This window comes from Thalassophryne amazonica, chromosome 15, assembly GCF_902500255.1.
Source record: "Thalassophryne amazonica chromosome 15, fThaAma1.1, whole genome shotgun sequence".
Taxonomy (NCBI): Eukaryota; Metazoa; Chordata; class Actinopteri; order Batrachoidiformes; family Batrachoididae; genus Thalassophryne; species Thalassophryne amazonica.
This window is the reverse complement of record NC_047117.1, coordinates 86,049,384-86,121,472: the sequence shown is the minus strand read 5'-3', so window position 1 is coordinate 86,121,472 and position 72,089 is coordinate 86,049,384. Positions and strand designations below refer to the sequence as shown.

The 72,089-nt window shown below is 42.2% G+C and overlaps 1 protein-coding gene across 1 annotated transcript; it reads left to right on the top strand.

The window, feature by feature from the left end:
• The first annotated feature begins 22,771 nt into the window (after nucleotides 1–22,771).
• On the top strand, nucleotides 22,772–58,807 carry LOC117526668 (solute carrier family 43 member 3-like). Its single transcript, XM_034188721.1, has 4 exons — nucleotides 22,772–22,981; nucleotides 57,249–57,356; nucleotides 57,492–57,707; nucleotides 58,788–58,807. The coding sequence occupies exons 1-4, from the start codon at nucleotides 22,921–22,923 to the stop codon at nucleotides 58,805–58,807; spliced, it is 405 nt and encodes a 134-aa protein (XP_034044612.1). The 5' UTR covers nucleotides 22,772–22,920.
• Nucleotides 58,808–72,089: the final 13,282 nt, after the last annotated feature.

Below are 72,089 nucleotides of genomic sequence, written 5' to 3'. Positions count from 1 at the left end.
ACCAAAGGGTTTTTTTTCATTTTTAGCACTCTGGCTCCCTCTTGTGGTGACTGAGTCACATTACCGTTAAGCTCTTAAGTTGGAACAGGTGTGTTCGATTTGTTTGAGCTTGACGGTATAAATCACTTATTTGTTTTGTTAGTTCATTTTGTGTGGGTGTTTTTTGAGTTGGTTTTTGTGTGGGATTTTATTTTTTTTTCCACTATTAGTGTCTGGGGTCGTGACCCTGCAGTTCTGTTTGGAGCATGACAAGGACCCAAGCAACTTTGTGTTAGTCTGTTGGTCTTTCTTTTTATTTCTTTTGGTTTCGCCTCCCAGGGTTTGATGGGACGGTCCCCTGGGGGGTGATGGGGGGGTAATTGGGTTCTTTTTTCTTTTTTTTTGTTGTTTTTTGTTATGCCCCCTCTTCTCCTCTGCCTCCGGCCGGGTGAGCCATAGAGTCGGCGTTGCTGGAGTGGTGCAGTTTGGTTATGCTGGGCGTTTCCCAGGTAACCTCTGCACCCAGGAGGGGAGGGGGGGGGGTTTGGGGTATTTTCTTTTTATTCCCTCTCTTCTCCTCTGGCTCCAGCCGTGTGCGCCGTAGGTTGTCGGCGTTGCTGGAGTGGTGCAGTTTAGTTATGCTGGGCGTTTCCCAGGTAACCTCTGCACCTGGGGGGGGGGGGGTGTTTTTGTTTGTTGATTCCCTGTTCCACCTCCGGCTTCAGCGCGCCTTTGAGCTGTCTGCCATCGGCGTGGCTGAGGTTTGGGGCAGTGGGATATACCCGCAGCTGGTGGCTGGTTTAGAAGTCAGAGGAGTGGCGCCGTTTTGTGCCGTCTGCCATAACCGCTGTTCCACTCCTCCCGGTTGGCTTCTGGGGTATAGTCACGGTTGGTGACACTGGACGTGCTTCCAGTTTCCACTGCGCCAAGGGGGTGGGGTTGGTTGTTTTGTTTGTATGTTTTTTTTTCTCCTTTTGTTTTTCCCCCCAGTTTCCGCCCTCAAGGTGTGACTGTGGTGTCCTCTGGGGGGGAAAGGGCTGTGGGTCCATCTAGCCATAGACGGCCGGGGCTGGGTCCGTTGGTCATGAGGGGAGGCGTCTCCTGGGGTTGATGGAATGGTCCTCTGGGAGGCACTGGGAGTCCCCGTGGGTGACGTTGGATCCCAGATGGACCTCGGCTGTGGTTATTACTCCTGGAGCTGGCGGGATGTCCTCTGGGGGGTGTTGGTCCCTACATGTCGTTAGCGGGGGGGGGGGGGGGTGTTAGCATTTTTATTTGTAAGCTTAAGTTTGGGTTGTGTTTTTCTTTGCTCCTCTTCCCGGGGTTTGATGGGACGGTCCCCTGGGGGGGGGGGGTGTTTTGGTTGTTTGTGTTTGTCTTTTTTGTTTTATGACTAATCAGACTGTGAACATGGTTGGACAAAGGCTGACCGCACAGGTTCAAGAACTCCTGGCCACACCTGTGCTAATTGACTGATAGAAACAAGGGCAAAGATGCAGCCAGAGGAGAAGACATCAACCGTTCTGTTAGATGAAGATTCTGTTGGAAGATGAATGCGGATACGGTTTCCAGCCATGGTCCCTGGAGGGGGGTGTTTCTCCTGGGCCAGGTTTGTGTGGTCGCCGGGAGGCTTACCGTGAGGGTGGGGTACTGTTGTATGGCTGGGGGGGCCTGGCTGCCTTTTTGTTTCTGTCTTTTGTTTTTCCTTCCAGGTGGCTTGCATTTGGGACTGAGTGGCTGTGTAGCTGAGTTTATCAGGACCTCACCCTGATCACCTGAGTCTGATCACCTGCGGTTCGTCAGGACTCACAGCTGTGGTGCATCTACATGGATTGGAACATGGTGGCATTTAAGACTGGAGTACACAGTGTGTATTTGCCAGAGACTCGACCTTGTGACCAGACGGGTGAGATCGTCATCTCAAGAGCCATCTCATCATCAGTGGATGCAGAGAACGTCCAGGTTTGATGCATGGTCTGTGAAAAAGGAGGGGGTGAGGTCTCACGCTCGTCAGCACACTTCCTGAGGTACGTTAGATTTTGTGACTAACATTTATACAGTCAGTAAATGTGGTGTCCCTCACACCTTGTTATGTTAGTCCTTTTAATTAGCTTCCACTGCAGTGAGTTTGTGAACAGGATGTTCCATGCCTGCAGGGTGGGAAGCTGATTAGTAATTAAGCCAGGAAGTGTTTGCTGTTTGTACACCTTTGAGCGTTCTCTCTGTGTGTTGAGTGTGGACTCACAAGATGATTTCTTCATTCACAGACTCGGTTTGTCGCGGCCACCTGGGGGGTGTCGGCGGGGTCCTTGGGTCCGAACTGGTTCTGGCTCCGGACCGTTAGCGCTGCTGGGAGCGCACCGTTTACCACCTCGCCAGACCGTGCACTTATTTGTTTGTATATTTATCACATCACTGTTATGTTTATTAAACTCAGTTATCCTTTGTACCGTGCTCTGCTTATTTTATACTGGGTCCTTCAAACGCTGGTCGGTTCTCCGGGCTGCGTCCGACACATAACATGAACATCCTATTTTGGGCCATATTGGCATCTGTTAAAATCCAAAATAACATAAAAACAGTTGGTTATGACGCCTTGTTGTTAATCACAGTATGTGTGTTAATCACTGTTGCTTGTAATTTACTGGGAGGGAAAATGTTAATAGCTGAAGGGTTTCCTTTAACATGACAGCTGGATAGATGAACAGATAACGCCAATCACTTTAGTCTATGGGGAATTTAAATGAAGATTTTTAGTTTTCTTTCTTTAATTATTTATTGACATTTCTTCAAAAGAAAATTAAAAAGTCAAACAGCTCTAATTTCAAAAGAGTTTCCAATCTACAACTACATTTTTGGGTCGTTGATACGTTGGTAGCAGAAAAAGTTCCATACTTGAAAACAGCAATGGAGAAAGACAAAATAAATAACTAGTTTCATTGCAACTTTGACAGCTTAAAATGTAATTGTATTTTTGTCATTATCTTTCTGCAGATCTCTTTACACCTGCGGCACACTGATTGTCACTCTGTCGAACAAAGGTTTTTTTTTTATTATTTTCAGAAATTCTACTTTTCTGCCACAGATAAGAGGATTATTGGTTTGTCTCTCAGGCCTCTTATTCTCTGTTGTTGTTGGGGTTTTTTTGTTTGTTTGTTTTTCATACACAGAAACATCTGTGTTACTGTATCCTGCAGAAGTGTTTCTTGGTTTGGCCGGATCAATGTTCTTCATGACCAATATTCAGGTTTGTGATCAGTCTACTTTAAACCACACAGTGAGCCATGACTGACAACTGTTTTTATTTTCAAACAGAAGCTTGTTGATGCAGATTTGTCTGGATAAGCTTTTCTAACTGCTTCACTGATATATTTCAGTGTATATAAGAATCTCCCATGTATGTTACCATTTGGTACTTGGGGGAGACAAGATGAACCTCACAATGCAGGTGATTCAGAGCTAAGTTCCAAAAACAACAGGTGTTTATTGTCCAAACAGTGATCAAATAACACAAAAACAAGAATAGGGAAAGTTCCAACAAAAATACATTCTTAACCCACTTAGAGTGAGGGATTCTGAAGCCCGAACCAGAGTGGTGAGGGATCAAACCAAAAGTCAGTCTTAAATGGGTGTGGCATAAAGCTGAATCCAGGAACAAAGATGATGACAAGAAGTTAAAACTGATATACTCACAACCCGTGGGGAAGGTGGTAGGAACAGTACGTATGGAAAGAACAGGAGAGGATATAAGCTTTCTAGAGACACATTAGAGGATCAATACATAAACATTTAGAAGTGACTTCATACACGCAGACCGGAGCTGCACATGAAGGAAGGGGGTCGGAGGGACACACCCACCCAAGACACATGTGAGGCACCAATGGGACTCGCAGGACAGAGACATGCAAGGAACTCCAAACACGACATGCAGAACAGCAGACATACAAACCAAAAGGAACCCACAAATTCTCAAAACAGAACCAGCAGGGACTAACAGGACACGCCCACAACAATGTCTTTTCCATCACCAATGGTGTCCCACACAGTTCAGTCCTTGGGACTTTATTGTTTAGCATTTGTGCAATTTATGAATATCTGGTGCAAAATGTTACCTTTATGGGCATTTCACACCGCGGGTGCAGATGCGTCATGCATCGATCTAAAACCCTTTGTTTTTAATAAGATGCTTCACAAAAAGAATGCATCACCGACCAATGCATGAAAATCCATGGCTGCATGACACTCAGTTGTGAGTGTGCACTGCTGCTTGATGTTGGATCACAATCGAGTTTAAAATGTATTTTTTTACCTCAACCCCAATGATTGACCTTTGGTCATTTTGACCTCACATTGTCAACTGAGGAACCAAATTACCTATGCGTACATAGGATTTGTGGAAGTTGTACTGGAAATCAAAACTTTACTGGGACAGAAGAACAGACAAAAAATTCCTAAAAGCAGATATATCAATAATGTGCCAAGAAAAGGACTCCAGATTGCACAGAGTCAACAGAGCAGTTGAAGTCCTTCAAAGATGATTGCAAAGTGAAGTCCAGTGGAGTGTGTGTCATCTGGCAGGAGATGCCTGAGAAAACCATCAACTTGCATTCCAGCCCAGTCTCACGTTTTTTTGTTGTTGTTGTTGTTGTTTTTTTTTTTTTTGTGGTCCCGTGACAAAATTAGTCAAATTTTCGTGACAGGGTTTTTTAAACTCACTATTCCTAACCCTACTCCTACCCCCGACCCTAACCTTAACCATAACCTAACCAAACCTAACCTTAACCATCCCCAACCCCCCTGCTTCACTTTTAATTTTGTGCAGCCATCATGGAATGAATAAGAATGAATTTGTGCTGCCATGATGAAAATGAGGCCCTTTTCGTGACAATGCCACAAACCAATAGATTAATGTATATTTCGTGCTGCTGAATCACAACGTGCCGTGAGACCAGGCTGTGCATTCATGTACACGTGTTTTGAGAAAACTGACGGGAACATAAATGGTCTCTTATTGTCCATTCAGGTGGGGAACCTTTTTTACACTCATCGCTCAACCATCATCGGCATGTACGAAGGACTCCAAACTGCCTCTGCTGGGATTTTTCTCATCATAAAAGTAATGATCTCAGCAGCAAATGTACTTTTACTGGTAATTAACCACAATTTATTTGTATACAAATTTCAATGGGTCCTTTTAATTTTCTCTTATAGTTGCTGCAGGAAGCAGGAGTGTCAGTCCATTCATCTTTTATTTTCCTGTCAGTGTGTTCCATTATCCCCCTCATCCGGACCCTCTTCCTTTTGTCCTCCGGACACATCCCGTACCCGCTACCAGAAACATACACTTATGGGTCAGAAATATTTCAACCTTGACCTCAGGTTCTACTCCTCAGAATTCCTCATGATTGGTCACGTTTTAAATCTGTCTTCCTTTGACAGGATAAGATGTCCCATCCAAAGGGGAGGAAGAGAAGAGAGGAGCGAGCAGAAAAACCCTGAAAATGGCCATGTACATAATAAAAATATGGAAAATGGAATAAAACTTGTGGCTTTGCCATGTGAACAGGATGGTGCACAGATGCAGCATGAGCCCAAGGAAAAGGAAGGTAATAACTTTAAAATAAAACCTACATATGGCTGAAGCTCAGGGAGATGACACTCAATCATTTGGATTTCAAAAGAAACAATCAATATTATAAATTATTTCTCTTGACAGCTGCTCTTTGTTGAGGATCTTCACAACTGGGGCTTGTTTCAGAAAGCAGGTTTAGTTAAAACTCTGAGTTTGTTCAGCCTGAAATGGAGGGAAACTGAGTTTTCTCTTTCAGAAAGGGAGATAAATTAAGCTCAATCCGTTAAAATCCGGCAAATCCGAGGTGGATCTGCATGTTGAATTGGCACAAGTTTTACGCCGGATGCCTTTCCTGATGCAACTCCACATTTCATGGAGAAATGTGGTAGAGGTGGGATTTGAATCTGGAACCTTCCGCACTGAGACCAAGTGCATTAACCACTTGGCCACCACCCCTAACTTAAGCAAATGTATTATATCAAATTTGATGTTGGATTTCCAAGTGGAAATAAATTCACAAGATTCAGCAGGCTTTTGCTGATGATGGCATGATTTATATTATTTATTTATGTCCTTCCTGATAATGCCATTAGCATAACTCAAATAAAAAAGTGGTATAATCGCTTTAAAAATGGCTCCTTGTCATTGTGGAGCAGGTCATCCACAAGCTGTAAAGACCAAGTGTGGAGGCTAAGTCTACCCTTAAAGCCTTGACAGGGTTGCTTAACTGGCACTTAACTGACGCGCTTAGTTAAGATAATCAAATAAGGCTCATAAGATTTAGGCCTACTTGTACATTTACGATTATGACATGTATTTTAAGAACAAATAAAAAGTAATCCAAAGTTTTTAAGAATGTCCTTACATCCACAAACAAGCATACAAAAAAAATGTAATTTACAATGGCAACACAATAAAGAAAAAAACTGTCAAAAAATTGTGTGCCCCGACTCCGTCAAGCAACATCTGAGTGTTCCCACCTATGCTGAGTAAACCCAGTGGATAGACCATGACCTAGTAGACCAATTAAAACATGACACCAAATGGCTCCCACATCCCGGACCCTAATTGCAATGGCTATCAGAATAATGAAGGAGCCATGAAAGAAAAACCCCACAATGGACAGCAATTTCCACACCTACTATATATAAATTTGTCATGTAATCAATACATTAAGAAAAGGTGCTTTAAATCATGACCTCAGGCTGATTCTGTCTTGGCTCATGCAGCAAGAAAAGTTTGGACATGGGCCAGTCAGTGATGCTAGTTCTTGTCTGCAGGTGTACTGATTGCACAAGGCCTTTACGATCATGAAAAGCCTCAAAGACTCTTCTGGGTGGCCAGGAACCATGTGGAGCAGTCAGATCCATAATCACTACAATATCCACAGATTTAAGATTGTTCTGCCTTTGGTTTCATTTCTGTTGTTCCTGCAGTAAATAGGAATTCTCATATCCATCTTATCCAAAAACAGGTTGAAGATTTGCTGGACTTATCTCCACCTTCGTCTGATGGCTCAAATGGTGTGGGTGATAAAGCTGACTTTCCTTTCATAAGCAGGATATGGTTGGGGGATACAGTCTCATCACATCCAAAGCTTCTTCTGCAAAGCTTAAGCAATGGGACCTTAGCAGGCAGAAGATTTGGAATGAGAAAGCCAAGCGGATCATACACTGGACTGGACAATGACAGTATTCCACGCCTGGTGCAAGGTTTGGTGGACTTCCATCCTGAAGTTAAATAAATCAGTCAGCAGGAAGTTTATCCCTGTCTAGGTTAAGTTCTTTCAGATCCTTTCCCTTTTGTTCCTCAGGCAAAGTTTGCAGTACAGTGCGACTGTTGTTGATCCATTTTGTCAGCGTAAATTCTCCTTACTGACAGAGAGCAGTCAGATGCTTGACCATCGGCATTGCTTTCTCCTCTGATGTCATGCTCTTTAAGCAGTTATCCACAAACATTTACTTGGCCAATTGGATTACCTCGACCTGAAAGTCATCTTGATTATCATCAGCTGTATTTCTCAGATTGTAGATGGCACAACTTGGAGATGACACTGTGCCAAATTAAAGAACAGGCATACAGAACTCAGCCAGATCCTGCATCAGATCTCCCTCTGGCCACCACAAAAACCACAGGAGGTCATATGCGGCGACACAAGCCATTTGAGGCTGGACGGGGCTCAAATGACAGGTCGGTCGTAGAGTGGATGAGCTGGACCAGTAAAAGAGCAAAAACTTGCCACTTTCATCCAGAATGGGAGGAGGACTTTTTTTTCACCATGTCCAATTCAAAGTGCATTTGTCTCATCTACCATTCTGCCATCGCTATTCCGAAGAAAGGATATGTTAAGCGGCACTTCTGGACTGTTCATAAAAGTTATGACACTGGCTTCCCTCCGAAAAGTGAGCTAAGAAACAGAAAGGTGAAGGAACTGCAATTACAGTTGCCTGGACAGCAGACATTTTTCTCACTCCTGACTTCAAAAGTAAAGGTAGCCACCGAAGCATCATTCTGGTTGAGTCACTCCATTATTAAGTGCAAGAAGTCATTCCAAGACGGGGAGATGGTAAAAGAGGCATTTGTTGAAGGAGCCAACTCGTTGTTGCAGAACTTTAAAATCAAACCTGAAATACTATCTTCAATCAAAGCTCTCCAGCTATCAAGAAGCACCTTTACACGCCACTGTGAAGTCATGGCTGAGGATTTGGCACAGCAGCTTTGGAAGTACATTGCGGACTGTTACTGTTTTTCATTGCAACTACACAAATTTATTTCAATTTCAATTTATTTTCCTTTATATAGCGCCAAATCACAACAGAGTTGCCTCAAGGCACTTCACACAGGTAAGGCCTAACATTACCAACCCCCAGAGCAACAGTGGTAAGGAAAAACTCCCTCTGAGGAAGAAACCTCAAGCAGACCAGACTCAAAGGGGTGACCCTCTGCTTGGGCTATGCTGCAAACATAAATTACAGAAATAATTCACAGAACAATTCACGGACGAATATACAAGAATTGCTGTTGGTGCACAGGACAGGAGGGTCACCAACACAAACACAACTCCCATCTCTGGATGGAGCTGCACCTTAAACAGAGAAAAAACAGAATCAGGCATCAGAAAGACAAAAAATACTGTATAATTTGCCAGCATTAATCAACAAGAAAAACAGAAGAAATACTAAGGCGATCGCCGGCCTCTAGCCCTAAGCTTCACTAAAAGACCCAGAATTTAGGTGAAGTTGAGGCTGCGGCCCGCTCCAATTACTAATAACATGAATTAAGAGTAAAAAGCATAAAACAAAACTGTACCAGTATGCTAGCCATATGAAAGGGAAAATAAGTGCGTCTTAAGTCTGGACTTGAAAGTCTCCACAGAATCTGATTGTTTTATTGTCGCAGGGAGACCATTCCACAGAACAGCGGCACAATAAGAGAAAGCTCTGTGACCCGCAGACTTCTTATTCACCTTAGGGACACAAAGTAGTCCTGCACCCTGAGAACGTAAAGCCCGGGCCGGTACGTAAGGTTTAATTACCCCAAGGTTCCTCACTTTGTCAGTGTGATGTATGACACACGAGCCTAGGCTGAGTGTTAACTGGTCAAATTGATGCCGATGTCTCACTGGACCAAGAACCATCATTTCAGTCTTTTCAGAGCTAAAAAGTAGGAAGATTCTAGACATCCAACTTCTCTCTGCTGCAAGGCAATCTTCTAAGGATTTTATGTGAACGAGATTACCAGCAGTTGTCAGCATATATAACTGAGTCTCATCTGCATAGCAGTGAAAGGTAATCCCAAAATGCCACAATATGTGCCCAAGGGGTGCTATATAAAGGGAGAAAAGCAAGACAGACCCCTGAGGAACCCCAAATTTCATGTCACTAAGGTTAAAGGTAGTGTTACTGTACAAAACACAGTGAGAATGACTGGTCAAGTATGATGTCAGCCATGCAAGGGCACTCCCAGTAATCCCAAAATGATTCTCCAGCCTATCAAGTAGAATATCATGATCCACTGTATCAAATGCAGCACTGAGATCTAACAGCAGCAGAACCGTAGTGGTGTCCGAGTCCATTGTAAGCAGAAGATCATTCACCACTTTAGTGAGAGCCGTCTCAGTGGAATGATATTTTCTAAAAGCAGACTGCAGTGGCTCAAAGAGATTATTCTCAGTAAGATAGTCTATGAGCTGTCGTGACACCACTTTTTCCAGAATTTTAGAGCAAAATGATAGATTTGATATCGGACGATAGTTTTTCAATACACTAGGGTCAAGATTACATTTTTTAAGTAATGGTTTAATCACTGCAGATTTGAAATGTTTAGGAACAGATCCAGAAGTTAAAGAAAGATTAATCATTTCCAGCACAAACGGCCCAAGAGTGGGCCACAGGTCCTTAAACAGTTTTGTTGGTATAGGATCAAATAAACAGGTTGTGCTTTTTGTTGACGTTACGGGTTTCGTCAGCATGTCTAGAGAGATACTATCAAATTCTGCAAATCTAGGTAATACCTCAGTAGTGGCGCCCACCTCAATAGCAGGGTGTAGTGGCTGGGTTAAGGCATGCTGGGATATGTTCAACCTAATATAATCTATTTTCTTCTCAAAGTAATCTAGGAAATCTTGTGCTGTAAAAGGAGAGTGAGCTACAGGTGGTTGTCCATGAATAAGTGTTGCCACCGTGTCGAACAAGAACTTTGAGTTATGCTTGTTTTTGTTGATCAAATCAGAGTAGTAGGTCCGCTTTGTAGCCAATAATGCATGCTTATAGTCTAAGATAGCATCACGTCACGCAAGGTGGTATACTTCTAATTTTGAACGACGCCATTTCCGTTCTAGAATCTACAGACGTGAGTGATACAGCCCAGCTGTGCATTTTTATTGGAATGGTATTTACAGAAATGACTTCCAAAGAGGAGCTGTTAGCAATACTGCCCATGAAAGAGCACACACGGGGAGAGGAAATTTTTCAGTCTTTCAAAAACGTTTTTGAGAAAACCCAGTTCCCAGTGTGCAAAGTGGAGTCAATCACCATGGATGGTGCACCTGCAGGATTGACCATGTGAACAGATTTATTGCCAAGTGAGGGAGGATGTCACTTTCCCAGACATCCTTACTTAACGCTGCAAAATACACCAGCATGCATTACGCACAAAAATGCTAAACACGAAAGCGGTAACTGACGTAGCAATGAAGATCGCCTGTTCTATTCCAGCTAGATCTCTTCAAAGATGGCTGTTTCGTGCACATCTGGAGATGGCTGACTTCAGCCACTCTGAGCTGTTGCTACTCACTGATGTGAGATGGGTTAGTACAGGGGAAATTCCTGCAGAGATTCTGAGAGCTATGTCCGAAGATAAAGGAATTTCTCACTCACTCATCACTCATCTTCAACCACTTATCCAGGATCGGGTCACAGGGGCAACAGCTCCAGCAGGGGACCCCAGACTTCTCATCGCAGGCTACATTGACCACCTCCAACTGGGGGTTCCCGAGGTGTTCCCAGGCCAGAGTGGAGATATAATCTCTCCACCTAGTCCTGGGTCTTCCCTGGGGTCTCCTCCCAGACAAAAGTACCTGGATGACCTCCCTAAGGAGGAGCCCGGGGGACATACTTACCAGATGCTGCCATACAGGCAAACAGAGTAGTCTTGTCTGCTTTGCTATAATTCTTGCAGAAGAAGTAGTGCTTAAGCTCCCACTGCAAGCATTTTTTCTGCTTGAATGTTTCCTGGCTACGTTCGAAATGGGAACTTCCCACTAGTCCTAGGGTCCACAAGTACTAGGCTCCACTAATCTTAGGGTACGCTAGTCCTGATTATGGCTAGGGTGAATTTTAAAATCAATCAATCAATCAATTTTATTTATATAGCGCCAAATCACAACAAACAGTTGCCCCAAGGCACTTTATATTGTAAGGCAAGGCCATACAATAATTACGTAAAAACCCCAATGGTCAAAACGACCCCCTGTGAGCAAGCACTTGGCGACAGTGGGAAGGAAAAACTCCCTTTTAACAGGAAGAAACCTCCAGCAGAACCAGGCTCAGGGAGGGGCAGTCTTCTGCTGGGACTGGTTGGGGCTGAGGGAGAGAACCAGGAAAAAGACATGCTGTGGAGGGGAGCAGAGATCAATCACTAATGATTAAATGCAGAGTGGTGCATACAGAGCAAAAAGAGAAAGAAACACTCAGTGCATCATGGGAACCCCCCAGCAGTCTAAGTCTATAGCAGCATAACTAAGGGATGGTTCAGGGTCACCTGATCCAGCCCTAACTATAAGCTTTAGCAAAAAGGAAAGTTTTAAGCCTAATCTTAAAAGTAGAGAGGGTGTCTGTCTCCCTGATCTGAATTGGGAGCTGGTTCCAGAGGAGAGGAGCCTGAAAGCTGAAGGCTCTGCCTCCCATTCTACTCTTACAAACCCTAGGAACTACAAGTAAGCCTGCAGTCTGAGAGCGAAGCGCTCTATTGGGGTGATATGGTACTATGAGGTCCCTAAGATAAGATGGGACCTGATTATTCAAAACCTTATAAGTAAGAAGAAGAATTTTAAATTCTATTCTAGAATTAACAGGAAGCCAATGAAGAGAGGCCAATATGGGTGAGATATGCTCTCTCCTTCTAGTCCCCGTTAGTACTCTAGCTGCAGCATTTTGAATTAACTGAAGGCTTTTCAGGGAACTTTTAGGACAACCTGATAATAATGAATTACAATAGTCCAGCCTAGAGGAAATAAATGCATGAATTAGTTTTTCAGCATCACTCTGAGACAAGACCTTTCTAATTTTAGAGATATTGCGTAAATGCAAAAAAGCAGTCCTACATATTTGTTTAATATGCGCTTTGAATGACATATCCTGATCAAAAATGACTCCAAGATTTCTCACAGTATTACTAGAGGTCAGGGTAATGCCATCCAGAGTAAGGATCTGGTTAGACACCATGTTTCTAAGATTTGTGGGGCCAAGTACAATAACTTCAGTTTTATCTGAGTTTAAAAGCAGGAAATTAGAGGTCATCCATGTCTTTATGTCTGTAAGACAAGCCTGCAGTTTAGCTAATTGGTGTGTGTCCTCTGGCTTCATGGATAGATAAAGCTGGGTATCATCTGCGTAACAATGAAAATTTAAGCAATGCTGTCTAATAATACTGCCTAAGGGAAGCATGTATAAAGTGAATAAAATTGGTCCTAGCACAGAACCTTGTGGAACTCCATAATTAACCTTAGTCTGTGAAGAAGATTCCCCATTTACATGAACAAATTGTAATCTGTTGTGTGGGCCGCTGAAGAGGAGGTATTGCTGGCCCACCACCACCAGAGGGCGCCCTGCCTGGAGTGCGGGCTCCAGGCACTAGGGGGCGCTGCCGCCTTGCAGGAGCAGCCAGAGTGACAGCTGTCACCCATCACCTGCGACAGCTGTCATCAATCATCGGATCTGCAGGGGTATATCAGCAGGACGGCATCTCCACCTCATTGCCGAGATATCGCTCTACCAAAGAGGTAACGTTCTCAGCCGATTCTATTGTCTTCCTGACAGTGATACTTTGTTGCTTGTGTGCAGACAGTGAGTAGTACAGCTGGAGACTGTATTGGACGTTTTTGGATAAGTAATCACATTCTTACACTACAGTATTTTTCTGACGAGAGGTGGAGGTGGTGTTTCCACCCCTGACTGTTTCTGTTCCTCGCCAGCAGTACCGGATCCGATGAGCAGAGGCAGTGGCCACCTGGGAGTTTGGGACTTGGCGGCTCCAGTATTCCCGGGGTTCGGTGGCGGAGGAAATCGGGTGGTTCCGGTTCGACTTGGACAGACGTCTCCTATCTTCAAGCCTGCCCACACGACACCGTTGACATTTGGCTTATTTCGACATTGTAATCAGTTGTGTTTGTTGTGCGTGTTTCACAACAGTAAAGCTTTGTTATTTGACTTCCTCCATTGTCCGTTCATTTGCGCCCCCTGTTGTGGGTCCGTGTTCCTACACTTTCCCAACAGTAATCTATTAGATAAATATGATTCAAACCACTGCAGCGCAGTGCCTTTAATACCTATGGCATGCTCTAATCTCTGTAATAAAATTTTATGGTCAACAGTATCAAAACTAGCACTGAGGTCTAACAGAACAAGCACAGAGATGAGTCCACTGTCTGAGGCCATAAGAAGATCATTTGTAACCTTCACTAATGCTGTTTCTGTACTATGATGAATTCTAAAACCTGACTGAAACTCTTCAAATAGACCATTCCTCTGCAGATGATCAGTTAGCTGTTTTACAACTACCCTTTCAAGAATGTTTGAGAGAAAAGGAAGGTTGGAGATTGGCCTATAATTAGCTAAGATAGCTGGGTCAAGTGATGGCTTTTTAAGTAATGGTTTAATTACTGCCACCTTAAAAGCCTGTGGTACATAGGCAACTAATAAAGATAGATTGATCATATTTAAGATCGAAGCATTAAATAATGGTAGGGCTTCCTTGAGCAGCCTGGTAGGAATGGGGTCTAATAGACATGTTGATGGTTTGGATGAAGTAACTAATGAAAATAACTCAGACAGAACAATCTGAGAGAAAGAGTCTAACCAATACCGGCATCACTGAAAGCAGCCAAAGATAACGATACGTCTTTGGGATGGTTATGAGTAATTTTTTCTCTAATAGTTAAAATTTTATTAGCAAAGAAAGTCATGAAGTCATTACTAGTTAAAGTTAAAGGAATACTTGGCTCAATAGAGCTCTGACTCTTTGTCAGCCTGGCTACAGTGCTGAAAAGAAACCTGGGGTTGTTCTTATTTTCTTCAATTAGTGATGAGTAGTAAGATGTCCTAGCTTTACGGAGGGCTTTTTTATAGAGCAACAGACTCTTTTTCCAGGCTAAGTGAAGATCTTCTAAATTAGTGAGACGCCATTTCCTCTCCAACTTACGGGTTATCTGCTTTAAGCTGCGAGTTTGTGAGTTATACCACGGAGTCAGGCACTTCTGATTTAAAGCTCTCTTTTTCAGAGGAGCTACAGCATCCAAAGTTGCCTTCAATGAGGATGTAAAACTATTGACGAGATACTCTATCTCACTTACAGAGTTTAGGTAGCTACTCTGCACTGTGTTGGTATATGGCATTAGAGAACATAAAGAAGGAATCATATCCTTAAACCTAGTTACAGCGCTTTCTGAAAGACCTCTAGTGTAATGAAACTTATTCCCCACTGCTGGGTAGTCCATCAGAGTAAATGTAAATGTTATTAAGAAATGATCAGACAGAAGGGAGTTTTCAGGGAATACTGTTAAGTCTTCAATTTCCATACCATAAGTCAGAACAAGATCTAAGATATGATTAAAGTGGTGGGTGGACTCATTTACATTTTGAGCAAAGCCAATTGAGTCTAATAATAGATTAAATGCAGTGTTGAGGCTGTCATTCTCAGCATCTGTGTGGATGTTAAAATCGCCCACTATAATTATCTTATCTGAGCTAAGCACTAAGTCAGACAAAAGTTCTGAAAATTCACAGAGAAACTCACAGTAACGACCAGGAGGACGATAGATAACAACAAATAAAACTGGTTTTTGGGACTTCCAGTTTGGATGGACAAGACTAAGAGTCAAGCTTTCAAATGAATTAAAGCTCTGTCTGGGTTTTGGATTAATTAATAAGCTGGAATGGAAGATTGCTGCTAATCCTCTGCCTCGGCCCGTGCTACGAGCGTTCTGGCAGTTAGTGTGACTCGGGGGTGTTGACTCATTTAAACTAACATATTCATCCTGCTGTAACCAGGTTTCTGTAAGGCAGAATAAATCAATATGTTGATCAATTATTATATCATTTACTAACAGGGACTTAGAAGAGAGAGACCTAATGTTTAATAGACCACATTTAACTGTTTTAGTCTGTGGTGCAGTTGAAGGTGCTATATTATTTTTTCTTTTTGAATTTTTATGCTTAAATAGATTTTTGCTGGTTATTGGTGGTCTGGGAGCAGGCACCGTCTCTACAGGGATGGGGTAATGAGGGGATGGCAGGGGGAGAGAAGCTGCAGAGAGGTGTGTAAGACTACAACTCTGCTTCCTGGTCCCAACCCTGGATAGTCACGGTTTGGAGGATTTAAGAAAATTGGCCAGATTTCTAGAAATGAGAGCTGCTCCATCCAAAGTGGGATGGATGCTGTCTCTCCTAACAAGACCAGGTTTTCCCCAGAAGCTTTGCCAATTATCTATGAAGCCCACCTCATTTTTTGGACACCACCCAGACAGCCAGCAATTCAAGGAGAACATGCGGCTAAACATGTCACTCCCGGTCCGATTGGGGAGGGGCCCAGAGAAAACTACAGAGTCCGACATTGTTTTTGCAAAGTTACACAAAGATTCAATGTTAATTTTAGTGACCTCCGATTGGCGTAACCGGGTGTCATTACTGCCGACGTGAATTACAGTCTTACGCTTAGCCTTAGCCAGCAGTTTCAAATTTCCTTCAATGTCGCCTGCTCTGGCCCCCGGAAGACAATTGACTATGGTTGCTGGTGTCGCTAACTTCACATTTCTCAAAACAGAGTCGCCAATAACCAGAGTTTGATCCTCGGCGGGTGTGTCGCCGAGTGGGGAAAAATGGTTAGAAATGTGAACGGGTTGGCGGTGTACACGGGGCTTCTGTTTAGGGCTACACTTCCTCTTCACAGTCACCCAGTCGGCCTGCTTTCCCGGCTGCTCAGGGTCTGCCAGAGGGAAACTAACGGCGGCTAAGCTACCTTGGTCCGCACCGACTACAGGGGCCTGGCTAGCTGTAGAATTTTCCACGGTGCGGAGCCGAGTCTCCAATTCGCCCAGCCTGGCCTCCAAAGCTACAAATAAGCTATACTTATTACAAGTACCATTACTGCTAAAGGAGGCCGAGGAATAACTAAACATTTCACACCCAGAGCAGAAAAGTGCGGGAGAGACACGAGAAGCCGCCATGCTAAACCAGCTAAGAGACCCAAATCAGTTTTGGGTTGTAATATACACTATAAAATAATATAAGGAAGTTAGGACCAGTGGACCCTAGGACCTGTGGACCATCCCCATCCAAAATGCTGTCCTCTGGGATCATACCATCATCAATATTATGGTTATTAGCACAGTTATTTGCATTTTGTTCTGCAACATTGATGATATTTTTTCAACACATGATACCTATTGTGGTACCTTAGTAATACAATCATTATTATTCAACATTCTGGCTTTGAACCACACCTCATGTTTCTCTTGTTCAGCCTCAGGTAACATACCCATCACAGAATCATGGACACACTTTGCTTTATGATGTCATTTGAGAAGATCATCAAAAGCACTTTTAACTTGTAGTTTATCTCCCCTTTGTATGAACACACTTTCAAACTGGGCCTGAGTAGAGTTTCATTGTGCTGCATATCTAGTATCTGGAATGGCTGCGTAAGTAGGACGCAGGGAAAAAAAACCTTGCTCGCAGGGGGGAGAGGTTTGGCTCCATGGCCCTGTGCCTGGACATGCAGATGGATTTGATACATTGGAAAAGTTAGAATACATTATTTCCAGGAGTTAAAGGACTTTATTTAATGAGCCCCAATCATGAGAAGCACCACCAAGCTGCAGCCGATGATTGTACGCGTCCATGAGGAGTGGATGGTGGACATGTCCTCTCACTGGCAACTGGTCCATTAGCAGGACTTAATGGACTTTATTTAATGTGCCATAATCTTGAGAGAATTTGGAGGTGAAAGAAAGGTGATCCATCCATGAGGAGTGGACGGTGGACATGTCCTCTCACTGGTGATCCATCAATGAGGAGAGGATGTGGACATGTGGAAAATTTCATGTTTTCAGCAACTTTAGAAATATATTTACTGAGAAAAATGGTGATGTGTTCAATACTTATTTTACCTGCTATATGTGGCCCTGCCATAAACTGGCATACTATAAAGTGTGTACCTCGCTTCAGGCCGTGAGTGCTGAGACAGGCTCCAGCCCCGCTGGATCATCGACTACCTCAGTGACCGCCCGCAGTACATGCGGCTACGCTGTCAGTCTGAGGTGGTAAGGTGCAGCACCGGGGCCCCCCAGGGCACCGTCCTCTCACCTTTCCTCTTCACCCTTTACACCTCGGACTTCACCTACAAGCGAACTACAGGTGGTTGTCCATGCAAAAGTGTTGCCACCGTGTCGAACAAGAACTTTGAGTTATGCTTGTTTTTGGTGATCAAATCAGAGTAGTAAGTCCGCTTTGTAGCCAATAATGCATACTTATAGTCTAAGATAGCATCACGCCACGCAAGGTGAAATACTTCTAATTTTGAACGACGCCATTTCCGTTCTAGACCTCTTGCTTCATGCTTGAGGTCACGCAGATAATCACTGAACCAAGGTGACTGTGATTTGGGGGAGCGCGGTTTTAACACAGGTGGTGCAATCATGTCGAGTGTAGTTTTGAGCACTGAATTTAAACTATCCACAAGTCTGCCTACTGACTGGGTATTTGTCAAATGTGAAGCAAAGACATCAGGCAGTCTAGCTTCGAGTTCAGTCTTAGTTGAGGAGTTGATGCATCGCTGTAATGATATATAAGGTTGTTGTTCCACTAAACACGGCAGCGAAACTGTAAACTTAATAAGTGAGTGATCAGACACCACTGATGTAAGAGGCATGATGTCAATATTTGTGACAGCAATACCATGTGCGAGAACCAGATCCAGGGTATTTCCACTAATGTGTGTCGAATCCCAAATGCATTGCCGAAATCGTAATGCATCCACAATTTCCATAAATGATTTGCAGAGGGGATCAGAAGGCTTATTTATATGAATGTTAAAGTCACCAATGATCAGAATGTTATCTTCACTAGTTGACAAGTTAGAGATGAAAGCACCAAATTCATCTAAGAATTCAGAATATGGGCCAGGAGGCCTATATACAGTGACAAAGAAATACGACTGATTTTTATTCTTCTGACCTTGGCAATGTGTAATATCCTGAGCAGAGCGGAGAATCAGATGCTCAAACGAGTGATATTTGTAACTCCCAACAGCTAATAAGCTAAACCTACATTTATAAATAAGAGCAACACCCCCGCCTTGCATCGCATCACGAGGGATGTGACTAAATGTATATGCTGGTGGGCAGGCCTCATTTAAGGGGAGGACAGCTGTAGGTTTAAGCCAGGTTTCACATAGCCCAATCATATCTAAGTGATGATCAATAATTAGATGATTGATCAACAATAATTTTGAGGACAGTGATCTTATGTTAATGAGACCCAGTCTAAGGACCTCAGTGGGGTTGACAGTTGAACTGTTTGGGTGTAGGGGTGGTTCCAGAGTAGCATATATAAGATGCCTAGAAGTAGGTTTAGGTTTAAGACATTCCACGCGCGTTGTAGGTAGCAGACACAAAATCTTTGCTATTGCTGGAACAACCACTGGGCCATCCTCAATTTCAACATCATCCAAAACAATAATGGGTATTAAGTTTGGAAAGCATATCCCTCTATGATTTTTATGGACACGACTACGGAAGCAGGCCACAGTCTCAACTTGTTGAAATTCCCTCCCTGGCAAATAAACTGCACTATCACCATAGTGGATTTTCTGCACTAAATTCCCTGCTAAGCTAATGGATTCCACACCCACATTTGTCATAAGCCTTGCAGGGTCTCTAATCACCTGCTTTGTGGCCTGCTGTAGATTCCTAATGTTACCCTCCCTGTAGAGCTCTATCTATGTTCGCAGACAAGATGGCGGCGCCTTCCCCAGTAGGGTGGAGGCTGTCCAGCATCAGCAAGCTATGGCAGCCCCAGAACGAAGGCCAGTTATCAATAAAGCTAAAGCCTTGCTGTCTACAAAACTGAGCCAGCCCCCTATTTAAAGATGTCAGCCTGCTAAATGCCTCATCAGTACCCCGGGAGGGGAAGGGACCAGAGACTATTAATCAATGCTGACACATCTTTCTGGCAAGGTCACAAGTCCTCTCTATGTCCATTTTTGTGACCTCTGAGTGCTTCATCCTGATATCATGAATAACTATGTGACTATATCTCATGTCATGTTCCTTCGTCTGTCTTCCCTTCTGCAGCATCAGCACCCTAAGATGAGATGCAATGTCAGGAGCTCTGGCCCCAGGAATACATTTAACGTCAGCCGGCGTCTGTAACCTGACTTTGCGGGTGATAGAATCCCCTATCACTAAAGTCCGGTGTTTAGGCCTGTAGACAGGAGTGGAAGTCCCTTGTGGGCTCAGAGAATTCACATCTGGTAAATCCACGGGGGAGAACCAATTCACAGTTCGCACTGGCGAGTGTGATCGGGGTGCCACAACTGGGAACCAAGCCCTATGGGGCTTCCTCCACCTAACCACAGTCCGAAAGCCATCCTCCACAGCCGGCGTTTCTAAGCTGATGCTAATGGGCTCGCTAGCCGGCCCAACACTAACCTCATCTGGAGTGCCCGTAACATCTAACTCCACTGCGCGAAGAAGCTGCTCTAACTTACGGACACGGCTCTCTAAGAGAGCCACCCTATCTTCCAACATCACGCAGGATTTACGGAGGGTGTAAAGTACAATTAGTAGTGTACTTTGTGCACTAAGAAATTCAAGAATGTAGCCAAGCAAACACGAGCTAACCAATAATGGATAAGCTAACCACTCCTAAGGCTCACACAGATGCAAATGTATTAAAATTTACAGTAGTTACACTGAAAAACTAACATAAGTATTAAAGAGGTAAAAAAAAAAACAAAAAAAAAACAGCAGCTATAAAATACACTAAACAGTTAATTAACTAACAGGAGTGTAAAAAAATGAAATGAAAAAATGATGATGGGGGGTCCGAAATAGCTAATGCAAGCTAACCGCTAGCGAAAATGCTAGCCGCTCCTAAGATTTTACACAGGAGTAAAATAATTACTTCAAATTCACAGCAGTTCAACTGAAAAATGAACAGAAGTATTAAACCTGTAGAAAAGAAACACCTATAAAAAGTAACAACGGAGAAGGGAGGGGTCGACCCCGCTAGCGAATGCTAACTGCTAGCGATTCACAACAGGACTGTTGTTAAATAATGTTCAAAGTAGATACAAGTAATAACCAGAAGAGTGCTAAACAGAAATAAAATAAGCGTATACAACCGTGTGAAGTTCAGAGTGGCGTCACAGCAACAAACAATCTGATCAATAAAGTTTTATCTTATCTTACCAATTGTTTCAAAATGTTGCAGCCAGACTTTTGACACGAAGCAGAAAGTATGACCACATTACACCCATTTTGGCATCTCTTCACTGGCTTCCTGTCCCAGTGAGATTAGATTTTAAGGTTCTGCTACTAGTCTAAAAAAGTGTTCATGGACTGGCACCTCCCTACCTAGCTGACCTAATTAAACCTTACCTACCAGCCCGGGCTTTGCGTTCTCAGGGTGAAGGACGACTTTGTGTCCCTAGGGTGAATAAGAGGTCTGCTGGTCATAGAGGTTTTTCTTATCGTGCCCCTGTTCTGTGGAATGATCTCCCTGTGTCAATACAACAGTCACATTCTGTGGAGACTTTCAAGTCCAGACTTAAGATGCACTTATTTTCCCTTTCGTATGGCTAGAATACTGGCATAGTATAGTTCTACACTTTTTACTCTTTTAATTCATTTTTTTAGGAAACGGAGTGGGCTGCGATCTCAACTTTACCTAAATTCTGGGTCTTTTAGTGAAACTTAGGGCTAGTGGCCGGCAATCACCGTAGTATTTCCTGCTTTTCTTGTTGTTTAATGCTGGCAAATTATACTGTATTTCCTGTCTTTCTGATGCCTGATTCTGTTTTTTTCTCTCTAAGGTGCAGCTCCATCCAGAGATGGGTGTGGTACTTGTCCTGGAGACCCTCCTGTAATGTGCACCAACAGCATTTCCTGTACAACCCCAATTCCAATGAAGTTGGGACATTGTGTAAAATGTAAATAAAAACAGAATACAATGATTTGCAAATCCTCTTCAACCTATATTCAATTGAATACAACATAAATACAAGACATTTAATGTTCAAACGGATAAACTTTGTTGTTTTTGTGAAAATATTTGCTCATTTTGAAATGGATGCTTGCAACACGTTTCAAAAAAGTTGAGACAGTGGTATGTTTACCGCTGTGTTACATCACCTTTCCTTCTAACAACACTGAATAAGTGTTTGGGAACTGAGGACACTAATTGTTGAAGCTTTTGTAGGTGGAATTCTTTCCTATTCTTGCTTGATGTACGACTTCAGTTGTTCAATAGTCTGGGATCTCCGTTTTCGTATTTTGCACTTCATAACGCGCCACATATTTGAAGTGTTCCTCAGCCCATGTGGTAAGATCCTTTACATAATGATGTCGGTTTCTAATGCAGTGCCACCTGAGGGATCAAAGGTCATGGGCATTCAATGTTAGTTTTTGGCCTTGCCACTTACATGTAGAAAGTTCTCCAAATTCTCTAAATCTTCTGATTATATTATGGACTGTAGATGATGGAATTCCTAAATTCCTTGCAACTGAACATTGAGAAACATTGTTCTTAAACTGTTGGACTATTTTTTCAAGCAGTTGTTCACAAAGTGGTGATCCTTGCCCCATCTTTGCTTGTGAGCCTTTTGCTTGTGGCTGAGCCTTTTGGAGATGCTCCTTTTAAACCCAATCATAACACTAACCTGTTTCCAAACAGGTGTTTTTTTTTTTTTGTTTTTTTTTTAAGCATTCATCAACTTTCCCAGTCTTTTGTTGCCCTGTCCCAACTTTTTTGGGACATGTTTTGCAGGCATCCATTTCAAAATTACCAAATATTTGCACAAAAACAATAAAGTTTATCAATTTGAACATTAAATATCTTGTCTTTGTGGTGTATTCAATTGAATATAGGTTGAAGAGGATTTATAAATCAATGTATTCTGTTTTTATTTACATCCCAACTTCATTGGAATTGGGTTGTATATTCCTTTTGTGAATGTCTATAGCATGGCCCAAGCAGAGGGTCACCTCGTTGAGTCTGGTCTGCTTGATGTTCTTCCTCAGAGGGAGTTTTTCCTTACCACTGCTGCTCTGGGGGTCAGTAAGGTTTGACCTTACTTGTGTGAAGTGCCTTGAGGCAACTCTGTTGTAATTTGGCACTATATAAATGAAAATAAATTGAAATTGAAAAATGCATATAAAATCTTTATCGTACATGATTTTAGATTAATTTGGTTGAACTGCATCACTGCCTGTTCCAGTACTAAATATTGAAATAGAAGTTTCCTAATTCATCTTTATTTTTTTCACTTTTCCACTCCACTTCTGTCCAACAGTTACTTTCCGGAGTTATGTGTTTTCTTGGCTCTTCGTGTTCAACCTGCTGTGGTTCAGCATCGTGTACTTCAGCCAGTGGATGTACTTAAGCACCCTCAACCCCATGCTGACCCGACTGGCCAAGGGTGACCAAAACCTGGGTCAGTTTGAAAATGATTTTCTGAGTTTTGCATGTTAAACAACTTGCTGTTCCACACTGACAGCAGGCTGATGATGATAATGATGATGCATCACTCTGAACTGAATGAGACTAACATGTGTTGGTCCCAGACGTGTATCACATACTTTTCTGCAAAATGAAAGAGGTATATCTGCCCTGTACTCCCACTTTGGGAACTACTGCATTCACCATTTACAAATTAACACCATTTGCACACAAATCCTCTATTTTCAGAGCTCTCAGGTAACTGGAGAAACTAAAAATCAGGATTATTGCGTACGTTCTCACAGACACCACACGTCAGCGTAAAAAATATCATGTGTTCAGGTATAAGAACAAGAAGGTATTGTCCTGTCCCATGTGTTATTTTTTATGGGTTGCAGGACTTAAACGGACATATTTTAACAAAAGGAATGAACTTTACCACACAAAACATATTTTAGCACATCTTTTTTTGAACCAAGATACACCTTTAAAGTTAGTGTATTAAGATCTGCCATACCAAAACCCATGGCATAGCCATAATTTACTGTGTACAATATAATAACACAATTTTCTGACACAAAGATAAAGTTTTAACAAAAATAATACATTATTGAAGTAAATGTGCATAGTGCAAAGAATAAGCACAAGTTGGCCGAGGACTGGCCCGTAACAACACAACAACTTAAATTATACAATGCCTAATTCAAGTTGGAAAAGTTGTTCCCTACCCTTAGTAGGAAACAAGACTTCTGGCACAGGAGGAAGCTCGTCTCTCATAGTCTGGACAGTAGGAGTACCAGCCGTAAGCAGGCTGCAAGGTGGTCATCAGTTTGTGGATCTCTATTTTGACTTGATGATATTCAAATATGAAAAGGCAGACTCACACCAATACAGTAGTGTTCAGAATAATAATAGTGCTATGTGTCTAAAAAGATTAATCCAGGTTTTGAGTATATTTAGTATTGTTACATGGGAAACAAGGTACCAGTAGACAGTTAGAAGACACCTGTGTGAAGCTAATTTATTTGCAATAATCCCCCACAAAGTCCCTCTGTTAAATAAAAGACGTGCAGAAGAGGTTAAAATTTGCTAAAGAACACATCAACTGGCCTAAAGAGAAATGGAGGAATATTTTGTGGACTGATGAGAGTAAAATTGTTCTTTTTGGGTCCAAGGGCCGCAGACAGTTTGTGAGATGACCCCCAAACTCTGAATTCAAGCCACAGTTCACAGTGAAGACAGTGAAGCATGGTGGTGCAAGCATCATGATATGGGCATGTTTCTGCTACTATGGTGTTGGGCCTATATATCGCATACCAGGTATCATGGATCAGTTTGGATATGTCAAAATACTTGAAGAGGTCATGTTGCCTTATGCTGAACAGGACATGCCCTTGAAATGGGTGTTTCAACAAGACAATGACCCCAAGCACACTAGTAAACGAGCAAAATCTTGGTTCCAAACCAATCAATTTTATTTATATAGCGCCAAATCACAACAAACAGTTGCCCCAAGGCGCTTTATATTGTAAGGCAAGGCCATACAATAATTACGTAAAAATCCCAACGGTCAAAACGACCCCCTGTGAGCAAGCACTTGGCGACAGTGGGAAGGAAAAACTCCCTTTTAACAGGAAGAAACCTCCAGCAGAACCAGGCTCAGGGAGGGGCAGTCTTCTGCTGGGACTGGTTGGGGCTGAGGGAGAGAACCAGGAAAAAGACATGCTGTGGAGGGAAGCAGAGATCAATCACTAATGATTAAATGCAGAGTGGTGCATACAGAGCAAAAAGAGAAAGAAACACTCAGTGCATCATGGGAACCCTCCAGCAGTCTAAGTCTATAGCAGCATAACTAAGGGATGGTTCAGGGTCACCTGATCCAGCCCTAACTATAAGCTTTAGCAAAAAGGAAAGTTTTAAGCCTAATCTTAAAAGTAGAGAGGGTGTCTGTCTCCCTGATCTGAATTGGGAGCTGGTTCCACAGGAGAGGAGCCTGAAAGCTGAAGGCTCTGCCTCCCATTCTACTCTTACAAACCCTAGGAACTACAAGTAAGCCTGCAGTCTGAGAGCGAAGCGCTCTATTGGGGTGATATGGTACTATGAGGTCCCTAAGATAAGATGGGACCTGATTATTCAAAACCTTATAAGTAAGAAGAAGAATTTTAAATTCTATTCTAGAATTAACAGGAAGCCAATGAAGAGAGGCCAATATGGGTGAGATATGCTCTCTCCTTCTAGTCCTGGTTAGTACTCTAGCTGCAGCATTTTGAATTAACTGAAGGCTTTTCAGGGAACTTTTAGGACAACCTGATAATAATGAATTACAATAGTCCAGCCTAGAGGAAATAAATGCATGAATTAGTTTTTCAGCATCACTCTGAGACAAGACCTTTCTAATTTTAGAGATATTGCGCAAATGCAAAAAAGCAGTCCTACATATTTGTTTAATATGCGCATTGAATGACATATCCTGATCAAAAATGACTCCAAGATTTCTCACAGTATTACTAGATGTCAGGGTAATGCCATCCAGAGTAAGGATCTGGTTAGACACCATGTTTCTAAGATTTGTGGGGCCAAGTACAATAACTTCAGTTTTATCTGAGTTTAAAAGCAGGAAATTAGAGGTCATCCATGTCATTATGTCTGTAAGACAATCCTGCAGTTTAGCTAATTGGTGTGTGTCCTCTGGTTTCATGGATAGATAAAGCTGGGTATCATCTGCGTAACAATGAAAATTTAAGCAATGCCGTCTAATAATACTGCCTAAGGGAAGCATGTATAAAGTGAATAAAACTGGCCCTAGCACAGAACCTTGTGGAACTCCATAATTAACCTTAGTCTGTGAAGAAGATTCCCCATTTACATGAACAAATTGTAATCTATTAGATAAATATGATTCAAACCACCGCAGCGCAGTGCCTTTAATACCTATGGCATGCTCTAATCTCTGTAATAAAATTTTATGGTCAACAGTATCAAAAGCAGCACTGAGGTCTAACAGAACAAGCACAGAGATGAGTCCATTGTCTGAGGCCATAAGAAGATCATTTGTAACTTTCACTAATGCTGTTTCTGTACTATGATGAATTCTAAAACCTGACTGAAACTCTTCAAATAGACCATTCCTCTGCAGATGATCAGTTAGCTGTTTTACAACTACCCTTTCAAGAATTTTTGAGAGAAAAGGAAGGTTGGAGATTGGCCTATAATTAGCTAAGATAGCTGGGTCAAGTGATGGCTTTTTAAGTAATGGTTTAATTACTGCCACCTTAAAAGCCTGTGGTACATAGCCAACTAATAAAGATAGATTGATCATATTTAAGATCGAAGCATTAAATAATGGTAGGGCTTCCTTGAGCAGCCTGGTAGGAATGGGGTCTAATAGACATGTTGATGGTTTGGATGAAGTAACTAATGAAAATAACTCAGACAGAACAATCTGAGAGAAAGAGTCTAACCAAATACCGGCATCACTGAAAGCAGCCAAAGATAACGATACGTCTTTGGGATGGTTATGAGTAATTTTTTTCTCTAATAGTTAAAATTTTATTAGCAAAGAAAGTCATGAAGTCATTACTAGTTAAAGTTAAAGGAATACTTGGCTCAATAGAGCTCTGACTCTTTGTCAGCCTGGCTACAGTGCTGAAAAGAAACCTGGGGTTGTTCTTATTTTCGTCAATTAGTGATGAGTAGTAAGATGTCCTAGCTTTACGGAGGGCTTTTTTATAGAGCAACAGACTCTTTTTCCAGGCTAAGTGAAGATCTTCTAAATTAGTGAGACGCCATTTCCTCTCCAACTTACGGGTTATCTGCTTTAAGCTGCGAGTTTGTGAGTTATACCACGGAGTCAGGCACTTCTGATTTAAAGCTCTCTTTTTCAGAGGAGCTACAGCATCCAAAGTTGTCTTCAATGAGGATGTAAAACTATTGACGAGATACTCTATCTCACTTACAGAGTTTAGGTTGCTACTCTGTACTGTGTTGGTATATGGCATTAGAGAACATAAAGAAGGAATCATATCCTTAAACCTAGTTACAGCGCTTTCTGAAAGACTTCTAGTGTAATGAAACGTATTCCCCACTGCTGGGTAGTCCATCAGAGTAAATGTAAATGTTATTAAGAAATGATCAGACAGAAGGGAGTTTTCAGGGAATACTGTTAAGTCTTCAATTTCCATACCATAAGTCAGAACAAGATCTAAGATATGATTAAAGTGGTGGGTGGACTCATTTACATTTTGAGCAAAGCCAATTGAGTCTAATAATAGATTAAATGCAGTGTTGAGGCTGTCATTCTCAGCATCTGTGTGGATGTTAAAATTGCCCACTATAATTATCTTATCTGAGCTAAGCACTAAGTCAGACAAAAGGTCTGAAAATTCACAGAGAAACTCACAGTAACGACCAGGTGGACGATAGATAATAACAAATAAAACTGTTTTTTGGGACTTCCAATTTGGATGGACAAGACTAAGAGTCAAGCTTTCAAATGAATTAAAGCTCTGTCTGGGTTTTGGATTAATTAATAAGCTGGAATGGAAGATTGCTGCTAATCCTCCCCCTCGGCCCGTGCTACGAGCATTCTGGCAGTTAGTGTGACTCGGGGGTGTTGACTCATTTAAACTAACATATTCATCCTGCTGTAACCAGGTTTCTGTAAGGCAGAATAAATCAATATGTTGATCAATTATTATATCATTTACTAACAGGGACTTAGAAGAGAGAGACCTAATGTTTAATAGACCACATTTAACTGTTAGTCTGTGGTGCAGTTGAAGGTGCTGTATTATTTTTTCTTTTTGAATTTTTATGCTTAAATAGATTTTTGCTGGTTATTGGTGGTCTGGGAGCAGGCACCGTCTCTACGGGGATGGGGTAATGAGGGGATGGCAGGGGGAGAGAAGCTGCAGAGAGGTGTGTAAGACTACAACTCTGCTTCCTGGTCCCAACCCTGGATAGTCACGGTTTGGAGGATTTAAGAAAATTGGCCAGATTTCTAGAAATGAGAGCTGCTCCATCCAAAGTGGGATGGATGCCGTCTCTCCTAACAAGACCAGGTTTTCCCCAGAAGCTTTGCCAATTATCTATGAAGCCCACCTCATTTTTTGGACACCACTCAGACAGCCAGCAATTCAGGGAGAACATGCGGCTAAACATGTCACTCCCGGTCCGATTGGGGAGGGGCCCAGAGAAAACTACAGAGTCCGACATTGTTTTTGCAAAGTTACACACCAATTCAATGTTAATTTTAGTGACCTCCGATTGGCGTAACCGGGTGTCATTACTGCCGACGTGAATTACAATCTTACCAAATTTACGCTTAGCCTTAGCCAGCAGTTTCAAATTTCCTTCAGTGTCGCCTGCTCTGGCCCCTGGAAGACAATTGACTATGGTTGCTGGTGTCGCTAACTTCACATTTCTCAAAACAGAGTCGCCAATAACCAGAGTTTGATCCTCGGCGGGTGTGTCGCCGAGTGGGGAAAAACGGTTAGAAATGTGAACGGGTTGGCGGTGTACACGGGGTTTCTGTTTAGGGCTACGCTTCCTCCTCACAGTCACCCAGTTGGCCTGCTTTCCCGGCTGCTCAGGGTCTGCCAGAGGGAAACTAACGGCGGCTAAGCTACCTTGGTCCGCACCGACTACAGGGGCCTGGCTAGCTGTAGAATTTTCCACGGTGCGGAGCCGAGTCTCCAATTCGCCCAGCCTGGCCTCCAAAGCTACAAAAATGCTACACTTATTACAAGTACCATTACTGCTAAAGGAGGCCGAGGAATAACTAAACATTTCACACCCAGAGCAGAAAAGTGCGGGAGAGACAGGAGAAGCCGCCATGCTAAACCAGCTAAGAGCTAGTAGCTGCGCTAAGCTAGCGGATTCCTAAAAACACACAAAGTGAATAATGTGTAAATAATTTAGAGGTGATTCAGCAGAGGGAGTGCTTTAGTTAAGGCACGTGAAGATTACACTGTGAAACAAATCGTTATCTAGTTAACTAGATCAATCTAACTGCGCAGATTAAACAGCTAACGGAACAGGAAGTGATACAATACCGCAGTGAGAGCCAACCTTTTAACCTTTAACCTTTTTTGCTTTTAATGAAGCAAAAACTGAAATAATCATTTTTGATCCTAAGGGAAACTGTGATGCCTTTCGCAAGGACCTGGACCCCCTTTGACCTTATTTTAAACCCACAGTTTCTAATCTTGGTGTAAAGCTTGACAGTGATTTTAAATTGGACCAACAGATTAACTCTGTTGTAAAGGCTTTTATCCAAGATTAAATCTATTCTATCTTTTAGTGATTTTGAATGAGTGATTCATGCTTTTATTTCCACATGTTTGGACTACTGCAATGCACTTTATTTCAGTGTTAACCAGGCTTCCCTGGCACGCTTGCAGTTGGTCCAAAACACTGCTGCTCACCTTTTAAATGGCATTAGAAAACATAAACACATCACCCCGATCCTCGCTTCTCTTCACTGGCTTCCAGTCCATTTTAGAATATATTTTAAAATTTTAGTGTTTGTTTTTAAAGCGCTAATCGGCTCAGCTCCACAATATATTTCAGATCTCTTAAATGTTTACGCTCCCTCACGATCTCTTAGGTCAGCTGATCAGCTCCTCCTCATTGTCTCGAAGAGCAATCTACAGTAGTGTTCCTAATAATAGTAGTGCTATGTGACTAAAAAGGTTTTGAGTATATTTCTTATTGCTACATGGGAAACAAGGTACCAGTAGACTCAGTAGATTCTCACAAATCCAACAAGATCAAGCATTCATGATATGCACACTCTTAAGGCTATGAAATTAGACTATTAGTAAAAAAAAAAAAAAAGTAGAAAAGGGGGTGTTCACAATAATAGTAGCATCTGCTGTTGACGCTACAAACTCAAAACTATTATGTTGAAACTGCTTTTTTAGCAATCCTGTGAATCACTAAACTAGTATTTAGTTGTATAACCACAGTTTTTCATGATTTCTTCACATCTGCAAGGCATTAATTTTGTTGGTTTGGAACCAAGATTTTGCTCATTTACTAGTGTGCTTGGGGTCATTGTCTTGTTGAAACACCCATTTCAAGGGCATGTCCTGTTCAGCATAAGGCAACATGACCTCTTCAAGTATTTTGACATATCCAAACTGATCCACGATACCTGGTATGCGATATATAGGCCCAACACCATAGTAGGAGAAACATGCCCATATCATGATGCCTGCACCACCATGCTTCACTGTCTTCACTGTGAACTGTGGCTTGAATTCAAAGTTTGGGGGTCGTCTCACAAACTGTCTGCAGCCCTTGGACCCAAAAAGAACAATTTTACTCTCATCAGTCCACAAAATATTCCTCCATTTCTCTTTAGGCCACAAATCTTAGAAACATGGTGTCTAACCAGATCCTTGCTGTGGATGGCATTACCCTGACCTCTAGTAATACTGTGAGAAATCTTGGAGTCATTTTTGATCAGGATATGTCATTCAAAGCGCATATTAAACAAATATGTAGGACTGCTTTTTTGCATTTACGCAATATCTCTAAAATCAGAAAGGTCTTGTCTCAGAGTGATGCTGAAAAACTAATTCATGCATTTATTTCCTCTAGGCTGGACTATTGTAATTCATTATTATCAGGTTGTCCTAAAAGTTCCCTAAAAAGCCTTCAGTTAATTCAAAATGCTGCAGCTAGAGTGCTGACGGGGACTAGAAGGAGAGAGCATATCTCACCCATATTGGCCTCTCTTCATTGGCTTCCTGTTAATTCTAGAATAGAATTTAAAATTCTTCTTCTTACTTATAAGGTTTTGAATAATCAGGTCCCATCTTATCTTAGGGACCTCGTAGTACCATATCACCCCAATAGAGCGCTTCGCTCTCAGACTGCAGGCTTACTTGTAGTTCCTAGGGTTTGTAAGAGTAGAATGGGAGGCAGAGCCTTCAGCTTTCAGGCTCCTCTCCTGTGGAACCAGCTCCCAATTCAGATCAGGGAGACAGACACCCTCTCTACTTTTAAGATTAGGCTTAAAACTTTCCTTTTTGCTAAAGCTTATAGTTAGGGCTGGATCAGGTGACCCTGAACCATCCCTTAGTTATGCTGCTATAGACGTAGACTGCTGGGGGGTTCCCATGATGCACTGTTTCTTTCTCTTTTTGCTCTGTATGCACCACTCTGCATTTAATCATTAGTGATCGATCTCTGCTCCCCTCCACAGCATGTCTTTTTCCTGGTTCTCTCCCTCAGCCCCAACCAGTCCCAGCAGAAGACTGCCCCTCCCTGAGCCTGGTTCTGCTGGAGGTTTCTTCCTGTTAAAAGGGAGTTTTTCCTTCCCACTGTAGCCAAGTGCTTGCTCACAGGGGGTCGTTTTGACCGTTGGGGTTTTACATCATTATTGTATGGCCTTGCCTTACAATATAAAGCGCCTTGGGGCAACTGTTTGTTGTGATTTGGCGCTATATAAAAAAAAAATTGAATTGAATTGAATTGATGTGTTCTTTGGCAAATGGTAACCTCTTCTGCACGTTTTTTATTTAACAGAGGGACTTTGCGGGGGATTCTTGCAAATAAATTAGCTTCACACAGGCGTCTTCTAACTGTCACAGCACTTACAGGTAACTCCAGACTGTCTTTGATCATCCTGGAGCTGATCAGTGGGTGAGCCTTTGCCATTCTGATTATTCTTCTATCCATTTTGATGGTTGTTTTCCATTTTCTTCCACACGTCTCTGATTTTTTTTTTTTTTTTTTTTTTTTTTTTTTTGTCCATTTTAAAGCATTGGAGATCATTGTAGATGAACAGCCTATAATTTTTTGCACCTGCGTATAAGTTTTCCCCTCTCCAATCAACTTTTTAATCAAACTACGCTGTTCTTCTGAACCATGTCTTGAACGTCCCATTTTCCTCAGGCTTTCAAAGAGAAAAGCATGTTCAACAGGTGCTGGCTTCATCCTTAAATAGGGGACACCTGATTCACACCTGTTTGTTCCAAAAAATTGACGAACTCACTGACTGAATGCCACACTAGTATTATTGTGAACACCCCCTTTTCTACCAATTTCATAGCCTTAAAAGTGTGCATATCATGAATGCTTGGTCTTGTTGGATTTGTGAGAATCTATTGGTACCTTGTTTCCCATGTAACAATAAGAAATATACTCAAAACCTGGATAAATCTTTTTAGTCACATAGCACTACTATTATTCTGAACACTACTATAAAAACACGAGGAGATCGAGCCTTTTCTGTGGCGGCCCCTAAATTGTGGAATGAGCTACCACTAAAAATAAGGTTGTCCCCCACCCTACCTACTTTTAAATCTCATCCTAAAACTTTTATTCATTGGCTTTTAACTCAGCGTGAGAGTTGTGTGACCTTTGTTTTTGTGTGATCTCTGTTTTTTGTTTGTCTTTTTGTGTCACGTCTGTTATTGTGTGTATATCACTGTGCAGCACTTTGATAAACTTTTATGTTTTTTGAAATGTGCTATATAAATAAAGTGGATTGGATTGGATTGACACTTTATCTCTACATCTGTTCCCATCTGTAGCTTTCCAATGACTCACTATGGGAAGTTAGCCGGCCTCACTTCGCTAGTATCAACTGTATTCCAAGTTCTCCAGTTTCCAGTACTGCACATCATTCATTTCCAGCTCCATGGTGATCCTCTCTATGTGAGTGTCTTAACTCTTGTGTGGTCTTGTGCGACCTGTAAGCAATTTAGTCAGTTTGTTATTGACAAAGTCTCGTCCTTTTGGCTGAACTGTACAATCACAGAGGAGGTGGCCCCAGGCATGACAATAAATGCACTTCCCAGCATTTATTCTATGCTGTTTTACCTCCAGTGTTAATCAAGCCCTGCTGCATTGCATAGGCTCGTTGGCAGGGGGTTGCATTAGCTGTGGGAAATGCATTGATGGTGTTGGCCGGTGAGGGTCTGGATCTTTTGCTGCTGGTGTCCAAGTAAGGTCCACTACAAGCTGAGGGCTTTAGGTACCAGATCTGTGCCTGGTGGATCCATGATGTGGCCAGAAACTGCTGGTTCAGTTGAGCTGATAAATTATTAGAACCCAAAAGCAGGGAACTGTGATGAAAACAAAGTAACAATTTATCTGACAAAGGAAGATATGCATACTGTAGATGATCTTTGAGGAGGCACCAGAGCAGGGAGACACCCACTGGACTAGAATGGGATGTATGGCAGAGGACTACAACAAGGCAGCTGCAATGGAGCTGAGGGGAGACAGGAACACTGAAACAGAGCACAAGAGATGAGTCAAAAAAAGTGAACACAGACTTATAAACAAACACTGATAACTGCTATCTAAGAAAATAAACAGAGGCCAGGTACCACACAGCTGAACTGAGTTTCTGGCGAGTGTGGAGTGGAAAAACCAGGGCTTAACAACAGATGAGGATGATTGTTGACAGGTGTGGCAAATCAGCTCCATGATGCGGTGTCTAGAGAAACAGATGGGGAGGGGGAGTGCAGCAGAGCAAACATCAAGGCAGACCAACAGAAATACAGGTGAGCCCAGTTAACTTTCAATTCAATTTCAATTTATTTCATTTATATAGTGCCAAATCACAACAAAGTTGCCTCAGGGAGCTTAACACAAGTAAGGTCTAACCTTACCAACCCCTAGAGCAAGCACACAGGTGACAGTGGTAAGGAAAAACTCCCTCTGATGATTTGAGGAAGAAACCTCAAGCAGACCAGACTCAAAGGGGTGACCCTCTGCTTGGGCCATGCTACTGACACAATTGACAAAATGAATATACAGGAAATTTTGTGAGTCCAAGCCGGTGCACAGGACAGGAAACCTGCAGAAGAAGACACCCACTCCCATCTCTGGACGGAGCCGCACCTCAAACGGAGAGAAAAACAGAATCAGGCATAAGAAAGACAACAAACACAGTATAATTTGTCAAAGTTAATCAAGAAGAAAAACAGAAGAAATACTCAGATGTTCACCAGCCAAGAGCCCTAAGCTTTACTAAAAGACCCAGACTTTAGATAATAACTAATAAATGGATTTAAAAGGGTAGGAAGCGTAGTAACATACGATGCCAGTATGCTAGCCATACAAAAGGGAAAAGTGCACCTTAAGTCTGGACTTGAAAATCTCTACAGAATCTAACTGTTTTATTGATGCAGGGAGATCATTCCACAGAACAGGGGCATGATAAGAGAAAGTGCTGTAACTTGCAGACTTTTTATTCACCCGAAGGACACAAAGTAGTCCTGCACCCTGAGAACGCAGAGCCCGGGCTGGTACGTAGGGTTTACATCATATGCACGAGTTGAGGTCCACAAAATCAGGCCATGAGTTATCTGAAACCGCAAGTTCATGAAGTTGACCAAAAAATATACAGTATATTATACAGTAGTCTAAATTTTCATCGTTCAAAAACTGACCGTGAATACAACAGAGTCAAGACTTGCATGAGTTAACGGGGTTCACCTGGATGAGATTCTGGCTCTCAGGCTACAAAAAGGTCTGCAGCAGGTGGTTAAAGTGCCACTGAGCAAGGCTCATATTTGGCATCAACATGAGTTAAAGTGTTAGAATAAACATGTGACTACGTAGTCAGGTCTAATCCAGTTTGTCTCTTTTACCCTCTCTGTCTGTCACTCTCAGGTGAACGTGGTGATCACCGCGGTGTCTCTGCTCACCTTTATTCACCCGATCTACATCAGTCTCCACTGTAAGAAGCTGGCCAATCAGAGAAAGGAGAGAGGCTGAACGTGTTTGTGGTTTCTCACTGTATTTTAACTGCAGGATTTCATATTAAAGTCTAAGAAGTGGAAGCAATAATGTAATGACAATGCCTCAGTGTGCTTTTCACCGTCTACATTTTTACAGAACACTTTTGCGATCGCATCCTAGAGTTTAAGGTAAAGTTGGAGACAGCGAAGAAAACAGCAAATTGTTCTCCTGCTGAACAGATTATATTTTACTCATTAACCATTGCTGCTCTTTTCTAATGCAGCATCATATTATAGAAAGACTTTATTTAACCTGCACATTATTTAAATACTTCAGGATAAAGTTGGGGGGGGGGTTCTTTGTCGGTGAAAGTGGACCATTGTCATCAGGGGGTCTTTTTGGGTTTTTGATGTCCATGAAAGCATTCTGGGTTTTTTTTTTTTTTGATGACTATTTTCTCACCCTGATCCCCACCCCCCACCCCCCGCCACCAATGTAGTTATACTGCTTAATGTGTGTTGTATTTGTGTTTTCTTTTGCATAATTTCACCTTTTCTTTGCTTTTAACCACAACTTACATGTTTGCTTGATAAGATCATTAACCACAAGAGCTGTAATCATTTTTAGAATTTTGGCTTCCCTCATCCTAACTTTCATGATTTTAAAGCTAGAAGCCCTGACAGGCCAAGTAATGCTGAGCTTAGACATTTCAATACAAAAGGATGTTGTTTCACATCCCTCATTAGTTATGCAGAAAAGTTAAAGTAAATAAACTTATTTTTATATGGCTTATCAATTAAATTTAGTCCAGAACTAAAGTAAAACTTGGGCCTGAGTAACACATTTAAATATTTTTGGTTGTTAAAATTATGAATATGATTTTTAAATATGAGAGTGCAGGAAGGCTGCAACAGACTGGGGTCCTGTCCAGGGTGTACCCCGCCTCGCGCTCTATGACTGTTGGGATAGGCTCCAGCTCTCCAAGACCCTTAATTGGACTAAGCGGTTAAAGATGAGTGTGTGTGTGTGTGTGTGTGTGTGTGTGTGTGTGTGTGTGTGTGTGTGTGTGTGTGTGGGTGTGTGTGTGTGTGTGTGTGTGTGTGTGTGTGTGTGTGTGTGTGTGTGTGTGTGTGTGTGTGTGAGAGAGAGAGAGAGAGTGGAGGAAAGCTGCACACAGGTGGACAACATTCTATGTAGTAGATGCAAGCAAAAATAAACTGGAGACTATAAGGTGGTGGCAGGACAGAGTGTAGCTTGACAGCATAGGATGGTGGTTTGAAGAGAATGAGAGCTCAACAAACAATCAGATGGTGGAAACTGAAGGAGGAAGACTGTTGTGTGAAATTCAGTGGGCAGGTGAGACAGGCACTGGATGGAGGGGAAGCAATTTTGGACAACTGCAAAAGTATTGTAGATGTGGTGAGGCAGACAGTGAGGAAGGTACTGGGTGTGACATCTGGACAGCAGAAGATATTCAGACAAACATAATGAGAAACACTGAGAAACAAGTTGCAAAAGCTAATGAAATGCCATATAGAGAGCTGTACAAGACCCTGAACAGTAAGGAAGGAGAAAAGGACTTGTACAGATTGACCAGACAAAAAATAGACAGAGCTGGAAAGGATCTGCAGCAGGTTAGGGTGATAAAGGATGCAGATGGTAAGGTACTGATGAGTGAGGAGAGTGTTGAGAAGGTGGAGGGAATATTTTGAGGAGCTGAAGAATGAAGAAGATGAGAGAGAGAAAAGGCTGGATGATGTGGACAGAGAAAATCACAAAGTGCAAGAGGTTAGTAACACTGAAGTGAGAGCAGCTATGAATAGGGTGAAGAATGGAAAGGCAGTTGGAAATGTTTAGGAGAGACTGCAGTGGAGATTCTATCCAAATTGTTTAATAAAATCTTGGAAAGTGAGACAATGCCTGAGGAGTGGCGATCAAGTGTGCTGGTTCCTATTTTTAAGAACAAGAGTGATGTTCAGAGCTGCAGTAATTACAGAGGCAAAAAGCTGATCAGCCATAGCATGAAGTTAGGGGAAATAGTAGAAGCTAGTAGAAGATCTATGAGCAGCAATATGGTTTCATGTCGAGAAAGAGGATTACAGATTGCTCTGAGAGTACTGATGGAGAAGTATAGAGAAGATTAGAAGGAGTTACTATGTGTGCTTGTGCATTTAGAAAAAGCTTTTGGCAGTGTGTCAAGAGAAGAGCTGTGGTATTGCAGCAGGAAGTCTGGAGTGGCAGAAAAGTATGTGAGGGTAGTGCAGGACATGTACAAGGACAGTGTGACAGCAGTGAGATGCGCACTATGAATGACAGATTAATTCAACGTGGAGGTGGGATTATTGCAAGGCTCAGCTCTAAGTCCTTTCTTGTTCACAATGGTGATGGACAGGTTGACAGATAAGATCAGACAGGAGTCTCCGTGGACTCCTGCTTTGTGAGAGACAATTGCCTCAAGCAAAAAATTCCAAGGGGGCCCTCTGACCAGCTTTCATCAAGCAAATAGAACAAAAACAACACTGACAAAAATCTAAAATATAAACTTTTTTTAATCCAACGTGCACGTGAGCATTTTTTTCTCAATGTAAACATCAAACATGTGCAATGGACAGTTTTCAAGATGCGCTGCCATCTTGAAACCAAGACTTCGGGTTAGTGAGCCTCTCACTCATGTGTTTGGCATCATTAGAAATACCTGCTCAGCTGTCAAATTTCCGGGGAGTGAAATGGCCACTGGAGGTGAATTCTACGCCATATCGAAAAGTAATTTTGTTGTTGTTAACCCACAAGGAATGAGAAGGAGTGCTGCAGTGGTGTGAATATCGATCTAAAGCCCCGATCACATGGCACAAATGAAGGACACTGAAGCCAAAAGGAAACAAGAAATCTGGACTTATATTGACTTTCAGAGACATCATTTAACCATTGTCCAGCTTCGTTCCTGTACGAATCCCGACGACAACTTCAATGTGTCCATATTCCGTTTTGCTTCCTGTCTTGATGGTTCCTCATTGTTTCATAATTCCCGTACCATCACTGTTCCGTTTGACTGTCACCCAACTTTGTTCAGCCTCCCAAGTCTGACGTCTTGCACGAACATTGTACACACACAGGCTCTCCAGCCAAAGACGGCATGCGAATGTCCACGCAATGTCCACAAAATCTACAGTACACTATCCTTGATCCAGGCTGATGCGATAAACACCCTGGTGTCAACTTGAGGTAATACAGACCATGTGAGTTGTGTAGTGTTCCAGTATTATCTTAAAGGGAGAGCAAGTAACATTCCACTCTGGAGAGACTGTTTGAAAATAGCATTTTTTTTTTTTTTTCCATCAGTGGACAGAGACATTTGTTACACAAATAACGAAAATATGTGAAACAAGTTTGGTCCACATTGGGCTGAAAATAAAATTCCTTGATCTGGACTCCACTGATACTGACCTTTGCTGAAATTAACCCTTTAAAAGGCAACTCCAGGGTCAGCCTTCATCCACAAATCATGTTTGGTGACAACTGGCCAAAGGTACTGAGAGAAGGAGGTCAACAAACCTGACTTTGACCCTAGAGATTGACTTCTGCCAAATCTGATCTAAACCTGGACGCTTCAGGAACCCACCTACAGTAGTGTTCAGAATAATAGTAGTGCTATGTGACTAAAAAAATTAATCCAGGTTTTGAGTATATTTCTTATTGTTACATGGGAAACAAGGTACCAGTAGATATAGTAGATTCTCACAAATCCAACAAGACCAAGCATTCATGATATGCACACTCTTAAGGCTATGAATTTGGGCTATTAGTAAAAAAAACGTAGAAAAGGGGGTGTTCACAATAATAGTAGTGTGGCATTCAGTCAGTGAGTTTGTCAGTTTTGTGGAACAAACAGGTGTGAATCAGATGTCCCCTATTTAAGGATGAAGCCAGCACCTGTTGAACATGCTTTTCTCTTTGAAAGCCTGAGGAAAATGGGACGTTCAAGACAATGTTCAGAAGAACAGCGTAGTTTGATTAAAAAGTTGATTGGAGAGGGGAAAACCTATACGCAGGTGCAAAAAATTATAGGCTGTTCATCTACAATGATCTCCAACGCTTTAAAATGGACAAAAAAACAGAGACACGTGGAAGAAAATGGATAGAAAAATAACCAGAATGGCAAAGGCTCATCCATTGATCAGCTCCAGGATGATCAAAGACAGTCTGGAGTTACCTGTAAGTGCTGTGACAGTTAGAAGATGCCTGTGTGAAGCTAATTTATTTGCAAGAATCCCCTGCAAAGTCCCTCTGTTAAATAAAAGACGTGCAGAAGAGGTTACAATTTGCCAAAGAACACCTCAACTGGCCTAAAGAGAAATGGAGGAATATTTTGTGGACTGATGAGAGTAAAATTGTTGTTTTGGGGTCCAAGGGCCACAGACAGTTTGTGAGACGACCCCCAAACTCTGAATTCAAGCCACAGTTCACAGTGAAGACAGTGAAGCATGGTGGTGCAAGCATCATGATATGGGCATGTTTCTCCTACTATGGTGTTGGGCCTATATGAATATCACATACCAGGTATCATGGATCAGTTTGGATATGTCAAAATACTTGAAGAGGTCATGTTGCCTTATGCTGAAGAGGACATGCCCTTGAAATGGGTGTTTCAACAAGACAATGACCCCAAGCACACTAGTAAATGAGCAAAATCTTGGTTCCAAACCAACAAAATTAATGCCTCGCAGATGTGAAGAAATCATGAAAAACTGTGGTTATACAACTAAATACTAGTTTAGTGATTCACAGGATTGCTAAAAAAAAAAAAAGCAGTTTGAACATAATAGTTTTGAGTTTGTAGCATCAACAGCAGATACTACTATTTTTGTGAACACCCCCTTTTCTACTTTTTTTTTTTACTAATAGCCCAATTTCATAGCCTTAAGAGTGTGCATATCATGAACGCTTGATCTTGTTGGATTTGTGAGAATCTACTGAATCTACTGGTACTGTTGTGAATGTGTAGTGACACGGAACCACAACAGGGGGCGCAAATGAACGGTCAATAGATGAGCCAAAAGGTAACAATTTAATGTTGTGAAACGTGCACAACGAACATACAGACAATCTCAGAATATAATTACAGTCAAATTACAAAGGTGACGTGTGGGCAGGCTCGAGGATAGAAGACGTCTGTCCTGAGAAGAGCCGGAACCACACGATTTCCGCCCCCACAGAACCTGGTGAATACTGGAGCCGCCAAGTCCCGAATTCCCAGGTGATCACCGTCCCCGACTGTCGGATCTGGTACTGCTGGCGAAGAACAAAGACAGTCAAGTGTGGGTGTGTGTACACCCAGTAACAACAGAGGTGGGAATGCCACCTCCACCTCTCACTCAATACGTTGCAGCGGTCTCAGATGAAAAGGAGCGCCGTCTTGCACAGCCTCCGAAAACACGACCGGTTCTCCTGCAAACACTCACAATAACAGATTTATAAATCTCACCAAAAGGGCTGAGCGTATTACCTCCAATGAAGTATGATATCTCGGCGATGAGGTGGAGATGACGTCTGGTCTTTATGGAGTGCGATGATGAAGAATGTGTGACAGCTGTCAGGAATTAATGAGTGACAGCTGTCACTCCCGGCTGTGTCCGTGGCGGCAGCGCCCTCTCGTGCCTGAAGCCCGCACTTCAGGCAGGGCGCCCTTTGGTGGTGGGCCAGCAGTACATCCTCTTCTGGCGGCCCACACAACAGGTACCTTGTTTCCCATGTAACAATAAGAAATATACTCAAAACCTGGATTAATCTTTGTAGTCACACAGCACTACTATTATTCTGAACACTACTGTACATACGATTGTCAGTGTTATTAGAAATTGGAATGAAAATCCAATTTTTGACCATTGCCAAGACAAACCATTTACAGGTTTTATCTTCTTCCATGTGATCTTCCATGACCTTGGAGTAGTGGAACAAACAGACGGACAAATATTGGTCATTATGGGATGATACCGCTGGGAGGGACAAAGTCGGCACTTGACAACCAACTTCAGCACTTTTAAATTATTCATATATTTCTCACCAGTTATCCAGTGGTTGCCAGTCTTTGGCAAACAAGTGCAACCTGATGTTAAATTAACTGCCTAAGGTCAAAGCATTACTGATTTTCTCAAATGTTCCACCCCTGCTGAAGACTCAGGGAAGGCACATTAAAAGAGAAGGTACAGGGTCAGAGGTTGCAGCAACGTGTTAGAGAGGGATAATGTTCAGACACATTCCAGGATCTCTGACTGACAGCAAAGAGCAAACGCCACGACGTGTAGGTCATACACAACTCACAAGTATGTCTTAGCATTTTTTGAAACCACAGTCTAGAGCAGGGGTGGGCAACGAGGGCCAAGACACTGTAGGTTTTCCTTATAACCAGTCACCTCAGCAGATGATTTCATAATGAAAAGGTTTTAATGTTCAGGAGAAAAGCTCACCAGCAACCCACGTGCTGAGGTCTAGAGTTTTTCAGAAATATATATTTCCTTAAAATAAGCCTGTCCATTTAATTTCATCATTACTTCTTTAATTAGTTTGAAAAGCTTCCAGTTTGTTTTTTGAGTGTGCCAGAGAGGTGCCGATTTAACTTGACCCACAGCAAAATCAGAAGTTCAGCATGAACACCTGTGCAAAAGTTTTAGTTGCATTTAATGCATAATAAAACGCATTAAAGTATGAAAACCTGATAAATATTCATAAATAAATTAAATGTGGGCTGACTTTCAACTTTGTTGATAATCAAAATGACAACTGGGTTCTATTTATGTGTGATATTTTGGTATATGTTGTACCAGAGTATAAGTTGCAAAAATTATTTTAAGGATAAAGTGTCTTAAAGTGTGAGTAATTGTGTTTACGATCATTTTAAGATTGGATGATCATTTGCAACTGCATTTTTGTGGTATTCCACAAGAAAACAAAAGACTACTGTTAGATACTTAAAGCTAACATGCTAACATGTTAACTTTAGAGAACTAATGTTAGTTATTTAAACAACAATTTATGGCAGTGATTGGGAATTAGTGCCAGGATGAAAACCTGATAAATATTCATAAATAAATTAAATGCGTGATGATTTTCAACTTCAGTGATAATCTATATTGGCAATTGGGTTCTATTTATGTCTGATTTGTTGGCATATAAATCACACCGGAGTGTAAGTCACAAAAATGATTTTAAGGATACTGCGTCTTAAAGTATGAGTAATTGTGTTTTACCATCATTTTAATATTGCATGATCATTTGCAACTGTGTTTGTGTGGTATTCCACTGGCCAGCACACTCACAATGAAATTATTATTATTATATTATTATTAAAAAATAAAATAATAATAATAATAATAGTAATAATAATAATATATTATTATTATTATTATTATTATTATTATTATTATTATTATTATTATTATTGTGGAATAAAAATACAGCTCACATTCACTTTTGTTAGAACTGACTTGTTGACATGCCAATAAAAAAAGGGGTGGGGCAACAAACAAACTACATTTATTATAACTCTGGAATGCTTTTTCACAACACTGTATGTCCACATTAATCTGATCACTTTTGAAAGTATATGATCCAAGTACACTCAACAAAAATATAAACGCAACACTTTTGGTTTTGCTCCCATTTTGTATGAGATGAACTCAAAGATCTAAAACTTTTTCCACATACACAATATCACCATTTCCCTCAAATATTGTTCACAAACCAGTCTAAATCTATGATAGTGAGCACTTCTCCTTTGCTGAGATAATCCATCCCACCTCACAGGTGTGCCATATCAAGATGCTGATTGGACACCATGATTAGTGTACAGGTGTGCCTTAGACTGCCACAGCACAATGCCACAGATGTCGCAAGATTTGAGGGAGCGTTCAATTGGCATGCTGACAGCAGGAATGTCAACCAGAGCTGTTGCTCGTGTATTGAATGTTCATTTCTCTACCATAAGCCGTCTCCAAAGGCGTTTCAGAGAAGTTGGCAGTACATCCAACCAGCCTCACAACCGCAGACCACGTTTAACCACACCAGCCCAGGACCTCCACATCCAGCATGTTCACCTCCAAGATCGTCCGAGACCAGCCACTCGGACAGCTGCTGAAACAATCGGTTTGCATAACCAAAGAATTTCTGCACAAACTGTCAGAAACCGTCTCAGGGAAGCTCATCTGCATGCTCGTCGTCCTCATCGGGGTCTCGACCTGACTCCAGTTCGTCATCGTAACCGACTTGAGTGGGGAAATGCTCACATTCGCTGGCGTTTGGCATGTTGGAGAGGTGTTCTCTTCACTGATGAATCCCGGTTCACACTGTTCAGGGCAGATGGCAGACAGCGTGTGTGGCGTCATGTGGGTGAGCGGTTTTCTGATGTCAGTGTTGTGGATCGAGTGGCCCATGGTGGCGGTGGGGTTATGGTATGGGCAGGCGTCTGTTATGGACGAAGAACACAGGTGCATTTTATTGATGGCATTTTGAATGCACAGAGATACCATGACGAGATCCTGAGGCCCATTGTTGTGCCATACATCCAAGAACATCACCTCATGTTGCAGCAGGATAATGCACGGCCCCATGTTGCAAGGATCTGTACACAATTCTTGGAAGCTGAAAATGTCCCAGTTCTTGCATGGCCGGCATACTCACTGGACATGTCACCCATTGAGCATGTTTGGGATGCTCTGGACCGGCGTATACGACAGCGTGTACCAGTTCCTGCCAATATCCAGCAACTTCGCACAGCCATTGAAGAGGAGTGGACCAACATTCCACAGGCCACAATTGACAACCTGATCAACTCTATGCGAAGGAGATGTGTTGCACTGCATGAGGCAAATGGTGGTCACACCAGATACTGACTGGTATCCCCCCCCCCCCCCCCAATAAAACAAAATTGCACCTTTCAGAGTGGCCTTTTATTGTGGGCAGTCTAAGGCACACCTGTGCACTAATCATGGTGTCTAATCAGCATCTTGGTATGGCACACCTGTGAGGTGGGATGGATTATCTCAGCAAAGGAGAAGTGCTCACTATCACAGATTTAGACTGGTTTGTGAACAATATTTGAGGGAAATGGTGATATTGTGTATGTGGAAAAAGTTTTAGATCTTTGAGTTCATCTCATACAAAATTGGAGCAAAACCAAAAGTGTTGCGTTTATATTTTGTTGAGTGTATTTTTCTTTTTTTAATCAGTATCAGATACACTAAACCAACATCACCAAATTAGTCCTAGTCATTTTTTTTTTAATAGCGGCTTATTCCTATTAAGGGTCATGGGGAAGGTGGAGTCTATCCCAGCAGTCATTGGGTGAGAGGCAGGGTTCACCTTGGACAAGTTACCAGTCTATCACAGAGCCACAATCACACCTACAGGCAATTTAAAGTCACAAATTCACCCAACCTGCATATCTTTGGATGTGGGAGGAAGCCGGAGCACCTGGAAGGATCCCAAGTAAACACGGGTAGAACATGCAAATTCCACACAGAAAGGACCAGGAGGGAAGGGATCCCACAAAATACATAAATAAAATAAACACAATAAATAAATTAAGAAAACCTTTTGTTTTTGTGCTTTAAAAAATGTTCAGTGGCTGTGGTTCCCAGAATGATTCTGTAAAAAAAACCTGTAAATAACATTATAGGACAAGCTGTAAATTTTATTTGCAAATAAATTTCATTTTAAGCAAGTTAATCCAGCATTTTTCCTAGTAAATTAGTTTATGCTCTATCTATTTCCTGTATAATTTGAATGCAGTTGTACTTATTGTACTTCAAGTCCCAGTTTGCTCAGATAATCACAGAAGGAGCATTGGCACGGGATCCACATGTTGATGTGTTTTGTTTAACACAGCTGAAGCCGTATGAGTCATCTGGGCCTCGGGCAGCCTTGAACCTGGGATATTTGACTAAGGAGACAAGCGCACTTCATGTTTGTGCCACTGTGTTGTTCCATTGTGAATAAGACTAATTTGATAGTGTTTTTATGGTCAGGTTAAATTTGTATATCAAGAGAAAGAAATAATGAATCACTGAAATAAGTCTCTCACCCTGTGGTCTCACCACCCACAGGGGGAACCGCTGGGGTCGGGTGCACTATCCCACGGGTGGCAGTGAAAGCTGAGGGCCTCAATGGACCAGACCCGGTGTGAGGAGGGTGTGGGGATACTCACGAGTCAGCAGTTGAGTGCCGTTACATTGGAGTTTTCCCCAGTAGATGAGAGGGTCGCCTCCCTGCGCCTTGGGGTGGCGGAGGGGGTTCTCTGACTGTTGTTTGTGCGTATGCACCAAACAGCAGGTTGCAGGATTTGGCTTTCTTGGAGTCCCTGGCTGGAGTCCTGCATGGGGCTCCAGTAGGGGACTCCACTGTTCTGCTGGGGAACCTCAATGCACATGTGGGCAATGACAGAGACACTTGGAGAGATGTGACTGAGAGGAACAGGCTGATGGAAAGCCGAGTGGTCGTTTGTAATTGGACTTCTGTGCTAGCCATGGACTGTTCATAACAAACACCGTATTCAAACATAAGGATGCTCATAAGTGTACATAGTACCAGAGTAACCTAGGCTGAAGGTCAATGATCAATTTTGTGATTGTATCATCTGATCTGAGGCTGCATGTTCTGGACACGCAGGTGAAGAGACGGGCAGAGCTGTCAACTGATCACCATCTGGTGGTGAGCAGGATCAGAGGGTGGGGGAGGACTTTGAACAGACCTGGTAAGCCCAAACGGATAGTGCAGGTGAAGTGGGAACATCTGGAAGAGCCCACTGTCTGACAGATCGTCAACTCACATCTTCGGCGAAGCTTTTCCAGCATCCCTGTGGAGGTTGGGGGCACTGAACCAGAATGGGCCATGTTCAAAGCTTCTACTGCTAAAGCTGCAGCAGAGAGCTGTGACCTGAAGGTCTTAGGTGCCTCAAGGCATTGCCACCCTCGAATACAGTCACAGACACCAGTGGTCAGGGAAGCCGTCCAACTGAAGGAGTCCTTCTGGAATATATTATCTTGGAGAACTCTGCAAGCAGATGTAAGGTACTGACAGGCCCAAAGGGCAGCAGCCTCTGTTGTGAGGGGGGCAAAGCAGTGGGTGTTCTGTTTTTCTCTCTCTTTGTCTCTCTGTCTCTCTCTGTTTGAGGTCCACTCCATCCAGTGATGGGTGTGGTGTCTGTTTCTGAAACCCTCCTGTCCTGTGCACTGGCAACATTTCCTGCATATTCGTTTTGTGAATTGTTATGTAATTTGTGTCGGTAGCATGGCCCGAGCAGAGGGTCATCCCTTTGAGTCTGGTCTACTTGAGGTTTGTTCCTCAGAGGGAGTTTTTCCTTACCACTGTCACCTGTGTGCTTGCTCTGGGGGTTGATAAGGTTAGATGTTACTTGTGTGAAGTGCCTTGAGGCAATTTTGTTCTGATTTTGTGCTATATAAAAAAATAAATAAATTGAAACTAAACTGAAAATTGTGGGAGGAGTTCAGAGTAGCCACGGAGAACGAATTTCGGTCTGCACCAAGGTGCTTTTGGTGGACCATGAGTCACCTCAGGAGGGGAAAACGGGGAACCATCCAAGCTGTCTACAGTAAGGATGGGACCCTGTTAACCTCAGCTGAGGTGGGAATTGGGTGCTGGAAGGAACACTATGTGGAACTTCTGCATCAGACTGGAGCGCCCTCTGTATTAGGGGCAGAGCTGGAAGCTGATGGGGGATCATCATCAATTTCCCTGGTGGAAGTCACAGAAATAGCCAAACAGCTCCACAGTGGCAAAGCCCCAGGGGTTGATGAGATCTGTCCAGAAATGCCAAAGGCTCTCGGTGTGGAGGGACGGCCTTGGATGAGACGTTGTGCAGAGGTTTGGGACAGTGCCTAAGAAGTGACAAACTGGGGTGGTGGCCCCCATATTTAAAAGGGACCAGAGATTGTGTGTCAATTACAGGGGCATCACACTACTCAGCCTCCTTGGTAAAGTCTACTCCAGGGAGCTGCAAAGAAGGGTTCAGCCAATAGTCAAACCTCAGATTGAAGAGGAATAATGCAGTTTCTGTCCTGGCCGTCAAACAACCGACCAGCTCTTCGCTCTCAGAAGTATCCTGGAGGGGGCCTGGGAGGATGATCATCCAGTCTACATGTGGTTTGTAGACGTGGAGAAGGCGTATTATCGGGTGCCCTGGGAGATACTGTGGGAGATGTTGTGAAAGTATGAAGTGAGGGTATGCGCCCCATGGGCACATCCCTAAGGAGGGGTTCCAGGCATCTGGCAGGAGACTCCGGGGAAGACACAGGACTAGGAGGAGAGATTGTATCTCCATGTTGGCCTGGGAACGCCTCAGTACACCCAGTCAGAAGTGGTTAACGTGGCCCGGGAAAGGGAAATTTGGTGCCCCCTGCTGGAGGCCCCCCACCCCCAACCGACCCAAGACCAGTTTAGCAGCTGAAGATGAGTGAGTGTGACAAATAAGTCTTCAGGGATCTACAAACTACAAACAGCAGAGTATTTGTGTCGACTCCTCAAATATCCTCAAGTCTTCATTGTTTTCTAGGTTTATTTTGTGATCCTGTCGGTAAGGTTGTAGAACCTCACATTTACATGAACATAATCATACATTACTTCAGGAGGAAACCGACACTTTCCAGGATGTCTGAATGTCAAAGAAGAAAAACAAATGTGCAGCACTGGATGACTCTGCTGTCAGCATTTTTAGAGATCTTGCTCTTCACGGGGGTTCCTGCCCTGCTGGGCTTCTCTGGTGTTTGTCTACAAAGTCAACGGCTACTTTTCTGGACACTGTACAAACATCACGACAAAAAACCACTCTGTCTACATAGGTACGTAGAAATACATCCACTGACGCATCAAAAATAACAACAAAAGTATCAGCAATTCACTTTCTGTGTTTTACTCACCTTTGAATGGTTTGAATGGCGAAGTATAAAATTACAGATGCATACACCTTATTTTCCGGAGTATAAGCTGCACCTGTTAAAAATGCATCTTGAAGACGAAAAACCCACATATACAGTTGTATGTAAAAGTTTAGACACCCTTGATGATTTCCATGATTTTCCTTTATAAATCATTGGTGGTTTGGATCAGCAATTTCAGTTGAATATATCATATAGGAGACAAGCACAGTGATATTTGAAAAGTGAAATAAAGTTTATAGGATTTACAGAAAGTGTGCAATAATTATTTAAACAAAATTAGGCAGTTGCATAAATTTGGGCACCCGAACAGAAAAAGTAGATCCTCCTGTTGCAGAAATAACAGCCTCTAAATGCTTCCTATAGCTTCCAATGAGAGTCTGGATTCTGGTTGAAGGTATTTTGGACCATTCTTCTTTACAAAATCTCAGGTTTGTTGGTTTCCAAGCACGGACAGCCCACTTAAAATCACACCACGGATTTTCAGTAACATTCAGGTCTGGGGACTGAGATGGCCATTCCACTTGTTCCTCTGCATGAATGCCTTAGTAGATTTTGAGCAGTGTTTATGGTCGTTGTCTTGTTGAAAGATCCAGCCCCGGCGCAACTTCAACTTTGTCACTGATTCTTGAACATTGTTCCCAAGAATCTGCTGATATTGACTGGAATCCATGTGACCCTCAACTTTAACAAGATTTCTAGTACCTGCACTGGCCACACAGCCACACAGTATGATGGAACCACCTCCAAATTTTACTGTAGGTAGCAAGTGTTTTTCTTGGAATGCTGTGTTCTTTTTCAGGCATGCATACCGCCCCCTTGTTATGTCCAAATAACTCAATTTTAGTTTCATCAGTCCACAGCACCTTATTCCAAAATGAAGCTGGCTTGCCCAAATGTGCTTTATCATACCTCAAGCGACTTTGTTCATGGCGTGTACGCAGAAAAGGCTTCCTCTGCATTACAGCATCATAAAGCATCTCTTTGTGCAAAGTGCGCTGTATAGTTGAATGATGCACAAAGACACTATCTGCAGTAAGATCATGTTGTAGTTCTTTGTAGCAGGTCTGTGGGTTGACTATGACTGTTCGCACCATCCTTCACTTCATCTTATCTGAGATTTTTCTTGGCCTGCCACGTCTGGCCTTAACTAGTACTGTGCCTGCGGTCTTCCATTTCCTCACTATGTTCCTCACCGTGGAAACTAACAGCTGAAATCTCTGAGATAGCTTTTAGTATCCTTCCCCTAAACCATGATGTTGAAAAATCTTTGTTTTCAAGTCATTTCAGAGTTGTTTAGAGGCTCCCATGTTGCCACACATTAGAAGAGATGCAAAGAGGGGAAACATTTACAAATGGCCACCTTAAATACACTTTCTCATGATTGGATTCACCTGTGTAAGGAGGTCAAGGGTCAATGAGCTTACCAAACCAATTTTATGTTCCAATAATTAGTGCTAAATATATTCAAATCAATAAAATGACAAGGGTGCCCAAATTTATGCACCTGCCTAATTTTGTTTAAATAATTATTGCACATTTTCTGTAAATACTAGAAACTTCATTTCACTTCTCAAATATCAGTGTGTTCATCTGCTGTATAATATATTTAACTGAAATTTCTGATCAAGACAACCAATGATTTATAAAGGAAAATCATGAAAATTATCAGGGGTGCCCAAACCTATGCATACAACTGTAAGTCGCACCAGAGTATAAATCACACTTTTTTTCTGTATTATCAGCTGATTACTTTGATGCTGAATTTTTGTGCATGGTTGTAATGTATCTTTTAATAATTGGCATTGCTATTAACACATATAATTATTCACAGAGTGGCACCTCCCTACTTAGCTGACCTAATCAAGCTCTACGTACCGGCATGGGCTCTGTATTCTCAGGGTGCAGGACTAGTTTGTGTCCCTAGGGTGAATAAAAAGTCTGTGGACGACAGAGCCTTTTCTTATGGTGCACCTCTTTTGTGGAATGATCTCCCTATCAAGATAAAACAGTCTGATTCTGTAGAGACACTCAAATCCAGCCTCAAGATGCACTTATTCTCCCTTTCGTATGGCTCGCATACTGGCATTGTATGGACCTATGCTTCCTATTTTTTCAGTTCATTTTATTAGTAATGGAACAGGTCTCAGCCTCAACTTTATCAAATTCTGGGTCTGTTAGTGAAGCTTTGGGCTAACGGCCAGTGATCACCTGAGTATTCTCTGTCCTTTCCTGACGATTTACTGCTGATGAATTATGCCTTCGGTGTAGTTTTTTCAGGCGACTGATTCTGCTCTTTTTCTCTCTGTATGAGACACGAATAGCAGGATGGCTATTGAAGACAGGGTGCTGGACTGAGTGACTGTGAGATGCCACATCTGAAGCTGGGGCAGCCCACTGCAGTCTGCATTTGGAATGGACATTACCATGGGAACAGGCCCACTGATGGTATGAGGAGTGCTGGATGAACCCTGCCTGTGGCATAACCGCCCAAGTGGATTTCTCATCAAATACATATTCTTTTGTTATTATGTCATGTTGTTTTGATTTCATTTTTTCTCTTTCTTCACCTTTGTAAAACTTTGTAAAAACCTTGTAACTGTTAGAATGACCTAAGCAGTGAGTCAACCCTCTTCGACTGGTCTGCTTCAGGTTTCTTCCTCAATATCATCAGAGGGAGCATTTCCTTACCACTGTTGCCCGTGTGCTTGCTCTAGGGGTTGGTAAGGTTAGACCTTGCCTGTGAAGCACCTTGAGGCTCCTTTGTTGTGATTTCGTGCTATATAAAATTAAATAAATTGAAATTGGCAGTTATTCTTTTATTATTAGTTTATTTTGTTTTGTGCTTTGATTCCTAGGAATGTCTAATTTTAATAGCCATTCTAATTATTATTATAATAAAATGAATGTATGACATATTGGTATGTAGGTTGCACCTGAGTATGTCATAGGATCTCATAAATTATTTAAAAAAAAAACTCCAGCAAATGTGGTACTTGCATGCCACTGACAAAGGTTCTATAAATAAAAATAAAACACACATAAATGCAACACTTTTGTTTTTGTTCCCAGTTTTCATGCACTGGATCAAAAGAGCGATGCCATGATTACTGCACAAGTGTGTGTTGGACACCAAAATTTTCATATTTATTGACGTAATTTGACAGATGCCATACTTTTTGAGGGAGTGTGCGACTTGCATTCTGATTACAGGAATGTTGACTGTTAACTGAATATTCATTTCTCTTCCAAAAGATGCCTCCAACATCATTTAAAACCAGACTGACAATTGCAGAGCACGTGTAACCCACACCAGTCCAGCACCGTCACTCCCAGCTTCTTCCACTAAGAAAGATCATTTTCAAGATCAAATGCACATTTTAGACTGGGCTTTTATTGTGAACAGTTCAAGGCGAATGTTGCAATAATCAGGCTCTTTAATCAGCATCTTGATGTGCCACAGCAGCCAGGTGAATTTTGCAGTACAGCCACAAGACTGAAGAAAAAAGAATCACCAGTATTGCTCCCTTATACACTATCTGCTGGTTGCTAGTTCAGGTTAACAACGGGAAGATCGTGCATATGGCTTTATACGTGAAAGGCAAGAGAACATGAATCCCCATCACTAAAGACGCAAAAACCTGAAGGAAAACAAAATCAGGAACAGGGATAGTATACTGCAGTCTGTAACCTTGCCACTAGATGGCAGTATATCCTACACAGTAACTATAACAAATTTGTGAACACATTTTTAGGGGACATAAATAAGCCTTTTGCGTGCCTTGAAGAAATCTTCTTTTTCTTCAACTCATGAAAAATGGAAGCAAAAACAAAGGTGTCACATTGATGTTTCTATATGTCATCATGTTGAATGTTTTAATGCTTATCTCTTTTCCTCGTTTCATGTCCGTCTTTCCTTTTCCAGATTGTCGCGGTCAGTATAACGACTTCTCACAAGTCTTGTTGGTCAGTTCCTTTCTCAAATGTGTGTCCTACGTCCCCACGGGAATTGTATTTGACCACTGTGGAACAATGGTAACAAGGATAATCGCTATGTAAGCACAAAAATTTTATTTTATTATTTGTTCTGCATTTTGTCCTTTATAGTGTCATACAGTGCTCCCAAGCCCAAGATTTCATTTATCCACGTTAGAAAATAATATAAAAAAAAATGTTGTGATTGTCTTCGACCTTGTGTACACATTCAAACATTATCATTTCCTTGGTAATAGTACTCATCGGCATAAAGACACTAAGGACTACAGCAAGCTGACAACTGACCCCACTGACTTTGACTTTCAGTCAAATAACTGAGCTCTGGCTGACCTTGACTGGGCAATTTTGGAATCCACAGAAGGTCAAACACCTTGACCGTCACCAAAATCAGTTCTTTGAATTCAATTTCATGTGGACCTTCATTGACATAGCAAGTTTGGTATAAATCAGCATATGGACCTGAGACCAATAACCATGACCTATACTCCTTCTGGTAAATTTGATCTTGCTGGGCAATTCTGGATCTTATCTCCATATGTGTTCCAAGTTTGTGCCAAACTGATGTGTAAAAAACAAATAAGCATTTTGACCTGTGATCCCAAAGACCTTGACACCAGTACCTTTTTTGAATTTGGTCTCACCCATGCAATTCCAGAACCCACCTCCATATGTGTGTAAAGTTTGTGGTCAACTCTACCACAAAGAAGAAAAAAAAATTTTTTTCTTTTTTTTTTTACCTTTGACACCAATGAGCTTGAGATTTTCCAGAACCAACACTATCCTGTAGGGTTTAAGAGGTTAATGTGCCCACAGGCGTGCGGTTAGATGACATGTGTATAGCACACATTTGGCAACCATTAACATAGTCAGTAACATCTCTGAACCTCTGCTGAACAACAAACATGGTATTCTTAATTCCTGGGTGGCAAGAGAAGCGACTGTAATGCTCCCACCTGACCACGTCACCTCTGACAGCTGCTGGTACAAAAAGGTTTCCCTGAGGGCAACCTGGGGGAACCGCTGTATCGCCTAAAACTGACTTAACTCTCAATTCAATGTCCCATATTAAGCCCGAAACAAAACAGAATGTGGGTAGAATTGTCCCTGGATCGGGAGGCGTGTATTTCGGGTCACCCTGACATGATAACATGTCAACTTTGCCATTCTTGGAGCCCGGCCAATAGGAGAGCACAAAGACAAAATGGCTGAAGAATATAACCCACCTAGCCTGATGAGCATTGAGGCACTTTGCTGTTTCAGGGTCCATTTTGATCTCCCCCTCCGCAATCATGAATCCCAGAAAAGATACGGTAGGTAAGGTACGGTAGGGGGAGAATATCAGTATGTCATCCAGATAAACGAAACAACCTTGTTCAGATATTCACATAACACATAATTTACCAAATTTTGGAATACCACGGGAGCATTTGTGAGGCCAAATATTCATAGTGTCCAGAAGGCGTGTTATATGCGGTTTTCCATTTGTTGCCTTGTTTAATTCTGACCAAGTGATATGCAATGCAAAGATCAAGTTTAGTAAAAATCTTAGCTCCCTCCAATAACTCAAAAGCGGATGACATGAGAGCCAGCAGCTAACAGTTCTTTACAGTTATATCATTCAACCTGCGATAATCGATACATGGGCAAAGAGACTTGTTCTTTTTCTCTATAAAAAAGAACCCTACCCCTGCGGGCGACAACAAAGGTCTAATCAAACCAATCAGAATTTTGTCTTTTGTTTTCAAATTGTTGTGCCAACAATTGTTTTGCAGACTGCACATGGTGGCGTGGCAAGTCATTTGGGTGTTCATAAAACTTATGATCGCATCCTCCGTCATTATTTCTTGCTGCATCTTAAACAGAACGTAGCTCAGTTTATTAGGACTTGTCATACTTATCAGCTCACCAGTAAGCCAAACCAGGTTGTAAAGCCAGCACCTTTGTATCCAATACCAGCTATAGGACAGCCTTTTAAGCATCTAATTATTGATTGTGTTGGACCACTGCCACGCTCTAAATTAGGTCATAGTTACCTATTGACTGTAATGTGCCAAGCAACTAGATATCCTGCAGCCTTTCCACTTCATACTATAACATCGACATCAGCTGTAAAAGCATTGACTCAGTTTATTTCAACATTTGGTATGCCAAAAATTATCCAGTCAGATCAGGGTTCTAATTTTACCTCTCATTTATTTGCTCAAGTTCTTAAACAGCTTAAGCTTAAACATAACAAATCTACTGCATTCCATGCCCAAAGCCAAGGAGCTTTGGAACATTTTCATCAAACTTTAAAGTCTTTGCTTCGTGCATATTGTATGGAGTTGTCAGCAGATTAGGAGGAGGGTCTACCCTGGCTGTTCCTTGCTGCCCGTGAGGTAATGCAGGAAAGCACAGGGTTTAGCCAGAATTATTTAGTGTTTGGTCACAAAGTCCGAGGGCCACTTGCAGTGTAATAAGATGGATGGTTACCTGATGAACCACACCAAAATATTCTTGATGATGTGAATGGATTTAGGCTTAGGTTGTACAGAGCTGGTGAACTGACTAGGGAAAAATTGGAATTGCCTCAGAAGAAAATAAAGCAGAAATATGACAGACGTGCTGAGTTGTGCAAGTTTAGTCGTGGTGACCGGGTCTTTGCTCTTATGCCATTGGTGTATTCTCCTTCCCAAGCTAAGTTTTGTGGTCCTTTCACTGTGTTGTGCAAAGTGTCAGATTTGAACTATCTCATTGAAACCCCAGGTTGTAGAAAACCTTCCAAGTTGTGTCATATAAATTTGTTAAAATATTATCTTTCCTGTGATCCCGACCAAGGCATTTCAGCAGTGAGGTCAGTGTTGGCTGCTGTGCCTGTCACTGTTCATGGTGGCCATGGTGGAGAGGGGAGACAAGGAGATGGTTGTTGGTCTACATGAGGTTTTAAGAGGTCGTTTGAACAACTCTCAGACCTTCTTAGTTCGTTGTTGGATCGCCTTGATTGTGATAAATGTGATGAGTTAGTGGCTCTTATTAGAGGTTATCCTGTTCTATTTTCTGATACTCTCACTCAGACTCACCTAATAGAGCATGACATAGACATCGGAGAGGCTAAGCCCATTAGGCAAAGATTTTATAGCGTTTCTGAGGAGAAGAAACAACAATTTGAGATAGAGGTGAAATACCTGTTGGCTAATGGCATAGCAGAGCCATGTGTTTCAAATTGGGCATCACCTTGTCTTCTGGTTAGGAAGTCTGACTCAACTATTAGACCTTGCACTGACTACTGTAAAGTTAACAGTATTACCAAAGCCCCTGAAATTTCCGCTTTCTTAACTCAATCTAGCTTGTACTCATACACAGTTATGCCTTTTGGTTTAAGGAATGCTCCCGCCACCTTCCAGCAGCTGATGAACCCGATTGTGTCCGGCCTGGAGGGGTGTGCTGTGTATTTGGACGATGTGGTCACCTTGTTATGTGTCGGACGCAGCTCGGAGAACCGACCAGCGTTTGAAGGACCCAGTATGAAATAAGCAGAGCACGGTACAAAGGCTAACTGAATTTAATACATAACAGTGATACAAAAATAACAGAAAGTGCAGTCTGGCGTGGTGTGCTCCCAGCAGCGCTAACGGTCCGGAGCCAGAAGCTGTTCGGACCCAAGGACCCCGCCGACACCCCCCAGGTGGCCGCAACAAACCGAGTCTGTGAAAGAAGGAACCATTATGTGAGTCCACACTCTACACACAGAGAGAACACTTAAAGGTGTACAAACAGCAAACACTTCCTAGCTTGATTACTAATCAACTTCCCAACCTGCAGGCATGGAACATCCAGTTCACAAAACTCCACTGCAGTGGAAGCCGATACATGACTAACATACAGCTCAATATAATAAAGGTGTGAGGGACACCACATTTACTGACTGTATAAATGTTAGTCACAAAATCTAACGTACCTCAGGAAGTGTGCTGACGAGCGTGAGACCTCACCCCCTCCTCTTTCACAGACCGTGCATCAAACCCTGGACGTTCTCTGCATCCACTGATGATGAGATGGCTCCCGAGACGACGATCTCACCCGTCTGGTCACAAGGTCGAGTCTCTGGCAAATACACACTGTATACTCCAGTCTTAAATGCCACCATGTTCCAATCCATATAGATGCACCTCAGCTGTGAGTCCTGACGAGCCGCAGGTGATCAGGGTGAGGTCCTGATAACCTCAGCAACACAGCCACTCAGTCCCAAATGCAAGCCACCTGGAAGGAAAAACAAAAGACAGAAACAAAAAGGCAGCCAGGCCCCCCAGCCATACAACACACCTACTCAGATTCTTGGGAGAAGCATGTCCGCAGAGTGCAAGCTCTGTTTGAGAAACTGGTGTGGGCCAGGCTAACGGTTAATTTGGCAATGAGTGAGTTTGCTAAAGCCACTGTGACTTGTCTGACAAAACTTGTTGGTCAGAGGTTTGTGCATCCTGTGGAAGCAAAAATTGAGGCTGTGAAGCAGTTTCCACAGCCAATCACAAAGAAAGAACTGATGCACTTCCTGGGAATGGTGGGGTACTATCGTGCTTTTTGGTTTGGGCAAACCTTGAAATTACAGGTCGATGCTAATCAGATAGGGGCTGGAGCTGTACTATTGCAGGAAAGTGATGAGGGAGTTGAGCTTCCTGTCAGCTTCTTCTCCCGGAAATTTAATAAATATCACCAAAACTATTTGGTCATACAGAAAAGGAGGCATTAGGTCTCATATGGGCTTTACAGCACTTTGAGGTCTATGTTGGTTCTGGACAAGCCCCACTGACAGTCTTTACTGACCATAACCACTTACATTTTTGAAGTCTCTGCAGAACCCCAACCAACGCCTTATGCACTGGGCTTTGTTTCTACAACCCTACAACCCTGACATTAGACACATCAGCAGTAAAAGTAATATTATTGCTGATGCTTTGGCCCATGCTCCTCTGAACTAAAGTCTGTTCTTGTTGTCTCTAGGGCTCTGGAATGGCCGTCCACTCTCTCCCGCTCTTAAATTGCTTCCTAGATTTCAGGGTTGCTGAGTGGGATGGGGGGGATGGTTGCGGGGGGTCAAATTCCAAGTTGAGCCAGGTTGTTTTTGGGGGGAATTTTTTAATTGGGCCAAAATTTTTGTGGAGCAGAGGGTGGGAACCTCATTTTAAGGAGGGGATGTCATGGCCTCTCCTCTGCATATAAAACATTTATAGTACATGATTTTTAGATTAATTTGCTTGAACTGCATTGTTGCCTGTTCCAACACAAATATTGAAATAGAAGTTACTCCATTCCTCCTTTTAATTTTTTTTTTTTCACTTTTTCACTCCACTTCTGTCCAGCAGTTAATTTCCAGAGTTGTGTGTTTTCTTGGCTCTTCATGTTCCATCTACTGTGGTATAGCATTGTGTACTTCTACCGGATGATGTACTTAAGCACCTTCAACCCCATGTTGACCTGACTGGCCAATGGTGACCTAAACCTGGGTGAGTGAGAAAATGTTTTTCTGAGTGTTGCATGTTAAACATGTTGCTCCACACTGACAGCAGGCTGATGATGATGATGATGATGATGATGATGCAGACCACTCTGAACGCCCAACACACTCTTTTCTTCCCACAGTGAGTCACTACACCAATGTGTTTGGCTTCATCCAGATGACTGGAATTCTGTTTGCTCCTGCAGCCGGCCTCATCATGGACAGAAACAAGAACAGGCCTCTGGCTGCAGGTCAGTTGTCAAATTCTGGATTCTGTGAATTCGACCTCCTGGAATGTAGACCTCATGGATCTGTGCCGTATGTCATGTAAGTGGGACATCATGCCAGAAATTGTGTTGATCATTATCTTTGTGCCTCTTTCTTAGGAGAAACCAGGCAGGAATCAGACATCCGCTTGTCCATTCTCTGCCTCTTCCTCGGCGCCTTGCAGTGCTTTTTATTCTGCATGTGTTTCACCATCCCTGTCCTCCGTCTGCAGTACCTCACCTTCTTCCTGCAAACCATCAACAACTGCTTATTGTTTGTAATGAATCAACCATTTATCACTATCGTGTATGTTCCCACAGACACCACACGTCAGCGTAAAACAATATCAGGTGTACAGATACAAGAGCAAGAAGGCATTGCCCTGTCCCATGTTATTTTTTATGTGTTGCAGGACTTAAATGGACATATTTTAACAAAAGGAATCAACATGACTGCACAAAACATACTTTAACACAGGGGTGCCCAATTTTTTTGAACCAAGATAGACCTTTAAAGTTAGTGTATCAAGCTCTACCAAACTATACTGAAAACTATGGCATCGCCACAATTTATTGTGCACCAATATAATAACACAATTTTCTGACACAAAGATAAAGTTTTAACAAAAATAATACATTATTGAAGTAAATGTGCATAGTGCAAAGAATAAGCACAAGTAGGCCGAGGACTGGCCCGTAAAAACACAACAACAACCAACCTAAATAACACAATGCCTAATTCAAGTTGGAAAAGTTGTTCCTTACCTTAGTGGGACTTCTGGCAGTGACAGGAGGAAGTTAATCTCTCATCATCCAGACAGTAGGAGCTGAGTGCAGCCGTAAGAAGGTTGTAAGGTGATCATCAGTCATGGTGGATCTATATTTTGACTTGATCTTCATATGTGAAAAGGCAGACTCTCAGAAATATGTTGATCCAAAAAGTGCGGTCAAATTTTGTGCAGTTTGTCTGAGGTTGGGGTACTTCTGTTTCTGCATTAGATTCCAGAATTGCTCATTCATGTCAGGTGTTGCTCTGGATTTGAGCTCAATGTCATTTTTCATTGTGAGGATCTCATTCTCAATCGCACACCTATCCAGGTTGAAGAGTGACACTGCTTTGGATGTTGTACAATCCACATCTATATTTTTCCCAAAAGGAAAACAGACAAAAGTGACAACAGGCTCAATGGATGCAAAGTCAGTAAAGCACCTGTCAAATTCTGACAAGATGCTCTGCACTTGATCATCATAACATGCACTCTCAAGCTCTGCACAATCTTTCCACTGATGCTTAAGTTCTGTGTCCATGTGCAAAAAGTTCCACAGGTCACACTGATACACCAGCAGGTGTAACTTGCTTTTAAACGTGTTCACGGAGCTGATCGTGTTGATGATGTGTTTGTCCTCACCCTGTAGCTCTAGATTCAACTTATTGAGCTTGTCAGTCAGATCAGTAAGAAAGACTAAATCCAAGAGCCACTGACTGTCTTCTGGATGTGCATATTCAGCATGGTTTGAACGTTTTAGAAATTCTTTCATTTCAGGCAACAATTCAGAAAGCTGTTTCAGAAATTTAGCTCTGCTGAGCCACCTAACATCTGCGTGCAGCAGCAGATCTGTGTCTGCAGCTGTCTCCTCCAGCTGTGCACAGAATAATCACGTCCTCAGAATCCTGACCCAAACAGAACATGCAGTCTTATTAGCCACATCCATTACATATTACATATTTTCAGACTGTTGTGCTGCTAGTCGACTTTTTACTTCCTGGACTTTTCGGGCGTGCAGAGGTGATTTAGCCAGTGGGTGATTCTTTAACTATGGGCACTACTGGCCTTGTAAATGTAATTTCCACCACACCATTGCCTTACAATATAAAGCGCCTTGGGGCAACTGTTTGTTGTGATTTGGCGCTGTATACATGTGCTCTGATGTCACTGTTTATCTCCATAGAAACTACCCAAACAATCTTTCATACAAACTGTTTAAAGGGACATTACAGTGTTGTGCTGGAAATTACAGCAATAGTGTGGGACAACTACATTTTGTTTAAAAAAATCACAACAGTTGTATGACATTGAATACCCCAATTATGTTTTGATTATTTTACTGATATTTTATTCAGAGATATTTTAAAACATTAGAAAAAACATTTCTTTACCATTCATTTTTATCATTGAAGATCAAAAGTCTGGGTGTGGGACAAGCACAAAACGGCAATATTTGTATATAATGATGCTGAGAAAAGGTGAAAAAGTCATCGTAGACTACTAGAACAAATTTCTTAACACACTCATTGTAAAGGTAACTATCAAAGTGTGAAATTTCCCCTTTTTTTCTGTTTTTCATACAATATGATCAAAGGACATAATAAGTGCCCGTAGTCTAAGAATCACCCCAGTACGTTCACATCGTAGCTCTTGTGGATCATCTTGACATGACAGTCTAAATTCCCTTTCTTTGGTAAAGCTACATTTGCAGTGCAGATAAGACATATGGACTTGGTATTAGAATACAAGAAAAAATAATCCTCTTCCCACTCTGAATGAAAATGATACATTTTAGGTTGTTTTTAGCTTCTACCACTGCAGTATCCACTCACTCTAGTCTAGCTTCTCATGCCCTTTTGAGGACTTTGTTACAACCTAGCAACCATACTCTGCACACACTCAGATAGAAAGAAGTGCATGAGATTTTTTTTTTTTCGTTATGCGATCGACTGGTTGTGTTGTGTGAGCCGCCAGAAGAGGAGGTACTGCTGGCCCACCACCAGAGGGCGCCCTGCCTGAAGTGCGGGCTTCAGGCACGAGAGGGCGCTGCCGCCACGGACACAACCGGGAGTGACAGCTGTCACACATCAACTCATGACAGCTGTCACCCATCATTTCATCACTCCATAAAAGCCGGATGTCATCTCCACCTCGCTGCTGAGATATCATCTACCTGTGAAGGTAATATTCTCTGCTGTGTCTGAACTTAACACTGACTTATAGTCTGAACTTCTTTGCAGCCCTTTTCCTGTAAGTGTTGCCTTATCTGTGGGATTGGCGTTTGGTGTGTTCAGCGACGGCTTTGCTTCACCCCCCAACCAGATAAGTGGTTGACAGGAGCTGCACGTGTGTGTGATTAGAGGTGGAGGTGACTTTCCACCTTCTGACTGTTTTTGTTACTGGGTGTGCACACACCCACATCTCACTGTTTGTGCTCCTCGCCAGCAGTACCAGATCCGACAGTCGGGGACGTTGATCACCTGGGTATTCGGGACTTGGCGGCTCCAGTATTCTCCGGGTTCTGTGGCAGTGGAAATCGTGTGGTTCCGGCTCTTATCAGGACAGACGTCTTCTATCCTCGAGCCTGCCCACACGTCACCTTGGTGTATTGACTGCTGTCAGATTCTGTGATTGTCTGTATCATCGTTGTGCACATTCACATTACATTGTTACCTTTTGGCTCATCTATTGACCATTCATTTGCGCCCCCTGTTGTGGGTCCGTGTCACTACACTTTCCCCAACAGGTTGGACACGCTGGCTGCAACATATCTTGGGTTCATTCTGTCTTCAGTGAAACAAAAATCAAATTAAATGTAACAAATCATCTCCCCCCCATCTGCAATATTGCCACAATATTGTCCATTTCGGGGGTTGGGGGGTGCATGGTGTGGATCAAATTTAAAATAACATCTCTTGTTTTCTCAGATTATAAATCTGCTCATCAAATATCATCAACATGCTCTCACAACTTTTTGATTTACATGTTGGGATTTTCCAAGTATTCATCAGGCTCTAAGTTTCAGAATATATTCCAGATCACCTCCAAAACTTAATCACATACAGTTGTGTTCAAAATAATAATTAAAAAAAAAACAGCTTGGGACTCCAATGAGCGCGGTCGCATCTCCTCCACTCTCCCTTATCTCTGTTCTCTGCCTTTGACCTTTAAGTCCCTACTTCACCAGACTGTGAATTCCTCAAATTATATTGGATTCTGGATCTATTGGACTACTATTGGATTAACCATGGAATTGATCAGCTGGTCTCTGAATGCTACTGACACCATTTTTCTACAAGAAGGTCAGGACCGGGGATCCTACCTGCCCAGATGGAACATATCCTGCGGGCTATGTCCTCGACTCCTGGAGTTCCTGGCGTGTGGCATGCTTGGCGCCTTTCTCCGTTGAGGACGTTGAGGATTTATTCATTTTTGGTCTCATGGTAGCAGGGCTGGAACTTTTTGGCTTATGTGTTGCCCTGATCTACTGGAAAATTGGCAAGACGGCAGCATCAAGAACCACGGCCCCTCGCTTGTCCATCATGATTAACAAGGTTGGCAAGGCAGTGCATTCTCAGACTGTGATGACTCTTGAACTCAGACGCAAATTGGATGACATCTTGGAGCAGATGCGTGCCTTGCAGTTGAAGCTGAAGATTTCAGAGGCCGGTGAATATTCTTAATTCATAATTGGGATTTGGTTGTGCAAGTAGAACTGTTAAAAAGTGATTTCACTGCTGTAACCATAACAATACAGGCTTATCAAGCCTGAAGGTCAAATTGCCTGACTGTTTTTCCTCCAGAGGGATTTGTTTTGGCCTGGGAAACATTGACTGTTTCTTATCTCATCTCACAAAGACAATAAACTGCTTTTCACAGGACTGAAGCATGTTCCATTCCCTTCTCCCACCCCATCAACACCTCCCCTTTCCGGCTCCCGCCAACGTCATTCCTTCCCCCTTCGGCGTGGGCAGTGCAGTTTTCGCTGCAGCCCACGTCTCCCCCCAAGCTGATGTTGGCGGCGCATCTCAGGGTTGCTGCGTGGCCTTCACCCACTTGCCTCAATTCGGATAACGGGCTTCTTCAAACTTAGTGCACATAAACAATGTCAAATGTGTATGTGTTGCCTTTAATTCTGATGTGCCATTATTACGGTAAACAAGTAATAATTGTGGAGTAATTGCTGTCTGAGGTAACTGGAGTGTAAATGTAATTTCTCCACTGTGAGATCAATAAAGTATATCTAACAGCAGTGTGTTTAAAAAGTGAGTAAAGCTCAAAATCCTTAGAATAGCTTTTATTTCCATACACACAAATACATTGGGAACACTGTACTGTCTATTCCAAATCAAAACATGAAAAACATTTGTCAAATTTATTACTTTACAGGAAGTGACAAAAGAGGAATTTTCAATTGTTCAAAAAAATAGCAGTGTGTGTCTTATTCCACCCTTACAGGTGACTCTTATTTAAAGATTAATGCAGCAAATGTTTTAAATGCAGGTTGTGGTGCATTTCTCTCTGACAATCTGAGTAAAATGGGTCATTCCAGATGTTCAGAAGAACAGCGTACTTTGATGAAAATTTGACTGGGGAGGGAAAACATACAACCCCAATTTAGTATAAAATTTTAATAAAAACAGAATACAATGATTTGCAAATCCTCTTCAACCTATATTCAATTGAATCCACCACAAAGACAAGATATTTAATGTTCAAACTGATAAACTTTATTGTTTTTGTGCAAATATTTGCTCATTTTGAAATGGATGCCTGCAACATGTTTCAAAAAAGCTGGGACAGTGGTATGTTTACCACTGTGTTACATCACCTTTCCTTCTAACAACACTCAATAAGCGTTTGGGAACTGAGGACACTAATTGTTGAAGCTTTGTAGGTGGAATTTTTTCCCACTCTTGCTTGATGTACGACTTCAGTTGTTCAACAGTCTGGTGTCTCCGTTGTCGTATTTTGCGCTTCATAATGCGCCACACATTTTCAATGGGTGACAGGTCTGGAATGCAGGCAGGTCATTCTAGTACCTGCACTCTTTTACTACGAAGCCACACTGTTGTAACACGTGCAGAATGTAGCTTGGCATTGTCTTGCTGAAATAAGCAGGGACGTCCCTGAAAAAGACGTTGCTTGGCAGCACGTGTTGCTCCAAAACCTGGATGTACCTTTCAGCATCGATGGTGCCATCACAGATGTGTAAGTTGTCCATGCCATGGGCACTAACGCCACCCCCCCCCCCCCATACCATCACAGATGCTGGCTTTTGAAGTTTGCGCTGATAACGATCACTTTTCCACTTTGCGTCTGTCCATTTCAAATGAGCTTGGGCCCAGAGAAGAAAGGCGGTGTTTCTGGATGTTGCTGATGTATGGCTTTCGCTTTGCATGGTAGAGTTCTAACTTGCACTTGTAGATGTAGCGACAAACTGTGTTAACTGACAATGGCTTTCTGAAGTGTTCCTGGGCCCACGCGGTAAGATCCTTTACACAGTGATGTCGGTTTTTAACGCAGTGCTGCGTGAGGGATCGAAGGTCACGGGCATTCAATATTGTAGAAAGTTCTCTAGATTCTCTGAATCTTCTGATTATATTATGGACTGTAGATGATGGAATCCCTAAATTCCTTCCAATTGAATTTTGAGAGGCATTGTTCTTAAACTGTTGGACTATTTTTTCATGTAGTTGTTCACAAAGTGGTGATCCTCGCCCTATCTTTGCTTGTGAACGGCTGAGACTTTTAGGAATGCTCCTTTTATACCCAGTCATGACACTCACAATTAGTGTCCGCAGTTCCCAAATGCTTCATGAGTGTTGTTAGAAGGAAAGGTGAAGTAACACAGTGGTAAACATACCAATGTCCCAGCTTTTTTGAAACATGGTGCAGGCATCCATTTCAAAATGAGCAAATATTTGCACAAAAACAATAAAGTTTATCAGTTCAAACATTAAATATCTTGTCTTTGTGGTGTATTCAATTGAATATAGACTGAAGAGGATTTGCAAATCATTGTATTCTGTTTTTATTTACATTTTACACAATGTCCCAACTTCATTGGAATTGGGATTGTATAAAGAAGTACAGAAAATTATAAAACAATCTCAAATGCTAGAGAAAAAAACATGAGTCTGGGCTAATATGTATGTGTTTTTACTTTCCGTGGCTACAGCATACAGTTCTGGTATGATATGGATATACAGCATAATTCAAAATAGTAACAAATTCCACACAAGATCAACAATTTTACACTATTAGAGGGTTGTTTATTTGTTTCAACTAAACTGCTCATAAAATAGTCGTACTGGAATATGTTTTGTTCTTTACAGCACCGGGTTCTGTCTTCGTGCCACTGCAAGCAAACGTCTCGTAGCCACGTCCAGATTAACAAGGAGCAATAAGACACCTTTGAGAGTACTTTTACTTAAAGCAAATAGCTTCCCTGTTGATTTCATCTGACACTTTCTCATCTGTTTCCATCTGTAGCTTTCAATGACTCACTATGGGAAGTTAATTGGCCTCATCTCGCTGGTATCAACTGTATTCCTACTTCTCCAGTTTCCAATACTGCACATCATTCATTTCAAGCTCCATGGTGATCCTGTCTATGTAAGTGTCTTAACTCTTGTGTGGTTTGTTGTTTGCTGCTTCAAACACAACAACCAGATGTGAAAGAATTCAGTTTCCATTGCACTTCCAAGTCACTCAACAGTGGTGAAGGAAACCATCCACACAGGTACATGATGGACAAGGAATCTGCTGAGATGTGAGGAACTGGGCGGTTGTAGTGGTCTGGTCATACTGATGCAGAACACGGACTGAGCTCCCTGTGTGGCAATTTAAAGAGCACTTACATTTATGCCAACATGTCCTTAAGGACCAACCATATCGGTCAGGTTCACAAACCAGCTTGCTGCCTCTCGATTCAGTCACTGTGACTTGGTTGCAGGTGGAGGATTTGGTGCTATTCCTGTTAAAAGTTTGGATCAAACACAGGGTTGCAAACTCTCACGCAGCCAGTGTGACTAACGCGTTCAGCATCAATCGCACGCTCACGCACAAGCAAGAAATATCACACCAAAATAAAAATTTCTCCTGTTAATTTTCTGTTGATGACTAGATTAGAGTAGACCAGACCACATACAGCACATTGTTTCTTAATGAAATTTGGGGAGTTTAAGGCTTACACCTGAAACAGCTGTTAACATCTGCTTACAATATTCTGTCAACTGCACATGAAGAGTTCAGAGAAAGTTCGAGCATAGGTTCGGAGCTTGGTTCTGAGTCAGCCACTGATGCTCAATAGAAAGTTTTGGACAACAAAGTAATAAAATAGCATCACAAATCAAATAATCTGTTATCTCATAAAACTGGGTCCCTTGTCACTACAAACAAAGCCTAATCAGTCTAATTGTGTGTTGAGCCTGTAAGACTACAGACTTCACCTTGCAAATGTTGTCTGCCATGCTGGGTAATTTAAAGGACATGCCGCATGTTATTTAATGTCCTGGTTAGCGAGTATTCATGATTGTAAGTCTATCCGTGCACATGCGCTAAAATTAGTGGTCGCTGATGAGGTTGGGTAAATTGGAAACTTCAGAATTGTTCAGGTCTCCCTTGCAAAAGAGATCTCAATGTCAATGGGACTAATCTGGTTAAATATAATCTGGTTAATAAATTAAAATTTGTGACTGAGAAACTGAAGCAATTTGAACCACTGGATCAATATGAAGCACTTGTGTTGAAATGGTTCAGTGTTTCAAAGCATTTGATACAATTAAACATCTGCTGGCCAGCCTTTAACATAACACTTGCATGTAACACTGAAACAGTCACGTACTGTTATGGAGCTTAAGGTTCTGTGTGCATCTTGAAATTTTTGACTATATTTTCACTTAAGACATTAATAATATACTTGTGTTGTAATGCAACTGTCATAAAATACTGTATGTAATAGAGACATGAATTGTGAAATGCTTGTGTAACTAGGGACTGTTATGATCATAGTTGTACAAAATGAAGGGGATTTGAGGGTGTGAAAGGTTTTTATTTAAAAACAAGATCATTTCAGCGGTGTTAGGCTTGAGTCTGTTCCTCTTCTCTTCAGTTTTGAATAGATTTTGTCCAGCTTGTAAAGAGTTGGATAAACAGTTGCCTCCGCCTTCCCTTTCTCTCTTTGCAAATTCACTGAGGCAGCAATGCATGGCTAAAAACCTTCAGCTCCCCAACAAGGGCCCTCTTGACCCTCAGCCATTTTAAGCATTTTTCTTTTGCCTCTGTCTTTAGTTTTTTTTTTTTTTTTTTTCATGTAATCAACAAATTAATTGTACATTTTGAAAAGGTCTCTCCCTTCTATTATTATTTTTAAATTAGGGTTGGTTACCAAAACTTTTCAGCGCAGAGTCTCGCTCCAACCAAAGTCCCACAGTTGGCAACCCTGCCAACAGAGCAGAAATGCTTTAGTCCTGTCTGTCCCATCTTCTGCACTGCCTGTGTTATTTTCAGATACCTTGTCTCTTGTGCATTGTCATTCATGGCTTTCTTCCTATTGTGTTTTCCCAGTTGTATCTCATCTGTGTCATCATGTCCCAGTCCATTTAACCTCTCTCTCGATCTGCACTCTCTGCTAGATTGTCTCCTCACATTATGCAGGGCTTTCCTGGTGTTTGACCTTTGCCTCGTGTCCCTGGTGTATTCACCTGCCCCCTCAGACTCTGGTTCCTGTGCTGACTGCCTTTCTGGTTTCTAACCACCTAGTTGCTTCCTGTGAAGGGGTCCTGGGTTGTGCCTTGTGTCTCACACTTATGGGGTCATGAGATCACTGGACAGAGATGTTTGGTGATACCAATGTCTCTGCAACAGAACACAGGTCCAAGTCTGTAGGGTCCTTGTTCTTCCAATCTTACTTTATGGTTATGAGACCTGGACTAACCAGGCAGCGACCTAAGGCAACGACTGGATGTCTTTGGCACTAGGTCTGTTCAAAGGATTGTTGGGTCCTGCTTTGGTCATTGGTTCCTCCATGTAGTTGTTGATTTTTCACTGCATCATGACAATCAATTAAAAAAGGAAAAAAAAAAATAAAAACAGGCTTCATGATATAATTGTCATGATTCACGATGTATCATTATTCAGTGACTTGGTATCAACTGAGTGGTTCCTTGATACAGCTGATAAAAATCAGCCATATTACTTTGTCACTGTATATAGGTCCCTGGCCCATACTCTGAATTCTTAGATGAATTTGGTGCGTTCATCTCTAACTTGTCAACGAGTGCAGTTAACATTCTGATTATTGGTGACTTTAACATTCATATAAATAAGCCTTCTAATCCCCTCTGCAAATCCTTTTTGGAAATTGTGGATGCATTCGGATTTCAGCAATGCATTCAGGACTCAATGCACATTAGTGGAAATACTCTGGATTTGGTTCTCACACGTGGTGCAGCATCTGCAGTGATGCGGTCACTGTATCGGACTGTCGTGGTAAAGGTGGTAAGGTTTGTGTGAATCGAGAGGTTACTGACTGCCACAATTTTTTTTCCTGATTTCTTATAGTGTTTCTTAAAGCCTTAAAGTTGCCATTTGAAATTACTTTAGTTTTGTGTCATATCTGTGATCTGCTTTTTTCTACAAAATTAAACAACTGAATGAACATCCTCCGAGACCGGTGATTCCATAATTTTTGCCAGGGGTTGTAGTTCCTCACAGCCAAACTGTCCACACAAAGTAGTTAACAATATCAGCATACATAATCGAGGGCCACTTTTTCATGTCATCTTCCCACTCTGCTATGAGCCGTGGGTTAGCCAGAGTTGCTCCCTTTGAGTTTTTCAAAAAGGTTTTTGTTTCTACCCATGTAATATCTTCCATTTTTCTATCTTGAAAACACCGCTCACCGGAGGTCCTAAGCCAAAATGGAAATCCCTCTGTTGTAAAAGTGGGCGGGGCTGAATAAGTTGAATAGCCTCAGGAGAAAACTGCTCAAATCAAAATCAAATTTATTAATTTATATAGCGCCAATTCACGACAAAATCGTCTCAAGGCGCTTCACAACATAAAAAACAATTAAAAATTTAAAACAAAATAAAAACAACCATAAAAGAAAAACAGCAGTAAAAGAATACAAGATTAAAAACACATCATAACACTAATGATAAAACAGGGAAAATAAATGAGTCTTTAAACGTGATTTAAAGGTCTCCACAGTGTCCGACTGCCGAATGTGTGCCGGCAGATCGTTCCACAGAGCTGGGGCACGATAGGAAAAAGCTCTGTGACCGGCAGACTTTTTATTCACCCTGGGAACACACAGAAGTCCTGCACACTGAGAACGCAGGGCCCGAGCTGGTACATAGGGGCTTATCAAGTCAGCCAGATAGGGAGGTGCAAGTCCATGAACAATTTTATAAACTAAAATCAGTACTTTAAAATCCAATCTTGCAGAAACAGGAAGCCAGTGCAGGGACGCCAAGATTGGTGTAATGTGGTCAAACTTTCTGCTCCGTGTCAAAAGTCTGGCAGCAGCATTCTGAACCAATTGAAGACCCCTGATCCTGGACTGCGGTAAGCCAGAGAACAGAGCATTACAATAGTCCAATCTAGAAGAGACAAACGCATGAATCAAAGTCTCAGCATCAGCCATAGACAGAATAGGACGAATCCTCGCTATATTTCGCAAATGGAAGAAGGCAGTCCTTGTAATGTCTCTAATGTGGAGATCAAAGGACAATGCAGGATCAAAAATTACTCCAAGGTTCCTCACTTTATCCGTATGATGTATAACACACGGACCTAAGCTAAATGCTAGCTGATCAAATTGATGCCGATATCTCGCTGGACCAAAAACCATAACTTCAGTCTTATCAGAATTTAAAAGTAGGAAGTTACTAGACATTCAACTTCTTACTGATGCAAGACAATCTTCCAAGGATTTTATGTGAGTAAGATTACCAACAGTTATTGGCATATACAATTGAGTGTCATCAGCATAGCAATGAAAGGGAATCCCAAAACGCCGCAATATATTCCCGAGGGGTGCTACATAAAGAGAAAAAAGCAAGGGGCCCAAAACGGATCCCTGAGGAACCCCAAACTTCATGTCTCTACGATCGGAGGAGGTTCCATTACACAATACACAGTAGGAACGACTGGACAGGTACGACGTCAACCATGCAAGAGCAGTTCCAGTAATCCCAAAGTGATTCTCCAGCCTATTGAGTAGAATATGGTAATCCACAGTATCAAATGCAGCACTAAGATCCAGCAGCACCAGGACCGTAGTGATATCCGAGTCCATTGCTCGCAAAAGGTCATTCACTACTTTAGTAAGTGCTGTCTCTGTGGAGTGAAATTTTCTAAAAGCAGACTGCAGTGGCTCAAAAAGATTTTTCTCAGTGAGGTAGTCCACGAGCTGTCGCGAGACCACTTTTTCCAGGATTTTAGAACAAAATGACATATTTGATATCGGTCTATAATTCTTCAATACACTAGGGTCGAGATTAGATTTTTTAAGTAATGGTTTGATCACTGCAGACTTAAAACACTTAGGAACAGATCCAGAAGTTAATGAGAGATTTATAATTTCCAGCACAGTTGGTCCAAGAATGGGCCACAGGTCCTTAAACAGTTTTGTTGGTATAGGATCAATTAAACAGGTTGTGCTTTTAGTAGACGTCACGAGCTTCGTCAGTGCGCCTAGCGAGATACCATCAAAATCTGTAAATCTGGATACCACCTCAGTGGGCGCATCCACCTCCCCAGCAGTATGCAGTGGTTGGGCCAAAGCCTGCTGAGATATACTCAACCTAATATCCTCAATTTTCTTCTTGAAGTAATCCAAGAAGTCCTGTGCTGAGAAAGGAGAGTGAATAACAGGTGGCTGTCCATGAATAAGAAGTGCTACAGTTTCAAACAAAAACTTGGAATTATGCTTATTTTTATTAATCAAATCAGAATAATAGGCACGCTTTGTAGCCAATAGTGCCTGCTTATAATCCAAGACAGCATCTCGCCATGCAAGATGGAACACCTCTAACTTAGAACTACGCCATTTCCGTTCAAAACCTCGAGCCTTCTGCCTAAGGTCACGCAGGTAACCATTAAACCAAGGTGAGTATGCCTTGGGAAGGCGTGTCCTTAAGAGAGGAGGTGCAACTTTGTCTAGTGTGGCCTTGAACGCTGAGTTCAAGCCATCCGCAAGACTATCCACTGATTGAATATTCTCTAACCCCGAGGCCAAAATTTCAGGCAGTCTGGCTTCGAGTTCTATCATAATTGAAGAAGTAATGCGTCGCCGCAAAGAAAGACAAGGCTTTCGATCCACTAGGCGCGGCAACATAAATGCACATCTAACAAATGAGTGGTCAGAGATCACCGAGGCAAGAGGCAAAATGGCAATGTTTGTGACAGCAAGGCCACGTGTGAGTACCAGATCAAGGGTATTTCCACTAGTATGCGTTGAATCCTGAATGCATTGCTGGAATCCCAGCGCATCCACAAGTTCCATAAATGACTTGCAAAGGGGATCAGAGGGCTTATTTATGTGAATATTAAAATCACCAATAATCAAAATGTTGTCCACACTAGCTGGCAGGCCAGAGATGAATGCACCAAATTCATCTAAAAATTCAGAATATGGGCCAGGAGGCCTATAAACAGTGACAACATGGCATGACTGATTTCCATAATTCTGACCCTGATGCTCAAACGAATTATATTTATGCCCCCCGACAGTCAAGAAGGTAAACTTGGATTTATAGATAAAAGCAACACCCCTGCCATGCTTCGCACAACGAGACATGTGACTGAATGTGTACCCTGGTGGGCAGGCCTCATTCAGAGGAAGAACAGCTGTGGGTTTGAGCCAAGTTTCACATAACCCAATCATGTCCAAATGATGATCCATAATTAGATCGTTAATCAACAGGGATTTTGAGGACAAAGATCTGATGTTAATAAGACCCAAACTGAAGACTTCTGTCGGTTTGACAGACTGACAATTTTGAATAGGCCTGAGTATCTTAAAATCCACTCCACGTTTTCCATCCAGCGCCCGGAGAGTGTCAGGAACCGCTGTCGTCACATCAGGACTACAATTCCCAGAAGCTGCAGCGCTCTGATGACGTGGGCGCCGAGCGCTGACCGGCACAGACGACCCAGTTCGATGGAACACAAACGTTCTCCGGGAGCCTCTGTGGACATAGCGACGTCGGCGGAACAAGCCAAGCTCTCTGATAGCGAGAATGTCCCGAGGGACATTATTGTTGTTCAAGCTTCGTAGCTCAGCTGCAGAGTAGCTTAGCATCACGCCAGCCAAGGGAGTGAAATGCGGCGTCGTACAGCGCAAAGCAGGCAATAAACAATCAAAGATAACAAAAAATACACACTGAAGGACCAAAAACCACGTTAAGTACATATCCAAAATAAAAATTACACTCAAGCCACGAAAAACCGAATTACACACGAGAAAACTGGAGAAAATCGGACGAGCAGGCAGAGAGAACAGCACAATGCACCTGTTGTTGTGGTTAAGAGCAAACGATTTGGTCGCTGTGCAGAATCCATTTTAAGATTGCTCTCATCATCCACCATTGCATCCATGGCAATGCCCCCACATACCCCAAAGACCTCCTCACTCCCCACACATCCTCCCATGTCCTCTGTGCATACAACAGTAATCTTCTCCGTCCCCCTCACACCAAACTTCACACCATAGGTGACAGGGCCCTCTGTTCAGCTGCCCCTCATATTTGAGCTCTCTCCCTGACCACCAGAGTGACCACCAAATTGTGGAAGTGTTTTTAAAAGCCTTAAGACGTACCTAGACAGACCTATCACAGGTCTCACTCATTTGAATCTGTTGCATCTTTTTACTTTATTTTATTTTGGTTGTATTCTATTCTGCTGACTGTTTTTATCTTAAGATTTTCTGTTTTTATTC

Excerpts from the sequence above, each read along its gene's own strand:
- LOC117526668 (XM_034188721.1), top strand. The coding sequence starts at position 22,921 with ATGTACTTAAGCACCCTCAACCCCATGCTGACCCGACTGGCCAAGGGT. Across the intron at positions 22,982-57,248 it reads CAAGGGTGACCAAAACCTGG|TGAGTCACTACACCAATGTG; the intron begins GTCAGTTTGAAA and ends TTCTTCCCACAG. Across the intron at positions 57,708-58,787 it reads CACAGACACCACACGTCAGC|CTCTAGATTCAACTTATTGA; the intron begins GTAAAACAATAT and ends CTCACCCTGTAG.